Source organism: Pseudoliparis swirei, chromosome 3, assembly GCF_029220125.1.
Source record: "Pseudoliparis swirei isolate HS2019 ecotype Mariana Trench chromosome 3, NWPU_hadal_v1, whole genome shotgun sequence".
Classification (NCBI taxonomy): domain Eukaryota; kingdom Metazoa; phylum Chordata; class Actinopteri; order Perciformes; family Liparidae; genus Pseudoliparis; species Pseudoliparis swirei.
In genome coordinates, this window is record NC_079390.1 from 2065736 (window position 1) to 2137824 (window position 72089).

The following is a 72089-nucleotide window of genomic DNA, read 5'->3' on the forward strand; positions in this document are numbered from 1 at the left end:
ATATGCCCCGTCCTCAGATTTCTAAGTGCACTGTTCAAGTGGGGGGAACAAAGGTGACACACACACACACACACACACACACACACGTGCATGCACACGCACACACACACGCGTTCCTGGCCGCTTTAACCTCCTGCCCCCCCCCCCCCCCCCCCGGATCAGGTTCAGACTTCAGGTAGCTCTCGTGCGTGTGATTGTTTACATGAATATTGAGTTGTTTACCACTTTGTAAACATCTCGCTCGTTTACAGGACGTTGGTTACCCGACACCGCGTAATTTAAACGTAGAAGAAGAAGAAGAAGAAGAAGAGGGCAAGGTAAACAACTGAGACCACAACACAAACAGAACATCCTGTAAACATGAAGGACAGAACGACGCCTCAAGTGATGCAAACTCATGTTTATGTTGCACATTCCTCACATTCCTGAGACGCCTTTGATCTGCTTGTGGCGCTCGGTGGAGGTGAAGGTGAAGGTGAAGGTGAAGATGAAGGTGAAGGTGAAGATCTCTGTGGGGCCTTCAGAGGTGAAGAGGACCTGGTGGAGGGAACTGACCAATCAGAGAGCACGAAACAGATCATCTAAAACATGAGATGCTTTCTGGATACACACACACCACACACACATACACACTCACACACACACATATACAAATACTCACACACACCACACACTTGCACACACTCACACGCTTCCTTGTTGTCACACAACTCCTCACGACTTTTGCAATTTGATATTCTTCCCCCGGACTTTTAATTCCCCCCCCCACACACACACACACACACACACTCTCACACACACACACACACACACACACACACACACACACACACACACACACACACACACACACACACACCACACACACAGTGGTTCTTGGTGGTGGGGTTGAGTTTCAGAAGCTGATTCACAGAGAGGAAGAGAAGAGGGGAAGGTCAGCAGCTCATCTCAGAGGAGTGGAACACAAGAGGAAAGCTGAGACCCTGAACACACCACAGGGAGGGCAGGAACCTGAACACACCTCCTGGAGGGCAGGGACCTGAACACACCTTCTGAAAGAAAGGAACCTGAACACACCTCCTGGAGGCCAGGAACCTGAACACACCTTCTGAAAGAAAGGAACCTGAACACACCTCCTGGAGGGCAGGGACCTGAACACACCTTCTGGATGGAACGGAACCTGAACACACCTTCTGGACGACAGGAACCTGAACTCACCTTCTGGATGGAACGGAACCTGAACACATCTTCTGGACGACAGGAACCTGAACTCACCTTCTGGATGGAACGGAACCTGAACACACCTTCTGGACGACAGGAACCTGAACACATCTTCTGGATGGAAAGGAACCTGAACACACCTTCTGGACGACAGGAACCGGAACACACCTTCTGGACGACAGGAACCTGAACACATCTTCTGGATGGAAAGGAACCTGAACACACCTTCTGCAGGGTAGGAACCTGAACACACCTTCTGAAAGAAAGGAACATGAACACACCATCTTAAAAACAGGAACCTGAACACACCTTCTGGAGGGTAGGAACCTGAACACACCTTCTGGATGTGAAGGAACCTGAACACACCTCCTGGGGGTCGCTGCTCGTGAAGTCTTCGTGGAGAAGTAAAACACAAACTTTAGAGAAGTGTCTTAACTTGTGATCAGACCTGCGTCTCATGTCTTCGTCTGGAGGGGACAGCCTGCAGCCGACAACAGAACAACACGCGAAGACGCTGCCACTACAGCGAGGAGGGGACAGCAGGGCCTCCGCTGCAAAGGTTTACTCTGATTAACCGGATTAAGGGCGTGATGAAGAGTACAAGAGTAACTCCTCTTCAAACAGGGAAGTAAATTACATTCTCTCAACCTGTGTTTGACCAGGTGGGTCAGGGAGAACGCTCCGGGTGCTCCGCCAAGGAGTCAACAGGAATGCTGTCGAACAGCGGGGGAGGGGGGGGGGGGAGGGATGACGAGAGGAGGCGCTCGGCGGCCGTCTTTCACCTCGCTGAACACAGGTGGGAAGAAATGATCTCTGGATTTACTCTGAAATATAGAGGAAGAGAAGAGGGTCGTCTCAGGGATGATCATCTGGCACCAGGAGGAGGGAGGGGGGAGGAGAGAGGGAGGGAGAGATAGGGATGGAGAGAAAGAGAGGGGGAGAGAGAGAGAGAGAACAAAAGAGGGAAGGAGAGAGATAGTGAGGGAGGGAGAGAGGGAAGGATGGAGGGAGAGAGAGAGAGAAAAAGAGGGGGAGAAGGAGGGAGAGACACACCTTTAACAACACACATCTGATGCATTATCCCTTCTTTATTTGGCCTTTCGCTGCTCCAGACATGTGAGACCGTCGTACCTGTCCCACCGGTTAACACACACTAACACACACACACACACACACTAACAGTCACTAACACACACAAACAATAACACAAACACACACTAATACACACACACACACACTAATACACACACACACACAATAACACTCACACACACCACCACCCACCCACTACCATCCACCTACCCAATAACCCCCCCCCCCCCCCCCACAGTCGAGTGCACACAGGAATGCGGAAAAACTATCTGAGACCCCCGGCCGGTGACCGGCCTTCAGGGGACAAAGCCCGGGCTGGATCTCTCCTCCACGGCCAGGGGTCAAAGGTCACGCAGAGCACTGACTAGTAGAAACCAGAGCTGAATGCCCCGCCCCCTTCCCCCCACCCCCCCCTCTCTCTCCACACAGGAACACGGCGTGGGGAACGTTGTTCGTGGTTCTTCGGTCTGAACCGGAGTCCAGGGCTCAGAGACGATCACAGAGCATTGATCACTGGAGGAGGCCGGCAGCTCGCCCGCTGGCGGAGGAGAGAGAGTTTAGTCTGAGCTCCTCTCAGCCGAGAGAAGAAAGGAACATCTCCTCCAGATTAAAAGGGCTGAAGAACAAGAGGAGGCCCTCGAGGGGTTAACAGCTCTCTGGAGAGAGAGAGGCAGAAAGATGGGGAGATGGAGAGGGAGGGCGAGGGAGGGGTAGAGAGAGAGGGACAGAGAGAGAGAGGGAATGAGATTAAAGGGAGGGAGAAAGAGAGGGAGGGAAAGAAAGGAGAGGGAGAGGGGAAGAGAGAGAGAGAAGCGGAGGGAGGGAGAAGAAGAGAGGGGGAGAGAAAGGAAGGGAGAGAACAGGAAGCAGGGGGAGAGAGGGAATGAGATTAAAGGGAGGGAGGGAGAAAGAGAGAGGGAGGGAGGGAGAGAGAGGTTGAACCCCTCTGTGTGTAAACAGTTGATGGAAAACACTAAAAATCCAACACGAATCTTTTGACAGAAAAACAAAATAATTTTTATTAACTAAATTGAATGAAAACCAAGAAACTTTTTTATTTATTTCACACAGAGAGAAGAACTGGAATCAAAATGAAAACAAGCAGATCCAGAGACACCGCCTGTCGCCGGGTAGATTACGGATCTTCGCTTTCAGGTCCGAGAGGATCATCCTTCTGACCTATCTTTGCTTCACAGACGAGGAGCGGCTCGAGTCCCGGAGAGGAAACACTGCGTGTCTTTATGGAGAATACTGAACACAGAAGAAGCCGAACACACAGGAGCCACAACACACGTCATCCCTCCATCATCCCTCCATCATCCCTCCATCATCCCTCCATCAAAGTGTAACCGAGATCTTCAATATGAAAACCACGTCGCTCATAATCCTTAAAAGGAACCTCAGACTCTCGGGTGACGATACCAGAGTTTATGACAAATTTTTTTTTTTTTTTAACCGATTATCACCAATATCGTTTTTAATTAATGTCAATCGTCGCATTTTGAATGTGTGCAAAATCTGATTATTGCACATGATATAAATGCCATGTTTAAATCCAGAGACTTCAGCTTTAAAACATTTAGAAAAAGCAATCACACCATTTCAAATTCAACGTAGTAAATGAATTTTTTTTTTTTTGCAGCTGTTTAAAACAGAATATTTCCTAATTCAATGCAGGTAAATTATGCAAAAGCAACTGGTATTATCCTTCAGATGTCTTTGAGCAATACTTTGACACGTTGAGCTTCTTCTTCTGTAATAATAGCCGCTGTGCTCCAGGCTAGCGTGTTAGTGTTAGCTTAGCTCGTAGCTGCTGCACAAAGTCTTCAAAGCAAAACGTTCAGAATTTCACGGACGGAATTTGTTTTAAAAGCTTTTGGAGGCAAAAAAAAAAGCAGAAACAATTCGCCGACTGCGACGCGAAGCGACGCGACCGATTCAAAATGTCAAAGTTTCCCTTCGAGGAACATTTTAATGAGACAAGAATCTTCTGCTCATAAAATAAATTTTCGTTTTTGTTTTTTTTAAGTCCACAAAGACGACTTGAATGGCACCGGAAGATGGAGAGAATAAGAGAATAAAAAAGGCATTGTTATGAACAAGAACAGTGTTAAGAGGCCCAGATGGGGACCCGGTTCTCTGGGTCCACCTGGTCCTGAACGTTGCATTTCACTCTGAAATGCGGGGAAAGTGCCGATGGATACGTCTCTCTCTCCGTCCTCTCTCTCTTCCGAAGAAGTCCGGTTGGGACGAGCGAGCGCGGCGCTCCCCGAAAGTTATGCATGACATCATCACGCCGAGAGAAGAGGAGGTCCAACCGCCGAGAGGGGAGAACACGGTGGGCGTGTAACTCAACACGAGACACCACCGCTGAGAGCAGTCTCTTCTTTCTCTCTCTCTCTCTCTCTTGTCTTTTTACTGGGAAAACAAGCCAGTTCCAGAATGTGATTCTTCTCCGTGTGTCTTCTTAGTGTAGAACATGTATTGGGTCCTTACTCCAAGTCGAGATACAAAAACACGGACTAAAAAATAAAATAAAAAAAAGTGTAAAGAGTCAAAGTCAACGGCATCGTTGTCCCACGGTCACCGTGGTTGCCCGGGAAACGCCCGTCTCTGGACCGCTCGCTCTTCCTCCGATGGGGGAAAAGTCATCTTAAAGTCATCTTAAAGTCATCTTAAAGTCATCTTAAAGTCATCTTACGGAATTTTTGGAGTTATTTCTTTTTCGGTCAGAGGTCAATTCTGCCGATTGCGCCTCGAAGTCCACGTTGAAAGACGGAGAGCATCTGGAGGGCTGAGAGTACAACGTGTGCTGGCGTTCACGCTCCAGATTACGGGGGGGGGGGGTGAGCTAGAAGGTCACGGTCGCGGTGCTCTTGTTCCGAAAGGTCATCGTCTGGATGCTGGAAAGGATTTTCCTCTGGTGGCCGGCCAACGTCACGCCCATGTGCAGCAGGTCCCTGAACAGAGAGGAACAGATCACTAATGAGACCGGAAGGAATACAATATATATATATATATATAAATATATATATATATATATTGGACACATTTTCGCTCGCTGGGCTTCTGTCGTCTTGAATTTAAATAAGGAATTTAAACCTCTGGAGATTGGGACGACAGCTTTTCGAGAAGTTATCTAACTTTAACTACTAAAAACGTATTTTTCATGAGATAAGTAAAGGGGGTCACACACACGTGTCGACCAATGGTGTCCAGGACTATTAAACAAATTTCCATGACCACATCTTTCTTTTAAAATCTTGATGTATACATGAAAAAGTGAGAAAACGTCCGATTTAAACTAACAATGAGAATTCCAAAGCATAAAGTAAATAACCTAAAATGACTCAAATGAATGAGGGACAATAGTTTAGATTAAAAGAATAAACATTTATGTCTTTTCAGTTACGGTGCGTTCACTTGCAGCGCGGAGAAATGTGCTTGTATGAAAGAGCGTATGCCGGCTTATATTTAGAGCGTCTTTCTTTTAAAAAGCATATTAATTATTTAAAACTCAGCGTAGATATATGAATATAACTAATTTCCATGACTTTAAAAAAAACTTTAAACATTTTTCTTTTCTTTTTCAGGACTTAATAGGACATATTAATTATTTAAAAACACAGCATGAATGAAACATATGAATATTAAAAAAAAATCCATGACTTTTCCAAAACTTTTAGGATTACATTTTTCCCAGGACTTTTACAGGCCTGGAAGTAACCAATAAAAAAATTCCATGACTTTTCCAGGTTTTCCATGACCCTGATACTCAGTTTAGATAAAACCCAGAACCCACTGCGTGGCGATCTGGGCCAGCTGGTCCACCGCGGTGACGCCGGCCTGCAGGAAGCCGTCCTCGTAGCGCTCCATCTTGATGGCCCGGAGCCACTCGCCCACCGAGGCGCACGACGACAGGTCCAAAGGGGCCCGCTGGTCCAGCAGGGGGTAAGACGGCCTGGAGGGGGACAGAACCGAGGTTCTTTACTCACGCTGTCATCGAAATAACACCGCGGGAGGAGGCGCATAAATATAAACAAGCAAACATTCCAAAAGGTGCAATCCGAGGCCGGAGTGGACCGGCGGGGGCCGAACAATGGGCTCCGTCCTCTTAGCTGACAAGCAGAATGTGGAGGAAGGGAAGTGGGCCCAGCAAGAGGCCGACGGGCCCCCAGCAGGAGGTTAAAGGGGTGCATGAGAGGGGGCCGTGGGGGGGGTCCCACGTGTCCATTCCAACACCGGGGCAAAGGGCAAAGCGGCCCTTAGGAAATGTGATGTGGCCCCTGATGTGACCAGGAGAGGAAACACATGGCCCCATCATGAGATCATTTAATAGCGTTTTGTTTGTGTTCTTTGTTGTGTGTGTCCTATCTGGACTTCCTGTACTGGGAAGCTACACACACACAAACAATCAATACATATAAGTTTTAATTAAAAAATAAAATAAAAAAAAAGTTATTTAGAAAAAAATTATAACAATAAATAACCACAAATAAATAAGAATATGATTGAATATGTTTCTGTTTTTTGTTGTTAAAAACATCTCAGAAAACCCTGTAGACTATTGTCTAAGAGACTTATTATTTCCTAATAGTCGTATTACTGCCTAATAGTCTTATTATTGACATTTTAATGACAATTGCTCATATACTATGAGCCTAAATAAGTATATTTATTATTTTTAAACAAAGGTTTAATTTTTATTGAAGTAAAAAAATTGCTCCCATAATTTCCTCTAATAATTTCAATGATTTAAAGGTGTTTGTATTTGTGTGTGTCCTACAAAAAATCAATAACTATAATATTTAATTATAAAAAACAAAGAAATAAGTTAGAATTGTGAATAGCAATAAATAACCACAAAGAAATAAGAACAAAATTGTTTGTTTTTTGTAAAAAACAAACAATTAGAATCTGTAGACTACTGCTTAATAGTCTTATTACTGCCTAATAGTCTTATTACTGCCTAATAGTCTTATTATTGACATTTTAATGAGAATTGCTCATATCCTGTGAGCCTAAATAAGTACATTTATTATTTTTGACCAAAGGTTTAAATGTTATTGCACAAGTTTTAAAAAATGCCCCAATTTCTTGTTTAAATGCTCCTGGATTTCAGTCAGTGGGGTGAATAAGACGTCATGAAAGACGTGGCACTTCCCCCCTCCTCTGTTTCTATCCACCGCCCCGTGACCCTCTCGTCTTCCCCCGGTGGAGGTTAATGTGCCGTCACTCACCCCGCTCCCTCCTGAGCGACGATCTTCAGCGACGCGGGGTTGCGGATGAGTTTATCGAGCGCGCTGACGAGGTCGGAGAAGCGAGGGCGCGCCGAGCGGTCCTTCTGCCAGCAGTCCAGCATCAGCTGGTGCAGGTGGGTGGGGCAGTCGGGGGGCGGCGGCAGCCGGTAGTCCTGCTCGATGGCGTTGATGACCTGATGAATACAGACGATCGCCATTCACAAAGAGGAAGAAACAATCAGCAATTATCTATTATCTTAACGAAGCCCCCACGATTGCTAGAGTTGTTTTTTTAATGGCGTGGGACTCACGTCCTGGTTGCTCATGTCCCAGTACGGCCGCTCTCCGAAAGACATGACCTCCCACATGACGATGCCGTAGCTCCACACGTCGGAGGCGGAGGTGAACTTCCTGAAGGCGATGGCCTCCGGGGCGGTCCAGCGGATCGGGATCTTACCTCCCTGGACGAGGAGAGAACAGGCAGCACCAGATACACATTATATAAATATTTAGTCCTAAATATATGTATATATAGTCCTAAATATATGAATATATGTATATATAGTCCTAAATATATGTATATACAGTCCTAAATATATGAATATATAGTCCTAAATATATCTAAATATACAGTCATAAATATATGTATATATAGTCCTAAATATATGTAAATATACAGTCCTAAATATATGAATACATAGTCCTAAATATATGTAATTTTTATTCCTAAATATTTGTATATATAGTCCCAAATATATGAATATATAGTCCTAAATATATGTAATTTTTATTCCTAAATATTTGTATATATAGTCCCAAATATATGGATATATCTAGACATATATTTAATATATATTATGTATATATTATATATATGTCTATATATATATATATAGAACTAAATATATAGATATATATTATTTATAGTCCTAAATAGATATTATTCTATACAATATATTTTTATACAGATACAGTATTTAGTGCTATATATATGTAATATATATATAGTCCTAAATATATATATATTATATATAATATATATATATAGACATATATATATATTGTTATATATATGCGTATATACATTTACATATGTCTATATAAATATATATATTATATATGTTTATATATATATATATGTATTTATTCATATATATATATATATATATATATATGTGTCTCTATATATACATATATCTGTATATATATATATACTGTAGACAGATTTACTGTTCAGCGTCCTCTCACCAGGGAGCTGGTGTAGGTCGGGTCCGAGGAGTTCTCCTGCAGGAAGCGCGACAGGCCGAAGTCGGACACCTTGCACACCAGGTTGCTGTTGATCAGGATGTTCCTGGCCGCCAGGTCGCGGTGCACGTAGCTCATCTCCGCCAGGTACTTCATGCCCGAGGCGATGCCGCGCAGCATCCCCACCAGCTGGATGGGCGTGAACTGGCTGTCGTTGAGCTGCAGAGGAAAAACAAACAGTTCAGTTGGAGAAAGAATATATATATATATGGTCCTAAATATATGTCGATAAATGTATAAATATGTCTATATATATATATATAAATAGAGTCCTAAATATATGTCTATATATATATAAATATAGTCATACATATATGTCTGTATGAATATATATATATATTTATAAATAGTCCTAAATATATGTCTATATATATTTATATATATATAGAGAAATACTGTATATATATATATGAATATATAATATATTATATCTATAATATATATATAATCTAAATATGTATATTCAATTCATATAATATACATATATTTATATAGTCCTAGTATATCTATCCATATATATATGTCTATATATATACTATATATACTATATATAATATATGTATATATTAAATATATATATATAATATATATATAGTTCTAAATATATATAGACATATATAACATATAACTGAATGTCGTTTAGCTGCAGAATTAATAAGAAACTGAAGCGGTGTGTTTCCCGGCGTGTTTTTTTCCGGCGTGTTTTCTCACCCGTAGAAAGGAGTCCAGCGCTCCGTTCTCCATGAACTCCGTGAGGATCATCACGGGGCAGCTGGCCGTGATGATGCCCTCCAGGTGGATGATGTTGGGGTGCTGGAACTGACCCATGATGGACGCCTCGGATAGGAAGTCCCGCCTCTGCTTGTCGGTGTAGCCGCCCTTCAGCGTCTTGATGGCCACGTAGTTCTCCTTCTTCCCCGGGACCTTCAGCCGGCCACGACACACCTCCCCGAACTCTCCTGCAGCGCACACACACACACACACACACACACAGAGACAGAGACAGAGACAGAGACACACACACACACACACACACACACACACACACACACACACACACACACACACACACACACACACACACACACACACACACACACACACACACACACACACACACACACACACACACACACACACACACACACACACACACACACACACAGTTAGCCACATTAGGAGGCTGGCCGTTGTTTTCCGCCTGAAGCTGGCGATGATCTTTAGTTTGAATAAACATATTTATTTATTTTCTTTATTTAGACGCCGACAATTGAATCACGCCCGATAAAATAAAAATAAAGACGATTGTTTTAAATCAATTCAGAGTTAATTAAATATGTTCCTCATGATGTCACGTTGAGAGATGAACATCTGTTTAAATCAGCTTTTAAAAAACATCCACACAGAGAGGGAGGGAGGGAGGGAGAGAGAGAGAGGGGAGAGGGAGAGAGAGAGAGGGGAGAGGGAGAGAGGGGGAAAGAGGGAGGGAGGGAGTGAGAGAGAGGGATGGAGTGAGAGGGAGGGAGGGAGAGAGAGGGGGAGGGAGTTAGGAAGAGATAGGGAGGGAGAGAGGCAGGGACAGAGAGAGGGAGGGAGAAAGGAGGGGGGGAGTGAGAGAGAGAGAGGGAGAAAGAGAGAGGAGGGAGGGAGAGAGAGGGATAGAGGGACGAAGGGAGGGAGTTAGGAAGAGATAGGGAGGGAGAGAGGCAGGGACAGAGAGAGGGAGGGAGAAAGGAGGGGGGGAGTGAGAGAGAGAGAGAGGGAGTGAGTGAGGGAGGAAGGGAGAGAGTGAGAGAGAGAGAGGGAGTGAGTGAGGGAGGAAGGGAGAGAGTGAGAGAGAGAGGGAGGGAGAGAGAGAGAGGGAGTGAGGGAGAAAGGGAGAGAGAGAGTGAGAGGGAGTGAGTGAGGGAGGAAGGGAGAGAGTGAGAGAGAGAGAGGGAGGAAGGGAGAGAGAGAGTGAGAGGGAGAGAGTGAGAGAGAGAGAGGGAGGGAGAGAGTGAGAGGGAGGGAGAGAGAGAGAGAGAGGGAGTGAGTGAGGGAGGAAGGGAGAGAGTGAGAGACAGAGAGGGAGGGAGAGAGAGAGAGGGAGTGAGTGAGGGAGGAAGGGAGAGAGAGTGAGAGGGAGGGAGGGAGAGAGAGGGAGTGAGGGAGAAAGGGAGAGAGAGAGAGAGAGAGGGAGGGAGAGAGAGAGAGAGTCCATCCGTGAGTAATGGGAGGAGCCGAGGGTCTCACCCGCTCCGATGACCTCCTCGATCTTGACAAAGGAAACATCTATCTCCTTGGCGAACTCCCTGACGGCCTCGTTGGGGTCCTCGTAGGTGAAGGGGTCGATGTAGACCTTGACCCCTAGAGAGGAGAGCAACGTGGGAAAGGAAGAGAGAAGACGTGTGAAGGGTGGAGCGGCGGTGATGATGTCACAAGGTCCCACGCTGAGGGGGAAGTGTCCTTCACTCGTTACCTTGGCCCACCAGGTACTGGCTGTGCTTGTCGCTCAGCTCCGGGTCCTTCACCTGGCTGTGTCTGCTGCAGGGGAGGAGACACGAAGAAGACATGAAGACATGAAGAAGACATGAAGAAGACATGAAGACATGAAGAAGACATGAAGTCATGATGAAGACATGAAGAAGACATGATGAAGACATGAAGACATGATGAAGTCATGATGAAGACATGAAGACATGATGAAGACATGAAGTCATGAAGACATGAAGAAGACATGAAGTCATGATGAAGACATGAAGAAGACATGAAGTCATGATGAAGACATGAAGAAGACATGAAGTCATGATGAAGACATGATGACATGATAAAGACATGAAGAAGACATGAAGAAGACATGAAGTCATGAAGAAGACATGAAGACATGAAGAAGACATCATATAATATGACATGATATAATATAATATGACATGATACTGGTTTGATCCCCTTCGGAAAATATTCGTCCATCTTGGCCCAAATCAGAGGCCGGCGCCATTTAAATTTTTTCTTTTAATTGTTGATAAATCAGTGAAGAACCCGTCGTGGTCCTGATAGAACCCGCCGTGGTTCTGCCCTCCACCAGAACCCCCCCCCCCCTGTAAGTCTCCATCGGCCCAGCAGCTCCTGGATCCTCGGCTTCCTCCAGTTCTCTCCCGCCTCACAATCCCAAAATAGCGATAATGTGCACCACCCTCCGATCGCGGCAGATCTGGGCCTCAGCCACTGGTGTGTGTGTTTGTGTGTGTGTGTGTGTGTGTGTGTGTGAGTGTGTGTCACAAGGTCATAGCTATTGTTCTCCTGCCCCGTGGAAACAGGGCTGGGACGCCTGCATCCTGTCTCTCCCTGCCCTCTCTACCGTCACACACACACACACACACACACACACACACACACACACACACACACACACACACACACACACACACACACACACACACACACACACACACACACACACACACACACACACACACACACACTATTTGAACGAACGTTCTAATGAGCGTGACGCTGAGCGTCTGAACTCACAGAAACAAACATGGCGGCTGAATCGGTGCAAAACTGTAGGAACAAAAAAAAATGGGGGTCGCGACCCCATTTTCCTGTTATTGTGTCAGCCTTCTTTCCCCTTCGAAATCTTTTTCTTTCTCTCTTTTCGCTCCTCCACCCTTTTTCTCTCTCTTTTTCCCCCACTCCCTCGTTCTCACCGCACGCAGAAGGCGGCCACTAAGACGAAGGTGATGAGCAGCAGCATCCCCATGGCGATGAAGATGCCGGGCACGAGGAACTGGGCGGCCGAGTTCAGACCTGAGAGAGAGAGAGAGAGAGAGAGATGACGGAGTAGTTAGATTAGCAGGTCCGTCTGTCAATCCGGGGGTTGCCGGTTCAATCCCCGCCCTAGTCCATGTGTCCTTGAGCAAGGTTTTTTTTTTCTTCCCAGGACTTATCCAGGTTTTCCATGACCGTACGGACCCTGATATTGGCTTCTACATCTTCTACCTCATCCCCCTCTTCCTCCTCTCATACTTTTGCTACCTCTTCAACTTCTTCCCCCTATTTCAAATGTTCTACATATCCCCCCTCTTCTACCTCATCTACCTCATCCCCCTCTTCTACTAATTCCCCCTCTTCTATCTATACTATTTATTCTACCTCATCCCCCTCTCATACCTTTTCTACCTCTTCCCCCTATTTTATATGTTCTACCTCTTCCCCCTTTTCTACCTTTCACCCTCTTCTACCTCTTCTACCTCTTCCCCCTCTTCTACCTCATCCCCCTCTTCTACCTCATCCCCCTCTTCTGCCTCTTCTCCCTCATCCCCCTCTTCTCCCCCTGGGTTGCTCCATGTATTTGTCTCCACAGTGTATGACTAACATGTAACGTATCTTTGGGTTCCTTCAATAAATTAAATGGATTATTATTAAAAGACAACATTGGGGACTGAATCTGAAAAAATAATAATAATGGGAGTAAAGAATAAACTGAGTAAAAAAATAGAAATAATAAAGAATAGAATAAGTACAAAATAGAATGAGTAAAGAATAGAATGAGTGAAGAATAGAATGAGTGAAGAATAGAATGAGTGAGGAATAGAATGAGTAAAGAATAAACTGAGTAAAAAATAGAAATAATAAAGAATAGAATAAGTACAAAATAGAATGAGAAAAAAATATAATGAGTGAAGAATAGAATGAGTAAAGAATAGAGTGAGTGAGGAATAGAATGAGTGAAGAATAGAATGAGAGTAGAATAGAGTGAGTGAAGAGTAGAGTGAGTGAAGAATAGAATACGTGAATAATAGAATGAGTGAAGAGTAGAATGAGTGAAGAGTAGAATGAGTGAAGAATAGAATGAGTGAAGAATAGAGTGAGTGAATAATAGAGTGAGTGAAGAATAGAGTGAGTGAAGAGTAGAATGAGTGAAGAATAGAATGAGTGAAGAATAGAGTGAGTGAAGAATAGAGTGAGTGAAGAGTAGAATGAGTGAAGAGTAGAATGAGTGAAGAGTAGAATGAGTGAAGAGTAGAATGAGTGAAGAATAGAGTGAGTGAATAATAGAGTGAATGAAGAACAGAATGAGTGAAGAATAGAATGAGTGAATAATAGAGTGAGTGAATAATAGAGTGAGTGAAGAATAGAGTGAGTGAAGTAGATGAGTGAAGAACAGAATGAGTGAAGAATAGAATGAGTGAAGAGTGAGAATAGAGTGAGTAGAATAGAGTGAGAGTAGAATAGAGTGAGAATAGAGTGAGTGAAGAATAGAGTGAGTGAAGAATAGAGTGAGAGTAGAATAGAGTGAGTAGAATAGAGTGAGAGATAGAGTGAGAATAGAGTGAGAATAGAGTGAGAGTAGAATAGAGTGAGAATAGAGTGAGAATAGAGTGAGTAGATGAGGAGAGAGTGAGAATAGAGGTGAGAATAGAGTGAGAGGAGAGTGAGTGAGAGTAGATGAGGTGAGTAGTGAGGAGAGTAGAGTGAGAATAGAGTGAGAGTAGAATGGGTGAGTAGAATGAGTGAGAGTAGAGTGAGGTAGAGTGAGAGTAGAGTGAGAGTGAGATGAGGAGGAGTGAGAGTGAGAGTAGAGTGGAGTGAGTGAGGAGAGTGAGAGTGAGATAGGTGAGGTGAGAGTGAGAGTGAGGAGTGAGAGTAGTAGAGTGAGAGTAGAGTGAGAGTAGAGTAGAGTGAGAGTAGAGTGAGAGTAGAGTGAGAGTAGAGTGAGAGTAGAGTGAGAGTAGAGTGAGAGTAGAGTAGAGTGAGAGTAGAGTGAGAGTAGAGTGAGAGTAGAGTGAGAGTAGAGTGAGAGTAGAATAGAGTGAGAGTAGAATAGAGTAGAGTGAGAGTAGAATAGAGTAGAGTGAGAGTAGAGCGCGTGGCGGCTGACCGTCGGGCAGCGTGTGGAACATGGCCGCCGGGCTGAAGCTGCCGTAGCCCGCCATGGTGCGCGCCCGGACCTGCACCTCGTACTGCGTGGCCCGGCGCAGGTCCGTCAGCACCGCCTGGTTCCGCTGGCTCTCCGCGTAGCGGCACTGGTCCTCGCTGCGGCGCTCCTGTCGGGAACGCCGAGGGTTAAACCGGACGGGAACGGGAACTCTAGACGCCTCATACCAGAAACTAATGCTCACCGTCATGGCCGCCTCTTAAAGGGCCGGTGCAACTGAAGCGCTGGATAAACGACTCCCGAACGTAGCGTGAGATAACTGTCTTTGCATTTGATGATTGTTTATTCGAGAGTAGAAATATTGTACACAAGAACATTGATCTAATAACACAAATCAATTTAATTTGAAACCTTCAAAATAAAAGCACATGATATAAAAGGTGATCACGTGTCTTTCATCGCGATGGAAGGAGCGCGTCTGAAGCGTGTTGTGTTGTTAGTGTGTGTCAGGTGTGTCAGGTGTGTCAGGTGTGTTGTGTCAGGGAAAGTACACACACCCTTATGCACTGTCAACAGTCGTCACATGACACGCGGCTGTGTCGATCGTCCGCTCCGGTTCATATGAAATCGACAACTTCAGTATGAAGGTAGATTTGTGTCTTTATTACGCAATCAAACGGAAAAGTTTTGAGAGCGAATTTCTCGTTTTTTTTGTAAATTAAATGTTAGTTTTCGCAAAAAAAATAAAAGAATAAAAAACGTTGGTGATAACGATAATAAAAAAAGGGAAAAGCTGCGACATTTAAAACACTTTTGATAAAACGGAGCAATATGATGCTAACGCACCTCCGTGTCCTCTTCACTGTGACCCACCAATAGAAACGCCTCGCTCATTCAGCAGCCTAAGCCCCGCCCACTACGCCCAAACTTGTAGATTTTCGTTTTCAAAGCGCAGTTATTTTTTTTTTGAGAGCAAATGTTTTAATTTTTTTAACAATTATTTTACTTACAAACGAGACATTATCTTTAAAAATCTTTTGTTGTTGTTGTTGTTGTAATAAAGACAGTAATCAACATTAATGTGCCAACGGGGGCTCGGGCTAGAAACCTGGACGGGGTTGTGAACGCAGCGTCGTCAGATGTTCTCGAGCCGCCGCCTCGTGTGGCGAGACCGGAGCGACGCCGCGTTGCAATGCATTGTGGGTCGGCGTTCTCACCTTCTCGCAGTAGCGCAGCTGGTACTGCAGGATGGAGTAGTGAGGCTGAGCCGGCACCGACCAGCTCAGCGTCAGGCTGCTCTCCGTGGAGTCGCTCTTCAGAATCACGGACACCAGCGAGGGCACTGAAGGCAGCACGGGGATGAGAACACAGCTCCACTTGCTCTTCATCGGCTTCCACCTCTTCCACCTCTTCTACCTCTTCTACTTCTTCTACTTCTTCTACTTCTCCCTCTCTACTACCTCTTCTACCTCTTCTACCTCCACTACCTATTCTACCTCTCCCTCTCTTCCCCTTCTTCTACCTCTCCTTCTCTTCTACCTCTCCCTTTTATCATCTTTGTTTCCTCTCCTCCTATTCTACTTATTCTACCTCTTACCCCTCTTCTCCCGCTTCCCTATCTTCTACCTATTTCCTCTCTTCCCTCTTCCCCCTCTTCCACCTCTCCCCCCCTCTTATACATATTCCCTCTTCCCCTTCTTACCCCTTTTCTACCCATTCTACCTCTTGCCCCACTTCTACCTTTTCATTTATCTTCCCCCTCTTCTACCTCTTCTCTCTCTCTCCCCCCCCCCCCCCCCCCACCATCGTGGCTGGTGGTGATGTTGACGTTCTCTCTCCCCCCTCTTCCCTCTCTCCCCTCTCTTCCCCCCCTCTTCTACCTCTCCCTCTCCCCCTCTTCTACCTCTTCTCCTCTCCCCCTCACCGTCGTGGCTGGTGGTGATGTTGACGTTCTCTCTTCCCCCTCTTCTCTCTCCCCTCTCTTCCCCCCCTCCCCTCTTCTACTTCTCCTCCTCTTCCCCCTCTCCCCCCTCTTCTACCTCTCTTCCCCCTCTTCTCTCCCCCCCCTCACCGTTGTGGCTGGTGGTGATGTTGACGTTCTCTCCGGCGGGGTCCTTCCCGCTGACCCCCTCTCCCCCCTCTTCTACCTCTCTTCCCCCTCTTCTACCTCTTCTCTCCCTCTTCTCTCTTCCCCCCCCTCCCCCTCTCACCGTCGTGGCTGGTGGTGATGTTGACGTTCTCTCCGGCGGGGTCCTTCCCGCTGACCCCCGTGACCCCGTTGAGGGTCTGGATGGTGAAGGCGTAGGTGGTCTGGGGCAGCAGCCCCCACACCTCCACCCGGCGGCCCGGCAGGCCGCGCTGCTCGGGCCGGTAGCTGACGCTGTCGCCGCAGGAGAGGCACGGGCCGCCGGGCGCGCGGCACACGGAGCAGCCCACGGCGTAGCTCAGGTCGGCGCGGCCGCCGCTGTCCAGCGGCTCGTTCCACGCCAGGCTGAGCGTGGTGTCGTTGATCTGGGTCACCACGCTGCGCGGCGCCGACGGGGGTCCTGCGGGAACAAATGAACGAGTGGCAAAGGGAGGTTTGGAAATCCGGTTCGGAACAGACGCGTGACGTAAAGTCATGCTTTACGTAAAGATTATAAAAACTAAGCTGGAGAGCTTTGGATGTGCAGGTCGTGATGCTAAGCTAAGCTAACGGCAAATCTATCTCTTTAAATGTACGTTTTCTTTCTTTTCTACGAAATACACTCAAGTCATCCACACAGGGGTCACACACACGTTGACCAATGGGGCTCCAGGACTATAAACCACATTTCCACAAATCTTCCATGTTTTTTTAGCGTAAGAAGACATTTTGTTTATGTTTTTCTTAGCATGTGAAGAGATTTTTTTTTTCTCAAGAAATTGTATTTATGTTTTTTTACCGTATAGAGGTTTTGTTTATGTTTTTTTAGTGAATGAAGAAATTGTATTTATGTTTTTTTACCGTATAGGTTTTGTTTATGTTTTTTTAGCGAATGAAGACATTTTATTTATGTTTTTTTTTAGCTTATAAAGACCTTTTCATTGTTTTTTTAGCGTAAAAAAAAAATATATATATTTTTTTAGCGTATGAAGACATTTTATTTATGTTTTTTTTAGCTTATAAAGACCTTTTACATTTTTTTTTTAGAAGTAAAAAGACATTTTGTTAATGTTTTTTATGCATATAAAGACCTTTTGTTAGTTTTTTTATTATATAAAGACATTTTATTAATGTTTTTTTAGTGTACGAAGACATTTTGTTCATGTTTTTTTGCATATAAAGACATTTTGTTAATGTTTATTTGCATATAAAGACATTTTGTTAATGTTTTTTAGCGTATGAAGACATTTTGTTAATGTTTTTTAGCGTATGAAGACATTGTGTTGCGTGCTCACGCAGCAGAACATTGCTCCTGCGTCACAGCGGGAGCATCTGTGAGTTGCAGAATTTAACTTGTGCAATTATACGTTCGTTTAAAACTAGATAACGACCACGGCCTGAACATTGGAAGAAGATAGAGATTGCCTCAAGCCGAGCAGAACTGAACTAGTTCTACCTCTCAGCCACTGAGTGACTTTCTGCTGCTGAGTCTGCAGCTAACGTAAGCGCTAATAGCGTCCTTACCGGCATCATAGAGAATCTGGGTGAAAATTAACTCACATTTTGGGCCAAAAACAATCAGTTATTGACATTATTAAAATCGCAGACATGTAAAAACACTTATTTTCAGTGTGCTTTGCAGTCGGCACGTCTGATTTGCAATTTTGCATCCAAATGAAAAAAGATATAAGAATGTCACAGGCAATCCAGTTACAATAACAGAATAAATAATAGGAACGGCCTAATTAAGCGATTAATAATGAAGATAAATGCTTTTGTCATTAAAGTTATCGACAACAATCAAATTGGGTGTTAAATTCTAGTCGGCATTGAAAACCCGATAACAGGAACCGCCGCGTTTCACTTTGTTTCACTTCCTCTTTATGGCCGATTTCCCAGAGCGCACCTAATTACAAAAGGGCCTCGCATTCACACGTCAGAGATGCCGGCTGAATTAAAATTCCTGAATCTGCATGGAGGTGTCACTTAAGTCCATCAATGCCTACTCCACTTTAGAGAGGACGCCCCCCCCCCCCCCCCTCGGCCACCTGTCACAAAGGGACATGCATCTCAATGCCCCGGGGGGCGGGACAAAGGACATGAAGGCAAGATTAGAGGAGTTTGGCTAAATAACACCGAGGGGAACGAGAGACGGCTCCAGAAATGTAACGGAGTGAAGAAGAGGAGTAGAGGCTTGTGTTGCTCACACACACATTAACATTTAAAAGTTTGGGGTCACTTAGAAATGTCCTTATTTTAAAAAGCTCAATTACAGCAGAAGTTTTAAAGATTAAAAGGTGGGACACGCTCATAAAAACAAGGCTTTTCTTGTCCCCCCCCCCCCCCCCCATGTTTTCACAGGCCAGATATGTGTTTTGATTAAATACAATTATCTTTTGGAATTACGTTACAATACCGTTCAAAAGTTTGGGGTCACTTTGAAAAAAACAACAACTTCGAAATTTCCTTATTTTTCAAATCAGTTTTTTTCAATGAAGATCACATTAAATGAATCATAAATCCTCTCTCTATATAGTTAATGTGTAAATGACTATTCTCTGGTGTTTAATGAAGTCTCTACAGAGTTGTGTAGAGGCCCATCTCCAGTGTTCTGATGGTACATTGTGTTATCGCCAGTGGCGGGCCGTGGGCCTGGGGCCTGGGCCTTCAGTGAGGTCCTACACAGTCCCACCCGAATTAATCCACCTCTTATTCCTCTCATTATGATGCCATGGCTCTAGACCAGGGCTGCTCAATACGTCGATCGCGACCTACCGGTCGATCGCGGCGTAGTATTGGTAGATCGCATGACATTAAAAAAAATTGGCCCGCCCCCATCATTTTCTCTATAGCACGTCTTTGTTCATTTATTAAACTAAACAGCCGTCTGATGTTGATCGTATCTACACAACAGCATGTCATTTATCTCGGCTCTCCGTCTCGCCCGCTGCAGAATGCGCGCATCGGGACGGAGAAAAAGAAGGAAAAAAAGTCACTTGCACTCGTTTGTTCACTAAACAGGGCATTGTCGCACCCAAAGCAGATTTCAAGTATATGCTCGACCAAATCGACATCTTCTCCTCCTTCCGCCATTGTGGGTTGAAAAAACAGCTTTGTAGTCCGCGAATTAATTCCTTTATCAAATTCAGTTTCCTAGTTCTGAGGTTTTGCATATACCTGCCGATAGGACCCGCCTCTCAATATTGGTAATCCAATCAAAAGACGTGCAGCACTCCGCCTGCTAGCTGGCTCCTGTGCCGGTTCCGGGGCCTTCTAGAAGGCCTACAGGAGCCAACTCTAAAGCTGATTGGTTGACACAACATTGTCATTCCCATTCACTTGAAGCTACCAGCGCCCGCAATGTTGATTCTGAAGGCCTAAGGGCAGATTTTAGCCCCCTGGCAACACACGATGGCTGAATATGATTGGATAAAAGATCTAACATAAAGACCAGCCCTCCAAATCTCAGCGCAACCAAGAGGAACGCTATGAAATTAAGAGAATAACTCTTACTCTGGGAAATAATTGAATACATATTTGTGGGGAAATATATTTAGAAAAAAATATATATTCTGATGATGTTTTTAGGCCAGCAGAGAAGGCCTTGCTGGCCCTGACGGCCCGCCACTGGTTATCGCCTTAGAAGACTAGCGGAGGGGTAGCAAACCCTTCAAAACCCTTTTTATGTGAGCGCAGCTGAAAACAGTTATGCTGGTGAGAGAAGCTATAAAACTGGCCTTCCTTTGAGCCACAAGAAGAACAACATTCATATTTACAATAAAAATCATTATTTATAACCTCGTCAACGTCTTGACTAAATTTCATATTAATTTTGTAATTAATTTGATAAATTAAAGTGAGTTTTAATGGAAAACACCAAATCGTCTGGTTGACCCCAAACGTTTGAGCGGCCGTGTAAAGCCCGTGGACTCGTGTCCACGTCGTCTTCCTCTATACTCACTCGTGCACGGGACGTCGGGGGAGTCGGTCTCGGCTCGTAAATACCCGGAGCGGCACGCGCACACCGACGCTCCCGCGGCGGCGGCGTGGCTGAATCCCGGGCAGCCGGTGCAGCGTCCCTCCGAGGCCGCCTTGAACTGACCGACGGGGCAAGCTGGGGAAACAACGAGGGGAAAAACGATCAGGACTTCTGATGAAAGGAACATTGCACCTGCACCCCCCACTGTGGGCCACACAGACCCGGGGCAGACTCAATCTGCACGCCGTTGGTTCTTCGGCATGCCAGACGGCTGCAGGCGGACGGGCAGCACCATGTGACCAACGGCGTTTTTTTAGCGTATGAAGATTTTTTTTTCTTTTTGTGTATTAAGACATTTTGTTTATGTTTTTTTAGCGTTTTCAGAGATTTTGTTTATGTTTTGTTTAGCGTATGAAGACATTTTGTTTATGTTTTTTTAGCGTTTGAAGAGTTTGTTTATGTTTTTTTAGCGTTTTAAGAGATTTTTTAAATGTTTTTTTTGTGTATGAAGACTTTAAAAAAATGTTTCCTTGTGAATAAAGAAATGTTTTAATGTTTTAGCGTATGAAGAATTTTTTTTAGCGTATAAAGACATTTTTAAAATGTTTTTTTTAGCGTATGAAAACATTTTTTTTTTTGCGTATCAAGACATTTTGTTAATGTTTTTTTTGCATTTTAAGAGATTTTGTTTATGTTTTTTTTGCGTATGAAGACATTTTTCTTAATGTTTTTTTTAGCGTATGAAGACATTTTTTTTCTTTTCGTGTCAAGACATTTTGTTAATCTTTTTTTGCGTTTTAAGACATTTTATTTATGTTTTTTTTTACGACGCAATGAAGCCGATTGTTATCGTCGATTTGAATCCTGCCTGACGTTGACGTGCTGCTCAGTCTTGGGATTCAAGGTGTAAAGAAACAGCGGAATGAGTCTGAACTGAGAGGATTAGATGATCGATTAGGAGTTGACGGACAACTCTGCCTGGTTTAAAGTTCTCAAATGTCAAGATTTACTGCGTTTCTTCGTTATATAACACATTAAAAACTCATTTTATGGACTGAGCTGCAGTGTGAACACTTCTCCTCCTCCACGTGAATGAGTGATGGTCGCCGGCAGCAGCAGGCCCACAGCGGCGGTGTAAATGCCGCGTGAGAGGAATAGAGCAATAAAAGCGTCGACACCGGGTGGAGCATTGTTCAAACGGGTCAACGCGCTCACACGGATTCTTTCCCACTGAGTTTGACTTTTGGCCTGCGAGACTTTTTCCCTCCGTGTGAAACATGGATTGTTCTGTTGCTGTTGAGGCTGAAAAGGAAATACGGACTTTATAAGCCAAAAGACAGGATTATCAAACTTTTGGTTCTTTGATTGTTTCCAATATGATATTTATGATATATTCCTGGAGTTTGATGCAAATACTGCGTCATAACTTAGAATCCACGAGGGAATATTCAGAAAGCTTCTACCCTCTTGTATTACGTTACATCGGTAACTCTAGGTTGGAAATACAGACTTTAGAAGGCAAAAGACAGGATTATAAAACTAAATAATATTCTTTTCATTCTTTGATTGTTTCTAATATGAATATAAAACTCATCATTTCTGGAGTTCGATGCAAATATTGCGTCATAACTTTGAATCCACGAGGGAATATTCAGAAAGCTTCGACCCTCTTGTATTACGCAACATCGGTAAAGCTTCAGTGGGGTTGAGTAACCACGAGGTCGCCGGTTCGATCCCCGCTCTCTCCTCATAGTTGCATGTTGAAGTGTCCTTGAGCAAGGCACTTAACCCCCTAGTGTCCCCACGCCTTAATTACTAAGAATGGTTTCAATGAAGAGAAGAATGTACCCACGGGGATCAAGACAAGTCTTTTCTTTCTTCTGGTATACAAGCGGGACGTGTTAATATATACATCAAGTTCCTTTACAACGATAACTCGACAGCTTTAATAAGTTTGATGTTAAAGGTTTAAAGGTTTGTGTGTGACCCAGATAAGTGGCGTCTCAAGTGATTTCACGAGACGTTGTATTTCCAGCGACCGGCCTATCTCGCTGTGAAAGGCAATTTCCCTCTCTGGTCCGATGAGAGTTGTTTTTCCTCGCCGCTCTCAAAGTGACAGAAAGCGAGAAACGCCACCAAGAAAATGACGGAAATTATTTATTTGTGATGAGAAAAAAAGAAATCATTACGCCTCCTGCAGAGATCAGACTGAACCCGACAGGGAACAACCGCCGCCTGGAGAAAACAAGTAGAGTGTGTGTGTGTCTGTGTGTGTGTGTGTGTGTGTGTGTCTGTGTGTGTCTGTGTGTCTGTGTGTGTGTGTCTGTGTGTGTGTGTCTGTCTGTCTGTGTGTGTGTGTGTGTGTCTGTGTGTCTGTGTGTGTCTGTGTGTGTGTCTGTGTCTGTCTGTCTGTGTGTGTGTCTGTGTGTGTCTGTCTGTGTGTGTGTCTGTGTGTCTGTCTGTGTGTGTGTGTCTGTCTGTGTGTGTCTGTGTTTGTGTGTCTGTGTGTGTGTGTGTGTCTGTGTGTGTCTGTGTGTGTCTGTCTGTGTGTCTGTGTGTCTGTGTGTGTCTGTCTGTGTGTGTCTGTGTGTGTCTGTCTGTGTGTGTGTGTGTCTGTGTGTGTGTGTCTGTGTGTGTCTATGTGTGTCTGTCTGTGTGTGTGTGTGTGTGTCTGTGTGTGTGTGTCTGTGTGTGTGTGTCTGTGTGTGTGTCTGTCTGTGTGTGTCTGTGTGTGTGTGTCTGTGTGTGTCTGTCTGTGTGTGTCTGTGTGTGTCTGTCTGTGTGTGTGTCTGTCTGTGTGTCTGTCTGTGTGTGTGTCTGTCTGTGTGTGTGTGTCTGTGTGTCTGTCTGTGTGTGTGTGTCTGTGTGTGTGTGTCTGTGTGTCTGTCTGTGTGTGTCTGTGTGTGTGTGTCTGTGTGTGTGTCTGTGTGTGTGTCTGTCTGTGTGTGTGTCTGTCTGTGTGTGTGTCTGTGTCTGTGTGTGTGTGTCTCTGTGTGTGTGTCTGTGTGTGTCTGTCTGTGTGTGTGTCTGTCTGTGTGTGTGTCTGTCTGTGTGTGTCTGTCTGTGTGTCTGTGTGTGTCTGTCTGTGTATGTCTGTGTGTATGTGTGTGTGTGTGTGTGTGTCTGTGTGTGTCTGTCTGTGTGTGTCTGTGTGTGTCTGTGTGTGTCTATATGTCTGTGTGTGTGTGTGTCTGTCTATGTGTGTCTGTCTGTGTGTGTGTGTGTCTGTGTGTGTGTCTGTGTGTCTGTCTGTGTGTCTGTCTGTGTGTGTGTGTGTCTGTGTGTGTGTCTGTGTGTGTGTCTGTGTGTGTGTGTCTGTGTGTGTCTGTCTGTGTGTGTCTGTGTGTGTGTCTGTGTGTGTGTGTCTGTGTGTCTGTCTGTGTGTGTCTGTCTGTGTCTGTGTGTGTGTCTCTGTGTGTGTGTCTGTGTGTCTATGTGTCTGTGTGTCTATGTGTGTCTGTCTGTGTGTCTGTGTGTGTGTCTGTCTGTGTGTGTCTGTCTGTCTGTCTGTGTGTGTATGTGTCTGTCTGTCTGTGTGTGTGTGTGTCTGTCTGTGTCTATGTGTGTGTCTGTGTGTGTGTGTTTGTGTGTCTGTGTGTGTCTGTGTGTGTGTCTGTGTGTCTGTGTGTCTGTGTGTGTCTGTGTGTGTGTGTCTGTGTGTCTGTGTGTGTCTGTGTGTGTGTCTGTGTGTGTCTGTGTGTCTGTGTGTGTGTCTGTGTGTGTGTCTGTCTGTGTGTGTCTGTGTGTGTCTGTCTGTGTGTGTCTGTCTGTGTGTGTCTGTGTGTGTGTGTGTCTGTGTGTGTCTGTGTGTGTCTGTCTGTGTGTGTCTGTGTGTGTCTGTCTGTGTGTGTGTGTGTGTGTCTGTCTGTGTGTCTGTGTGTCTGTGTGTGTGTCTGTGTGTGTCTGTGTGTGTCTGTGTGTGTGTGTGTCTGTGTGTCTGTGTGTGTCTGTGTGTGTCTGTGTGTGTGTGTGTGTGTGTCTGTGTGTGTGTGTCTGTGTGTGTGTCTGTGTGTGTCTGTGTGTGTGTCTGTGTGTGTGTCTGTGTGTGTCTGTGTGTGTGTGTGTGTGTGTGTGTGTGTGTCTGCATGAGCCTTGTTCATTGGACTCATTAGACGAGCTGCTGAACACCTCCTGAGAGAATCCTCCTGCTTCTTCCTTCTTCTTTTTTTGGGGGCCTGCTTTGCTTTGTTCTCAAAGTGATATGAACTGCACCCCTCCCCCCTCCCTCTCACCCGCCCCCTCACCTCCACTCCCCCCCCCCCTCTATCTAAGCCTCTGACCCCACTCTTCCTGTGTGAGGTGAGTGCTGCTCCACCTGACCTCTCTGCCCACTGCGTGTCATGGCCGCTCTCCTGCCTCATTAACTCCCCCCCCCCCCGCCCCCGTTTCTCTGCTCCGGTGTTTTTTGATCCTCAGTGACCCCCCCTCCCCCTCCTCTCCTCCTTCATCTCACCAATGTGTTGTTGTTTAGGCCACAAACACACTCGTACACGTGGCCTGCATACACGTGTCGACCAATGGGTGTCCAGGACTTTAAACCAAATTTCCATGACCAACATTTTTTTTTTTTACTTGAAAAAGTGAGAAAATGTCATATTTAAACTAACAATGAGAATTCTAAAGCATACAGTAAATAACCTTAAATGACTCAAATGAATGAGACAATAGTTTAGATTAAAAGAATAAATATTGATGTCTTTTCAGTTAAGGTGCGTTCACTTGCAGCGCGAACAATGTGCTTTTAAAATCTTATTTCATTATTTAAAACTCAGCGTAAATGATTTTCAGGACTTTTTCAACACTTTGGGGATTTTCTTTCTTCCCTGCAGGACTTTTCCAGGCCTGGAAATAACCATAAAAAAAATTCCATGACTTCTCCAGGTTTTCCATGACCGTACGAACTCCGCCCCCCCCCCCCCCCCCCCCTCGCCCTCCTCCTCCTCACCTGTGCACACGGTGTGTCCCTCGGAGGTCTCGTACCCCGGCAGGCAGGCGCAGGACGTGGTCGGCTGGCCCACCCACTGGCCGTCCTCCCCGCAGAAGAGCTTGGGCGGCCGCGGCCGGGACCCCTGCAGCTGGGCGGCGTGCTCCACGCACACGCCCTGCGCCTCCTGCACCAGAGTGCGGGGCACCGTCTCGGCGAAGGAGGACAGGGCGCTGACCAACGGGGGGCACTTCTTGAAGAACACCCTGACGGACAGCAGCGCCATGCTGGCGCCCTGAGTCTGGAACGCCAGGTACACGCCTCTCTTCGACAGCGGGCCCAATCTCAAGGTCTTCACGTTGAACTTACGCTCGCCGCCCTTCCTCAGGAGGAAGTCGGCGGCCACCGTGTCCACCTAGAAGGAAGAGAGGAGATGAAACCACCCCGATTCCAACACACGGGCGGGGGAGGATATTTATATATTTATTTAGGGGGCATTTTCTTCCCCACTGACTGAAATCCAGGAGCATTTAAAAAGAAATTGGGAAACTTTTTGAAATAACATTTAACCTTTGTTCAAAATATGAAATATACTTATTTAAGCTTACAGTATATGAGACTAATAATAATAATAATAAGACTATTAAGCAGTAGTCTACAAATTACAAAAAACAAACAGAAAACATAAATCAGACAATCATATTCAATGTTATTCTTATTTATTTATGGTTATTTATTGTTATACATTTTTTTTTAACAACTGTTAACACTTATAACTTATTTTTTCTTTTTTTTCATAATTACAAATAATTTATAAATATAATTTTTAGTTATAAAAAAGCAAAAAAAATAAGGTTATACAGATAGGACACAAAACAAAAAACACAAATAAAACAAATACATCTTAATTATTCGAGGAAATTATGTGGAAATGTGTTGCCCCTCTCCTAGTGATATCAGGGGCAGCATTATATTTCTTAAGGGCAGTTTTGCCCTCTGTGTAGTTCCAACGCTGCACACAGGGTTCGGTTTTAAAATACGTATTTGCATGTTTTAGCCATTTTAATCCATTAGCATCTCATATGCTTTACATTATTGATTTCAGATTGCGCTCCTCCCTTCCTGGCAGCCATCGCGTCCCATCTGTTACAATAAGCTTTAAACCTAAACTTGCGGGGACTTGAAACTCGCGTCTGGAGAAATGTAATTTATCTGTACCTGTCAAAGTTACATGATGAAGTGGTCCTGAAGTCAGGGAGCAGTCATTCGGCGGCGTGCTCAAGGACATCACGCCGTGTGATTGGATAATAACGTTTATGGTAACGAGACGCCAAGAAGCACTTTGCTCATGAGAGGAACAATAAGCCGAACAGCAGGTTGTGAAACAGGCTGAAAGCACCAATGAGGAGACTTTTCAAAACAGTGTTAGATTATAGCACCAGGAAAAAAATGATAAGTGATTAAACGCCGACTGTTAGAAATGGTTCACCGCTTTATGCCTCTTATGACGACCGGTGAGGAATAAAAGGAGCAAAATGCACATGAGAGGCCAATTTAAAGAGCGTAGGTCTGCAGTTATTTACAGTGTGATGTATTTACAGCACACACATAGAGTACATCTAATGTTAAAGCTTTTAAAGATAAACTGATGATGTCATCCACGCTATAATAAAGAATAATTATTCATGAATAAGGAATTAGAGCGATTGGAAAATGCATTTGTCGAAAAACAAATGTCACTGATTTTGATTCATACATTTTCAAGCAAAGAAATTACAAAAAATCTCATGGTTTAAAATTTGCCGTTTTTTTGCTTGACAAATAAAAATATCAAATATTAAAGCCCCATAATGGAGTTTTTCCATTTTAGCGCCCCTTTCAGTTTTGGAGGTATTTAACGTTTACTTCAGTGTCGTAAATACCCAGTTACGATAGATGCAGCCTCGCATCACTTGTATTGATGACCAGACGAAGTCAGAAACCAAGAAATGATGTCAACCGATAAGGTAAGAATATTCAAAGATTTTACATAAATATGACTGCATAGTTTTATTCATTGTGATATCGGAGATGAATGCTAACATAACCAAAAGAATGACAACATTTAGTTTAGATGAAATACCGATCACGTTTTCAGCCTATATACATTGTTTTCTAAATGTTTGAATGTGGAGTACGTGTGATCGAATACAATATTGTTGACAACACCAAAAAGCTACATATTCATAATTGACATTGGAACGTGTAATTCATTACAAGAGACTTCGCTTGCTTCGCCCTTATACTGGAGCTGCGAGCGTGGAGTGGCACTATATGACATTGCGTAATCACTGCCAGAAAGCAGGTCGAAGTACATCCGCCCCGGATCGGGCGGCTCCAGAATCCTACATAGCGGAGTTATTTCCCCACAGACCCCCGATGGCAATGGCGGAGCCGCAAATCGCCATATTAAAAGTCATTGTAGCGGCACAATTTTTTTCAAGCTGTTATTTTAAGGTACAATTGTTGCATAATGTTACTTTAAGTCCCACAATAATATTAAATACAAAAATGTCTTTCTGGTTTTAGAGTGTTGGTCAGATAAATAAAGTGAATTAAGATTTTTTTTTTTTTTTGCAGAAACGTTTACATTATTTGCAATATTTGATTCTGTAATTTAAGATTAATTCACATCACAATGATGTTTATGATTTAAAAAATTATAAATCATTATTAACTGTTATATATCTGTAATTGAAGATCAATTCATGTCACAATGACAAATGATATTGATGATTTAATGTCTCAAAATAAAATTCTGTTTAATATTTTCTTTCTGAAAGTGTTGGTCAGATAAATAAAGTGAATTAAGAAATATTTAATTGTTTTCTAAACCCTTAATTGATTAATAGAAAAAATAAACAGCGTTATTCATTACAATTTATAGTTAGTTGGAGCCTTATAGTAATAATCATGTTCTCAGAGCAAAATAAGACATTATAACCATGGCAATTAAACTAATCATCATATGTAAATAATATATGTGGACTAACTCTTTAATGTGTTAAAAAACACCATGAACCTGCCTTTTGATAGGAATCACAGGCTATCCCATAATAATGAGCATGCGAGCCTATCAGAGGGGAGGGGCGTGGTCCTACCTTGGTGTATGGGTTCTCCATCCAGGTAGGAGGACGTGGCCTCGTACCCGCCCTGGATGGAGAACCCTTACATGTGGTCCTATGGGGGGAGGGAGGGGCGTGGTCCTACCTTGGTGTAAGGGTTCTCCATCCAGGTAGGAGGACGTGGCCTCGTACCCGCCCTGGATGGAGAACCTTACATGTGGTCCTATGGGGGGAGGGAGGGGCGTGGTCCTACCTTGACGTACGGGTTCTCCATCCAGGGCGGGTAGGAGGGCGTGGCCTCATTGGAGTCGGCCTCGTAGTAGTACATGTTGAAGGTCTCCTTGCAGCTGCGGTGGTGGCTGCTCCTGGAGGAGCACTCCATCATGGTGAAGCGCAGCTCCACGTACACCTGGGAGGCGCCGCGCCGCTGGATGAAGCCGCTACGCAGCCAGTGGCTGGACGAGCTGTCCGTCTGACAGATCTGGTAGATCCTCACGCTGTTGTTCTCCTCGTCCAGACCGCTTAGCTCCTCCCACTGAGGAAAAGAAGAAGAAGAGGAAAAGAGTTGACAACGGGTTGTTTTTCCCCAGAGCAGTTTCCTCCAACAACCCCCCCCCCCCCCCCACACACACCCAGCTCATACTGGACAGTACTGTGGGGGACCAAAATACACATTTACACAACACTTGTTCAATTTGAAGCCATTGGTGCCTGTGTTATGTTTGATTTATTCAGAATTTTGATTTTTTCTTTTGTCTTTATATTAATTCATTTATTTTTAAATGTATTTTATTAATTTAAATGTGTCTTTATTGTTTTTGTATCTTCTTCTTTTATATTAATTTTATTTATAATTTTATTTATTCTACTAATTTTTTTTAAATGTAATTTTGAATGTAATTTCTTTTAAATTAATTTCATATTCATTCACAAAAAATAATAATTTCTCAAGTAAAAAAAAAAAGTCTCCGGAAATGTACCGTCTCAATGTTGTTATACAAGTTTGTACCTGTTGCTGCTGCACTGACGGATGAGTCGCCGACTTCATTTCGTTGTATGTTTTTACAATGCCGAGTTAAAATTAAAACTTCTGAACGTTTTGTTAAAATATTCTCCTTTCACGAGGGTCTTTAAAATAAATAATCCACCAGGGTAAGGGTTATTTTTTTTAAAAATTCATTTTACTTATTTTACTTATTATATTTACTTTACTTATTTTATTTATTTCATTTATTTTATTTAATTAATTTAATTTGTCTTGTTTTAAATTAGAATCTCCCGTCTCAATGTTGTTATACGTGTTTTTACCTGTTGCTGCGGCACTGACAGGATGAGTCGCCGACTTAATTTTGTTGGATGTTTTAACAATGACGATAAACATCCTTACTTTAAAGGTCGCGAGTTAAAATGAATACATGTGACTGCTTTTTTAAATATTCTCCTTTCACGAGGGTCTTTATATTAAATAATCCACCCCATAAAAAGCCCAATCCGTCATAATAATGCTGCGACCGGTCGGCGGCCCTCTGGACAGATCTGGCTCTGCTGTGGATTTCGATGAAGCCCAAATGTTTCCTCTCTGTTGGTAAATCTTTCCTCCCCACCGAGCTGCAGGATACAGTCTCACTTGTCAAACAGAGCACACCGCTGCACACACACACACACACACACACATTTCACCCTTCCAACACACTCCTCGGCGAACATGCGAGAATACAGAAGGTGGATATCGCAGATATGAAACGGATGAAACGGGAACAAAAAATCTACATTTGTTGGGGAGACAAATGCAAAATTAAAAAAAGAAGCTTTAATGTTTGACTTCTGGAGTCAACAGCAAACTGATGCTCAGCGTCACCGTGTTTCCCCAGAGCGGGAGCAATTAACATATTTCAGGGCAGAATTGAGCAGATTTGCTGAACTTGAGGCTCAGAAAAATTCAGTTATGTAAATATGTAAATCTTCACCCAAAAAATCCATTTGCAGATGATGTGTTGAGTGAGGCAGAATACTGGTCTGAATGAATTACAGCCTGAGAGCCAGTTCTCACTCACTCAGGGGGGAGAGTTTCACTTTAATTCCACCGAATAATAAATACGGTGGACTTTGGCATGTTTTTGTGAACAAAATGATTTTTTTGGTGTGTGAAGATGTATGAAATATATCCCGCAGGGCTCGTCTGGATCTGACATGAATAATTTTTTGAAAGCAAATACGCAGATCGGGTACTGAGGTGTTTATAAGTCTGACATTCCTCTCAGGAATAAGAGAAATGTGCATTTATTTCATGCAACGTTCAACTTATTTTCACGATTTGATTCTGTGATTGAAGATTAATTCACATCACAATGATACAATTTTTTATAAATCATATATTAACGGTTTTATATCTGTAATTGAAGATCAATTCACGTCACTGTTAAATCATATTGATGATTTAATGTTATTGTTTTAACATGAATATTAGGTAAATGTGCATCCCCTTGTAAAAAAAGGTCATGCAATAATTAATATTTAATAAGTTTAAGTTTTTTTAAAAGTTGAGAGCATCACAATCCTTTTAATGCTGAAAAATAAATATTATATTAACTGTTTTATATCTGTAATTGAAGATCAATTCACATCACTGTAAAATGATATTGATGATTTAATGTTATTGTTTTAACATAAATATTAGGTTAATGCGTGTCGCCTCGTAAAAAAAGTGAATGCAATAACTAATATTTAACAAGTTTAAAATTATTTAAAGTTGAGAGCGTCACAATCCTTTTAATGCTATAAAATAAATAATCATATATTAACTGTTTTATAACTGTAATTGAAGATCCCTGTGATACATTATATTGATGATTTAATGTTATTATTTTAACATGAATATTAGGTAAATTTGTGAAAAAAAGTTAGTGCAATAAATAATATTTAAAAAGTTTACGTTTTTTAAGTTGAGAGCATCATAATCATTTTAAGAAAAAAAATATATATATATTTTAATTGTTTTTATCTGTAATTGAAGATCACTGTGATAAATTATATTGATGATTTAATGTTATTATTTTAACATGAATATTAGGTTAATTTGTGAATAAAAAATTAGTGCAATAAATAATATTTAAAAAGTTTAAGTTTTTTTAAAGTTGAGAGCATCATAATCCTTTTAATAAAAAATAAAAAATCCTATTTGAATTGTTTTTATCTGTAATTGTGATGCAAACTTGTCATTACTGACTAAATTACAGTTTTATACTCTTAAGTGTTAGAAAACACTCACAAAATATATATATATTTGGTCAGTTACCAAATGAAAATGTTTGTGAAACTATTCAGAGGCCGTCTTTGCATCTCGATCAAAAGCCACGTTTCTTGAGTATTTCTCCGGTTTCATCTCCTCGCCACTAAAACATTCTCCTTCTAAAGTCGAGCATTTCGGGGTCGATGACGCTCGTTGGCGAAAGATACCTCGACGGCCGCTCCATCGCTTCATCGAATTACAAATCTGTATTTTTTTTTTCTGGCAGCGGTATTTAAAAAAGAAAGAAAAAAAAAAACTTGTGGTCAAGCCAGAAACTCCACGGCGCTCCAAGGCTGACGGGATATATCAAAAGCATCTGCTTTCAATGGACTCTGAATCCCCAACATGCACTGCTTCCTTTCTTCTGTCAGTTACCTGCCATATAAGGAGCTCTTTCATCGGCAGAGTAACAAAAGGAACAGCTGGAAGCCAACTAAATAAAATCCCCCCCCAGCCGCCACAAAGCCTGTGTTAGTAATACAGATAGCGGAGATGGGGTTACACACATACCGCGGGTTTGGCGTGCGAGAAGACGGTCCACTTGAGATCTGACGTCTCCGTCTTGGTGTTCATCAGGACCTCTGGAGGAATAAAAAGGAAAAAAAACATGGAGTGAAATGTCAAAAAAATGACACGTCGAGGCCTCATTTATATTCGGAGGGACACACAGGTGACTTTAAAATCAACATATTTATATTCCCAGTATCAGCAGCGGTTTAGGGTGGGATTACGGGAGAAGATGGAGCTCCACCAGTCAATTACATCCACGGGTACAGGCGTGTCCAACGCAAGGCCCGCGGGCCGAGTGCGGCCCCGCCACGTCGTTTTATGTGGCCCCTGACGGATTGAAAGACATGTGATGACCTTGTATTCGAGAACATATATCCTGTGCTTTTATTTTGAAGGTTTCGAATTTAACCGATTTATGTTATCATAGTAGATATATTCTATAATGATAGAGATATTCTACCTCTTCGACTTCTTTCCCCTCGTCTACCTCTTCTACATCTTCCCCCTCTTCTACCTCTTATATTCTACCTCTTCCCCATCTTCTACCTCTTATATTCTACCTCTTTAACACCTTCCCCTTCTTCTACCTATTCTACCTCTCCCCCTCTTCTAGCTCTTTTACCTCTTCCCCCTCTTCTACCTCTTATATTCTACCTCTTCAACATCTTCCCCTTCTTCTACCTATTCTACCTCTCCCCCTCTTCTAGCTCTTTTACCTCTTCCCACTCTTCAACTTCTTCTACCTCTTCCATCCCCTCCACCTCTTCTACCTCTTTCCCTTATTCTACCTATTCCACCTCTCCCCCCTCTTCTACCTCTTTAACCTCTTTTTCTACCTATTCTACCTCTCCCCTCTCTTCCACCTCATCTACCTCTTCTACATCTTCCATCCCCTCCACCTCGTCCACTTCTTCCACCTCTCCCACCTCTTACCTCTTTTAATTCTTCCCCCTCTTCTACATATTCCCCCTCTTCCATCCCCTCCACCTCTTCCCCTTCTTCCACCTCTCCCCCCTCTTCCACCTCTTCCATCCCCTCCACCTCATCTACCTCTTCCCCCTCTTCTACATCTTCCATCCCCTCCACCTCGTCCACTTCTCCCACCTCTTCCATCCCCTCCACTTCTTCTACCTCTTCCATCCCCTCCACCTCTTCTACCTCTTCCATCCCCTCCACCTCTTCTACCTCTTCCATCCCCTCCACCTCTTCCCCCTCTTCCATCCCCTCCACCTCTCCCACCTCTTCCCCCTCTTCCATCCCCACCACCTCTTCTACCTCTTCCATCCCCTCCACCTCTTCCCCCCCTTCCCCCTCTTCTACCTCGCCCCTCGTGTTCATGCGTGAGGTCGTCTCAGTAAAACCTGCTGCAGAGAGTCTTCTAGGCCTTCGTCGTCCAGATAGTCGGAGAAACCGACTTCGGTAAACCCGAATGTGAAGATTTAAGCCCTTCCAGTCACGACGTGTGATTACAATAGAATTGATCCCCCCCCCCCAGGCTGCCAGCTCACAAACAATCGGCAGCAGTTCCGCTGTGACTCAGTCCACAGTGAAACCCTCGGGGGCGTGCAGCGCGCTGCAGAGAGCTCGGGGTGAAGGGGCTTCCTCTCATGCCGGGGGCATCTTCCACCCTCCGGCTGTCTCTGCTGAATTAGTGCGACCGGTGTTCGTACCGATGGCTTGAGATCCCGTCTCAGAGCCCGACGCGTTCCCCCCAAAAGAAGCTCATCCCAAGGGCGAGGCCGTTTGGGCTTCACCTATAAAAGAGGATTTAATGCCACGATCAAGGCGGCGAGGAAATGGATGCCGCAGCTTATCTTTGGGGTTATTCAGATGTTTTGTCCCCGAATTTAAGTCTCAGCAACACACACACACACACGCACACGCACACACACACACACACTTTATATCTTTTTCTGTATGTAATAGTGATTTTTTATATCTGTATATCTTTTTCCTATTCCACAGGTTTAGTTTATTTCTACAGTCTTCATACATTTCTTTTACCGTTGTGTGATTTTTTGCAATGATTCATATAAATAAAACAACACTTGCTTACACACTAAAATCAGTGCTCACAGTTCTAACAGCGCTAACAGCGCTAACAGTAGTAACGGCGCAAACAGTGCTCACAGTGGTAATGGTGCTAACAGTGCTAACAGTGGTAATGGCGCTAACAGTGCCAACAGCGCTAACGGTGGTAACGGTTGCTCCATTATACATTTAAATAGATAATAGTTGTTTGATGATATTTGAATGCCCTAAATATATGTTTCCTGTCGTCGAGCTCTGAATACGTGACTAATCCCTTTGTTAATTGATCGACTAATACAAAATGAAAATCAGCAGCAATTTGCAGAATCAAAACATCGTCTAGTTTCAGCTTCTCTGTTTGATATCATTTTGGATTGAACATATTTGGGCAAATAAATCATCAGTTAGCAGCTCTCAAAAGAAGAATAACTACAGTACAACTACAGCCCTCAAGTACAGAAGAATAACAAGAGTACACCCAGTAAAGAAGAATAACTACAGTACAACTACAGCCCTCAAGTAAAGAAAAATAACTAGAGTACACCCATTAAAGAAGAATAACTACAGTACAACTACAGCCCTCAAGTACAGAAGAATAACAAGAGTACACCCAGTAAAGAAGAATAACTACAGTACAACTACAGCCCTTAAGTAAAGAAGAATATCTACAGTACAACTACAGCCCTCAAGTAAAGAGGAATAACTAGAGTACACCCATTAAAGAAGAATAACTACAGTACAACTACAGCCCTTAAGTAAAGAAGAATAACTACAGTATAACTACAGCCCTCAAGTACAGAAGAATAACAAGAGTACACCCAGTAAAGAAGAATAACTACAGTACAACTACAGCCCTCAAGTACAGAAGAATAACAAGAGTACACCCAGTAAAGAAGAATAACTACAGTACAACTACAGCCCTTAAGTAAAGAAGAATAACTACAGTACAACTACAGCCCTTAAGTAAAGAAGAATAACTACAGTACAACTACAGACCTCAAGTAAAGAAGAATAACTACAGTACAACTACAGCCCTCAAGTAAAGAGGAATATCTAGAGTACACCCATTAAAGAAGAATAACTACAGTACAACTACAGCTCTTAAGTAAAGAAGAATAACTACAGTACAACTACAGCCCTCAAGTAAAGAAGAATAACTACAGTACACCTACAGCCCTTAAGTAAAGAAGAATAACTAGAGTACACCCATTAAAGAAGAATAACTACAGTACAACTACAGCCCTCAAGTAAAGAGGAATAACTAGAGTACACCCATTAAAGAAGAATAATGACAGTACACCTACAGCCCTTAAGTAAAGAGTAATAACTAGAGTACACCCAGTAAAGAAGCGTAACTGTAGTACACCTACAGCCCTTAAATAAAGAAGAATAACTAGAGTACACATACAGCCCGTAAATAAAGAAGAATAACTAGAGTACACATACAGCCCGTAAATAAAGAAGAATAACTAGAATACACATACACCCTTAAATAAAGAAGAATAAACTACAGTACACCTACAGCCCTCAAGTAAAGAAGAATAACTACAGTACACCCATTAAAGAAGAATAACTATAGTACAACTACAGCCCTTAAATAAAGAAGAATAACGAGAGTACACCTATAGCCCTTAAGTAAAGAAGAGTAACTAGAGTACACATCCTTAAATAAAGAAGAGTAACTAGAGTACACATCCTTAAATAAAGAAGAGTAACTAGAGTACACATCCTGAAATAAAGAAGAGTAACTAGAGTACACATACAGCCCTTAAATAAAGAAGAGTAACTAGAGTACCCATCCTCAAATAAAGAAGAGTAACTAGAGTACACATACAACCCTTAAATAAAGAAGAGTAACTAGAGTACAAATACAGCCGTTAAATAAAGAAGAGTAACTAGAGTACACCTCCTTAAATAAAGAAGAGTAACTAGAGTAACTAGAGTACCCATCCTCAAATAAAGAAGAGTAACTAGAGTACCCATCCTCAAATAAAGAAGAGTAACTAGAGTACACCTCCTTAAATAAAGAAGAGTAACTAGAGTACCCATCCTCAAATAAAGAAGAGTAACTAGAGTACACATACAACCCTTAAATAAAGAAGAGTAACTAGAGTACACCTCCTTAAATAAAGAAGAGTAACTAGAGTACCCATCCTCAAATAAAGAAGAGTAACTAGAGTACCCATCCTCAAATAAAGAAGAGTAACTAGAGTACCCATCCTCAAATAAAGAAGAGTAACTAGAGTACCCATCCTCAAATAAAGAAGAGTAACTAGAGTACCCATCCTCAAATAAAGAAGAGTAACTAGAGTACCCATCCTCAAATAAAGAAGAGTAACTAGAGTACCCATCCTCAAATAAAGAAGAGTAACTAGAGTACCCATCCTCAAATAAAGAAGAGTAACTAGAGTACCCATCCTTAAATAAAGAAGAGTAACTAGAGTACCCATCCTCAAATAAAGAAGAGTAACTAGAGTACCCATCCTTAAATAAAGAAGAGTAACTAGAGTACCCATCCTCAAATAAAGAAGAGTAACTAGAGTACACCTCACATATTGTTGTGTCAATGTGAGAAAAGTCTGCTGTCAGATTCATGGAACTCCTCCTCCTCCTCCTCCTCCTCCTCCTCCTCCTCCTCCTCCTCCTCGTTGCTATCTCTCCTGTGGACGACCTGGTTTCCTGTGGAAAGACTGAATACAGGGGAAAGATGTTTGGAAAAACTTTTCTACAGAGAAAGACCTGAAGGCAGCCGGGGACTCCTCGTGCTTTACGAATATATTCAGACTGCAACAACGCTTGTAGTATTTTAGAATAAAATGACTGCAGCGCCTACCGCTATTCTCTGTGATCCCGCGTAATGTGAGAGGCGATAACATCCACTCAGCGACCCGAAGCGTCTCAATGAAATACACGAGACGCACGCTTCAGCCGACGCCATTGTTGTTTACCGCGAGACGAACGTTTTAGCTAACGCCATAGTGTTTACCATGAGACACGTTTCAGCTAACGCCATAATGTTTACCACGAGACACGTTTCAGCTAACGCCATTGTTGTTTACCACGAGACACGTTTCAGCTAATGCCATAATGTTTACCACGAGACGAACGTTTCAGCTAACGCCGTATTGTTTACTATGACACACGTTTCAGCTAACGCCATATTGTTTACCACGAGACGAACGTTTCAGCTAACGCCATATTGTTTACTATGAGACACACGATTCAGCTAACGCCATATTGTTTACCACAACCTGCACAATTCAGCTAACGCAATATTGTTTACCGCGAGATGAACATTTCGGCTAACGCCGTAATGTTAACCACAAGATGCACATTTCAGCTAACGACATATTGTTTGCCATGAGACACGTTTCAGCTGAAATGGCAGTTAAAGATCAGAGACGAGCTCGGCCTGTAGTCCTTCCACACTTAAAACAAATGATATAAAAGGATGTGTGGATTTGGGAGGTGAAAACCTTTTTTTATTTTTTATTTATGATTAACTTTCCTATCCCAGAGTTTGAAGTTCCAATTTTTATAAAACACATTCTGCTCCACTGCTTTTCCATACTTTAGATTAAAAACACAACATCTTAATACCACATGATGAACGGTGAAAGAAGAAGAACAAGAACAAGAAGAAGAACAAGAAGAAGAAGTAGAAGGAGAAGAAGAAGTAGAAGAAGAGAAAGAAGAAGAAAAAGAACAAGGAGAAGAAGAACAAGAACAAGGAGAAGAAGAACAAGAACAAAAAAAGTACAAGGAGAAGGAGAAGAAAAAGAAGAGGAAGCGGAAAACTTCTCGAGTCACCTATGAATCTAAATATTTCTATATATATATATATAGAAATATATAAATATATAAATACTTGTTGAGCTGAATCTGAGGGCCTAGGTGTGTGAGACTACATTTCCCAGAGTGCAGCAGCAGCAGGAGCAGCAGCAGCAATCAGTGTTGCTTATTAGGAGCACCTGTGGGGATGCTCTGATGCATTTTGCAAAGACAAGCAGCAGAGAGAGGACGCTTCAGGTCACTCCACGGTTCAACCCAAAGACGGCAATGGTGAAATGATTTGTTTAATTTCATGGTGTTTAAAAATGCTGATTTTGTGTTAAAAGAATATTTCATTTTGAGTTTGGAAAATGAAAAGTATAAAATGTTTAATTAAAATGTTTAATTTAAAATGTAATTTATGTTCTGTCTTAAAGGTTACAACCTAATTCACTGGCAGAGCAATCAACGAACAAAAGAAAAATAAAAGAAAGATTAAGTCAGTAATTTGAGTTGTCTTCACGTCCTTTGGAAACGGTGAACAGGAGCTGGACTTGACAATACTCCGACTAGCCTTGTTTTTTCATAATGATTTCAATGATCACTCGTTCACGCCCACTGCTGCTCACATCGTAGCTCCTGCTAATTGAATATTACTCAGTGAACACACACACTCATACACACACACACTCATACACACACGTGCAGAATTCATCATCTAAATCGTTCTCATTGTATGAAAACTGTCATTTCCTCCTCCCGTCACCTGGCGGACCGGAGCATGACTTCACTAATCATCTCAGTAAATGCTGCTTGTAAATCAATTATTTATTACCCCACTTCCTCTTTTTACGGTCCACTCATTTTTACTAGAAACACACAACATGCCACACACTCTCTCTCTCTGCCACTTCAAACCCACAGAAGCCCAGCGGCTTTATAACAACAATCTGAGGCGATAGAAAGAGGGAGAGAGGAAAGAGGAGCGAGAGGGAAGGTGAGGAGGATTAATTGGATGACAAAGTTCACTCGAGCATAACAATAAAAATGCAACACACACACTCAGGCTCCACCTATCACATCCACCTGCGCCTCAGATGCTGATTATGTCGTCCCTTTGAAGGAGTGGAGACAGAACCCCGGCGTGAGGATGATCACTGTTTATCACCGCCGCTCTCTATCATCACGGTTTATGACAGGATGTGTGAGTGAGTTTCCATGTTTCTATTATGTGCGTGCACCGACTCGCCTCTCGCTGAAGTGGACCCCCCCCCCCCCCATTACATTCTTACAGCGGCGTGGCGGTGGCCACCCACTGCCGGGGACATTGCCCCGAGTGTTAGAGAAATGAAGAACAATGAGGACTCGTCATCCGGCCATGTTTAAACAACCCAAAACAAACAACTGTACAGTAATTATAGTACAATCGTTAGCAGACAGAAGAAGAAGGAGGAGAAGTAGTAGAAGGAGAAGTAGTAGAAGGAGAAGAAGAAGAAAAGAAGAAGGAATAGTAGAATAAGACTTAGAAGTAGAAAAAAGTAGAAGATGAAGTAAAAGAAGAAAAAGTAGAAGTAGTAGAAGAAGAAGAAAAGGTAGAAGAACAAGTAGAAGTAGAAGAAGGAGAAGAAAAAGTAGAAGTAGAAAAAGAAGTAGAAGTAAAAGTAGTAGAAGAAAAAGAAGAAAAGGTAGAAGAAGTGGAAAAAGAAGAAGTAGAAGAAGGAATAGTAGAATAAGTAGAAGGAGAAGACTTAGAAGTAGAAAAAAGTAGAAGAAGTAGAAGATGAAGTAAAAGTAGAAATACAAGAAAAAGTAGAACTAGAAGGAGAAGAAAAAGTAGAAAAGAAGTGAAGCAGAAGTAAAAGTAGTAGAAGAAGAAGGAGAAGAAAAGGTATAAGAAGAAGAAGAAAAAGTAGAAGAAGAAGAAGAAGAAGAAGAAGTCTAAACTGATGCTGGCAAGAAGACTTGGGATGACGTTCATGGAAACATTAAACATTTACCTCCATAGCAATAAGACTTTCCTCCCAGGTAGAAACAGTGATGTTTAAAGATGTTGATTGTATAGCAAACTACAGTTTGTATCCTGGGTTAAAACGCTGTAGTTTGTATCCTGGGTTAAAATGCTGTAGTTTGTATCCTGGGTTAAAACGCTGTAGTCTGTATCCTGGGTTAAAATGCTGTTGTTTGTACCCTGGGTTAAAACGCTGTAGTCTGTATCCTGGGTTAAAACGCTGTAGTTTGTATCCTGGGTTAAAACGCTGTAGTTTGTATCCTGGGTTAAAACGCTGTAGTTTGTATCCTGGGTTAAAACGCTGTAGTCTGTATCCTGGGTTAAAACGCTGTAGTTTGTATCCTGGGTTAAAACGCTGTAGTTTGTATCCTGGGTTAAACGCTGTAGTTTGTATCCTGGGTTAAAACGCTGTAGTCTGTATCCTGGGTTAAAACGCTGTAGTTTGTATCCTATGTTAAACCGCTGTAGTTTGTATCCTGGGTTAAAATGCTGTAGTTTGTATCCTGGGTTAAAATGCTGTAGTTTGTATCCTGGGTTAAAACGCTGTAGTTTGTATCCTGGGTTAAAACACTGTAGTTTGTATCCTGGGTTAAACCGCTGTAGTTTGTATCCTGGGGTTCGTGTCGGGGTTCAAACGCATGACGTGGGGAAGGTATCGCCTTTTCTGTATGAAAGGCAGAGAACAATAGAGGGAGTTTTCTTTTGAAATGTAAAACCTGACCCTGTATTTTTCCCACAAAGGGTAAATATCTCACCCTGGTCCTCTATGGGGTCGTCTCCAACTCTAATCCCAGAGCATCGAACCTCCGTGTTCGTTCCTTTCCTCCCATTTTACACTTTCCAGCGTGTCTCTGGTGCATGATGGGTAAATTATAGGCCTACGAACGTCTGCGCTGCTTCGGCTACAATTAGACCTCATTTTAATTAAAAAGAAACAAGAGTGCCAATTACCCTCGTACACCGAGAGGAGGAGGAGGAGAACGAGGGGGAAGCACGGAGATAATGAATAAGGGGAATGTGAGAGGGGGAAGAGAGGGAAAGAGAAGGGGAAGAGGGGAAGAATTTACAGACAAAAAATACTAGATGTGTTTGTCGGTGTGTGTTTTACCAACAGTACAGCATGGAGGTGCCATCTGGAACCGAAAATGGTTCTCCAGAGTGATGCCATAGAAGAACCATTTCTGGTTCCACAAAGAACCTTTCAAACCAGGGTTCTTTAAAGAACCATTTCCTTAAAGAGTTCGTCCAATAACCTATAAAGGTGTCTCAAAGAACCTCCAAAAAATGGTTCTTTAGGCACCATTTCTGGTTCCACAAAGAACCTTTCAAACCAGGGTAGTTTATAGAACCATCTCCTTAAAGTGTTCTTCAAAGAATCTATAAAGGTCTCTCAAAGAACCTTCAACAAATGTTTCTTTAAAGCACCATTTCTGCTTCCACATGGGTTCTTTAAGGAACCATTTCCTTAAAGAATTCTTCAAAGAACCTATAAAGGTGTCTCAAAGAACCTTAAAAAAATGGTTCTTTAAGGCACCATTTCTGCTTCCACATAGATCCTTTTCGAACCAGGGTTCTTTAAGGAACCATTTCATTAAAGAGTTCTTCAAAGAACCTATTAAGGTGCATCAAAGAACCTTCAATAAATGGTTCTTTAAGGCAACATTTCTGGTTCCACATAGAACCTTTGAAACCAGGGTTCTTTAAAGAACCATGTCCTTAAAGAGTTCTTCAAAGAACCTATTAAGGTGCCTCAAAGAACCTTCAATAAATGTTTCTTTAAGGCAACATTTCTGGTTCCACATAGAACCTTTGAAACCAGGGTTCTTTAAAGAACCATGTCCTTAAAGAGTTCTTCAAAGAACCTATTAAGGTGCCTCAAAGAACCTTCAATAAATGTTTCTTTAAAGCACCATTTCTGCTTCCACATAGAACCTTTTCGAACCAGGGTTCTTTAAGGAACCATTTCCATAAAGAATTCTTCAAAGAACCTATAAAGGTGTCTCAAAGAACCTTAAAAAATGGTTCTTTAAGGCACCATTTCTGGTGCCATAAAGAACCTTTAAAACCAGGGACGAGGAAAGGAACCACCTCATGGTTTTTTGGGTTCTATAATATGACTTTACAGTAGAGTCACTGTCCTGCAGGTATAACTCAAAACCTTTGTGAGTTTTTCGGGTTGGAAACTGCTACCACATGTTTGAAAATATGAAAAAAAAGAGCCTGAAATCAGACCTGCTTATGGGATGTTCTGGTGGCTCGGGGGCAATTCAATACCTCGCATGTTTCCCATTTAAATGAAAGAAATAAGTTTAACATGTTGAGAGAGAGAGAGAGAATGCGCTTATTTCACTTTATCGCCAAAAAAAAGTGGGATGAGAAAACCACTCGTAGCTTATAGAGACAGACTGGAGACAGCCCGACTGGCTCTGTGCCAGTCTTTATGCTAAGCTAAGCTAACTGGTTGTAGCTTCGTCATCATCACCACCACACAGACACGGGAGTAAAAAAGCTCCCAATGTGTTTAATGATTCCTTGAAATAGACTTTTTCCTCCATTAGCAGATGTTTTCCACCCGAGGCCAATATTCAAAAAGGTGATTCACGGGTAAAGTTAATGAGCTCGTCTCCGCTAACGTTCACGTGATGGATTACGGCTGCGACTAGAAAAAAAGTCAGTGGAGTTTGTCAGTGAATTCAAGTTATTCCTTCGCGGGGGATTATCACCGTCGACGTGTAATTCGGGTATTTTATAGAGCGGCGTTACAACAATCACAGAAATATTGTTGGTTAATCTTTAGAAATGCAAACGTTGACCTCGGGGTTATCTCCCGTCCTGCATGCGAGGAATGCAAAACGGTGAAAAGCGATTTCCCCCTTTGACAGGCGTCGTCGGTGTCAGCGCGGGTCAGTGTGTGCACGTGAACAGAACAATGTGTGTGTGTGTGTGTGTGAGTCCTGTTTCTGTGTATTTGACAAGGAGTTGTGTCTACTGAGATCAGAACTCAGCTTCCTGTAGTTCCCCCTTCCTGTCTCCTGGTCTGGTTGGATGGGGGGTGGAGTCGGGGGGGGGGGGGGGGGGCAACAAACTCACTATTTAACCCACCCGTCTACCGTTTGACAACAAAAAAACCTCCCACGACACGTGCAGATGAGCTCGGCTACTGTAAACGTGTGTAGTGAGGAGTGAGACAAAGAACGTGTGAATGTTTGACACTTTGTTCTTCCTCTGCTTTCGGGACGCGTCTCAATACTCTGACCTAGTTAGGGAGGGAGCTTGAGACGAGCGTGAAGCGCTGAGGATGAAGTACAGGTCATTGGAGGCTCACTGGGCCGACTCATTTGCATTGATCATTCCCAGAGTTCCTCAGCGAATAGAAATCACGTTCACGGAGAAGCTCTTTTGATATGTAGTCGTATGTTCTCATCTTCCCGTTTCTAAATTGAAGCTCAACGTCAAACATGTCTACAACAGATATACAGATAAAGTTTCACAAAAAGAGTTCACAGAGAGTTCATAAAATAGTTCACAAAAAGAATTCATATAAAGAGTTCACAAAAAAAGGGTTCAAAGTTTCACAAAAAGTTTCACAAAAGAAAGTTCACAAATATAGAGTTAACAAAAAAGTTTCACAAAATTAGAATTCATAAAAAATGTTTCACAAAACAGTTCACAAAAAAGTTTTACAAAAAAGTTTCAACAAAACAAAGTTCACAAAAAAGAGTTCAGAAAAGGAGTAAAAAATAAAAATGTTCACAAAAAAAAGTTGCTCTCCGGTGGCGGAATTATAAAACAATGTAAAGTGGAGGAGAACGCCTTGTTGAATTATTCAAGGTGAATATTTACTTTAATCACATTGGTGTAGAACATAAAATGGGAGGTTGAGGTTAAGAGGACGCGAGAGACACCGACTCGGTTCTGAAGCCTTTCACGAGTAATGAGTGTTGACCCGCGGTGTCAACATGCAGAACACCACTACAGCCCCCCCCCCCGACAAACTACATCCACATCGCTTGGAGGCCACAGATACTCCCAAAGAGACGCCTCCACATTCAATTCAGTGGACTTTATACAGCCCAATATCACACATTACGAATGTGCCTCAGAGTGCTTTACAATCTGTACACAAACGACATCCCTGACCTTTGACCTCACATCGGATCAGGAACAACTCCCAAGAAATAGGAAAAAAAAACTTTCACCAGGGAAAAAAGTGAAGGACCCTTCAGGAGAGCAACAGAGGAGGACCCCTCTCCAGGATGGACAGAAGAATAGACGTCATGTGACCAGAAGGAAGCGTTACACAGTTACATGAACCAGAGGTCACACGCATGTCGACCAATGGGTGTCCAGGACTTTTAACCAAATTTCCATGACCAAACTTTTTTCTTTTTTTTATCTCGGTGTATACATGAAAAAGTGAGAACATTTCGTATTTAAACTAACAATGACAATTCCAAAGCATACAGTATATAACCTTAAATGACTCAAATGAATGAGACAATAGTTCAGATTAAAAGAATAAACATGTATGTCTTTTCAGTTAAGGTGCGTTCACTTGCAGCGCGGAAAATGTGCGACTATTAAAAAGAGCGTATGTCGGATTATATTTAGAGCGTCTTTCTTTAAAAAAGCATATTAATTATTTAAAACTCAGCGTGAATGAAACATATGAATATAACACATTTCTATAACTTTTCCAAAACGTTTAGAATTAAATTTTTTCCCAGGCCTGGAAAAAACATTTACAAATTCCATGACCTTTCCAGGTTTTCCATGACCGTACGAACTCTGATAAACACGTGAATCTAAGACTGTGACGCTGTATTACAGCGTTATTATAGAAAGAGGTTTTTTTCTGTTGGACATGTACAGAAACTCACTAATTTATTCGGGAGAAAAAGTGAAAGAAAGAGATTCTTAACAACAAGAAAGAAGGAAAAAAGAAACACTTCATTTTTTTTGGTGCTAAATTCTATTAATCACTCTCCACTTGACACATTTAAGTACTCGAGAGCTTTAAAACACGTACGGTGTGTGTGTGTGTGTGATGGATTGCTTTGCTTTAGCAGCATATTCCAGCTCCATACTTTGTGCATATTGATCCGTGAGCCACGGAGTGAATTCACCTGCTGCTACTTCCAATTATGGGCACCGCTCTGAAACGCCTCTTCAAAAATAACCCGACTCTGAAAGCTCTCCTCGAGAACATCGCTGCTCCACGCCAACTCCCCGGTGGCTTCCTGATACAGAATCCCATAACAGGAGAATGAATTACAAAAGGAAAAAGTTCTGAACTTTTGAAGACCTCTGAATGTTCCACAAAGTCTTTAAATACAGAATACTGTACGGCACAGGTGTCAAACACAAGGCCCGCGGGCCACATCGTTTTATGTGGCCCCTGACTGCTTGAAAGACACGTGATCACCTTCTATCAAAGAAATGAAAGAAACATTTCCCGTGCTTTTATTTTGAAGGTTTCAAATTAAATGGATTTATGTTGTAATATTAGAGATATTTTCTTATGTACAATATATCTACTCAAATAAACAATAATCAAAAGCAAAGAGAGTTATTTAACAATATGTTCGAGGAGCTTCTAAAGTGTTTCCGGCCCTTTAACCCTTGTGTTGCCTTAGGGTCATTTTGACCCGAATCAATATTACACCCTCCCCCCGCCTTTGGGTCATTTTGACCCGATTCATCACCCTCCTGTTACCTTTATATTTACTAACATATTTTACCCTTTGGGTTCAATTTGACGCCAGCAATTAAAACCTCCAGAAAATTATTAGAATTAATATTGTTTTCCAAGTTTAAATGTGAGGCACTTTATGTTTGTTTGTTGACTCCCGAAAGAACACCGACATTAAACATTGAATGGGGTCAAATTAATCCTAAGGCGGGGAGGGGTTATTTTTTGATTCATGACCCTAAGGCAACACAAGGGTTAAGAGGGCGGCCATGATGCTGATGTGGCCCACGGTGAAAATGAGTTTGACAAAGGTAAAAAAAAAAAATGGAGAATCTGGAACCAGGAGAAGTTTAGATCCACTATTCGTCGCAGATCTATTCTCTCTCCTATTGTTTACACTAATCGTCTCTCTTCCCCCTTTCTTTACCTTAAATTCCCTTTTCTCTTTTTTAACGATACAAAATCCACAAGCTCCCAAACTAAACTCTCGTGTAAAAAGTGAAAAAAGTTAACAAAATATACAAAGATATTTAAGTTTCCCCACCACGTCTGATTAAATCTAATTTAATTTCCTACCTGCTGCCGAGGAGGAAAGTTCCTCGACGTGTGGGGTGACGCGTGTATTGAGTTACCGGGCGCCAGACGCGTGGATATTCAATCTTTATGTGCTTATAACTCTGGAGTCTGACTGAGTTAAGGGAATATACACTACCGTTCAAAAGTTTGGGGTCACACAGATAATTTGGTGTTTTCCATGAAAACTCACTTTTATTTATCAAATTAATTACAAAATTAATAGAAAATCTAGTCAAGACATTGACGAGGTTATAAATAATGATTTTTATTGTAAATATTAATGTTGTTCTTTTTGTGGCTCAAAGGAAGGCCAGTTTTATAGCTTCTCTCACCAGCATAACTGTTTTCAGCTGCGCTCACATAAAAAAGGTTTTCAAGGGTTTTCTACCCCTCCGCTAGTCTTCTAAGGCGATAACACAATGTACCATTAGAACACTGGAGATGGGCCTCTACACACCTCTGTAGAGACTTCATTGAACACCAGAGAATAGTCATTTACACATTCACTATGTAGAGAGAGTATTTATGATTAATTTAATGGTATCTTCATTGAAAAAAACTGATTGAAAAACAAGGACATTCCTAAGTTGTATTTTGTTCTGAAGTGACCCCAAACTTTTGAATGGTATTTGTGACGTAATTCCAAAAGATAATTGTATTTAATTAAAACACATATCTGGCCTGTGAAAACATGGGAGGGGGGGGGGGCAGGAAAGCCTTGTTTTTATGAGCATGTCCCACCTTTTAATCTTTAAAACTTGTGCTGTAATTGAGCTTTAAAGAACTAATAAAAAGTGAAAAGTTTCTTTTCATAGACGCTGATTCTAAAAGATTGAAAAGGCAAAATCCTTGGTTATCAGATGTGTGATGAATAACACATTTTATCCCTATTGAAAACAAGTTTAGTGACGATGTGAAAGCTTCTACTTTGTTAGATGTTAGAAAACGAGCTAAACACAACTGATCTACTTAGAAAGGATGTTTAGATTGGGAAACGGTCCTCGCTCAGTAATAGAATTTAAGGATCATCCATCATCCCGGGAGGAAAAGAAGTGAAATGGAAATCTGCCAAGACCCAACATGAAGCCTGACAACTTCATACAGACGTCTCCCTGCTGTGCCGACCGACTCCATAAAGAAGTGGACGCAGCCAGCGTGACGTCACCGATTGGTTTCGGTCTTTTGGGGTCTTTTTAAGTCTTTTTGGTCGTCGTCCTGTTTTTCTGCAACTAAAAGTGACGCAAGAGGGTGAATGAGACCTTTTCAGGCCACTAAAAACGGTTTAAAATCAACTTTGACGAACAGTAAACCCTCCTCGGCAGCAGGTTCTTTTGGCACCATTTCTGGTTCCACAAAGAACCTTTCAAACCAGGGTAGTTTATAGAACCATCTCCTTAAAGAGTTCTTCAAAGAACCTATAAAGGTGTCTCAAAGAACCTTCAACAAATGGTTCTTTAAGGCACCATTTCTGCTTCCACATAGAACCTTTTCGAACCAGGGTTCTTTAAGGAACCATGTCCTTAAAGAGTTCATCAAAGAACCTATAAAGGTGCCTCAAAGAACCTTACAAAAATGGTTCCATGTCCTTAAAGAGTTCTTGAAAATAAATAAAGAAATAAAAACGAGGAAAAATAAGGACATTTCTAAGTTGTATTTTTGTTCCGAAGTGACCCCAAACTTCTGAACGGTAGTGTGACGTAATTCCAAAAGATAATTGTATTTAATTAAACAGAACAGTAAACCCCACCGTGAAAGGGTTAAAGTCGAGAGACGAGCAGCCCGCTTACAGTTAGCGGACCTGACAATCACCAGGTGGCTCCGCCCCCTGAAGCATACCCTGCTTTATCGTTGGTTTTTAAATGGGCACCATACGTTACTAAAATGACTTCATGTACACTTTGAAACTGGAGATTGAGACGGTGCACTTTTCTTTCAAACTGAAGGTATAAATCAAGTGAGAAGAAGTACATCGGGTCGTATTCTCGTAGACGTCTTTTTGCAACCGGAGAAAGAATGCAAGTTTCAAAGTTTAACGGCCCTTGGCTTCACTTCTGAGCCGGGGAGCGATCATAAACCCTCAGGATGTGGTCCGCGGTCAGATCGTCCCTCTTCAAACCAACGAGCTGCGAGTCGTAATCTCCTTCGTAGAAGAAGGATCGAGCGTCTTCGTCGTCACAGCCGAGCGAGGAAGTGAAAGTTTGTGTGCTTGTTGCCGTCACTTTCTCCCGTCTCCTGTCCACGGGGAGGCCTGAGGTCAAGGGTCACACCGCTGCAGGGCGGACACTAAAATCTGGGATGATCTTCCTAACCAGCAGGAGACTCCGCCCCCCTCCACCCCCCCTCTCAATGATATTGGACCGGATCGTTTTGCCCTTTAAAACTTTGTATACGGATGAGTTATTAGCACGTTTTTTTATCTTGTGCGATTTAAAAATCGTAGAACGTAAAAAAAAATCCTTTGGGACGAATTCCAACACGTTGTAACGCGTGTGTTCGCTCACAGGGCCGGAATGATGTATTAGCAGCAATATAAACTCCCCGTGTGTGAGAAGGGAGAGAGACAGCGTGGAAATATGAGCTTTTATAAACCAACGGAGGACAGGTGGCGACCTATCTCGTTTCAAACCCACGCCGCTCTACCTGCCGCTCGCTGAGCCTCAAACACGTCTTTTGACACGGCGGCGTCATCAAAGCCTTCACCAAAGCAGCGTCTACAATTCATTTTAGGCAGAAAAGAATTAATGCAGAAGCAAACGACACACACGCGCAGCTTTCAGTGACTAATCTGCAGTGGGAGGTGGACAGCTTGAAGCCAGCGTCGCAGACTCCAGCTAAATAAACCATCCAAGGATTGACACTTCTAAGTAGAGATACAAGAGAAAACAGACTTTCTCCGAGAATCTTCTCTCGTATCTCGAGAGGCGTCACTTGTTTTGTTTCTTCCATCTCCAAACATCCCCGACAGTGACGCCGTGTGCTCGTTCCTCTTCTTCAGTCTGGATGCAGGGCTCCTCTGAGACCTATTGGACGTTTGTGTGGCGGCGGCCGATATATAGATATATATATATTGAATAAAAAGATGGATGGATCTTTCTGCCGTTTGTTAGAGAACAAAGAGCATCGTTTTCCCCGCATCGAGCCCAAATAATCACGTTCTCAGCGGGGGGTGAGTTCAGTAGTTTGAAAGCAGAATTTCGATGCGATTCAGATTTCCGAGTTGAGCCGAGGAAGCAATCGGTTTGCACTGAAGCAAAAAATGGTGACGTCGAAAGAACACGAGGGGAGAAAAAAAAGGAATTTTTCGTGTTCAGCAATCCTTGAAAATAGGATGCATAAGCTGCCCTAAAAAAAAAGAAGGTGTTTAAAATGCTTCTTTAACTGAAGTGACCCGACTCCCTCTTCCTGGAACACCCGGTTCTGTTTCTCCTGTGTTCCGTGTCTCCTATGTCTCCTCTGTGTCTTCTCTGTCTTGATTGTTTAATTCCCTGCACCTGCCCACAGCCACTCTTGTCTCGTTAGTGTTTGATGTCGTACACCTGTGTTTCCCCCCCTATATATTGTGTCAGTCTTTCCCTTGTCTGCTGTCGGATTGTCGTCTCTAGTTCCGTGTCTCTTTCCCGTCGTCCCGTCTGTCGTATCTGACCCTGCCTGCCCTGACCGACGATCCTCTGCCTGCCCCTTTTGGACCTTGTTTTTTTGTAAACTGTTTTGCATCATTAAAGAGTGCTTTTTTGTTATTTATATTGCGTCCAGCCTGTCTCTCTGCGCCTGAGCCTCACCCCGTCACAAGAACCTGACACTTCCAGCTCTGAGCGGTGTGCTGGCGCACAGGAATGTGTGTGTGATGCTGCTTCAGTGCAGCACATGAAAGCATGAAAGCGGGCCCCTGGGAGGCGTGCACGGAGACGTGCGCGTGCATGGCAGGCGGAAGCTAAATGTGCACACGTGGGTCTTCCAGGTTTTTTTTTTTGCACTGGCGTATCGAGCACCAGATGTAGGTCAACCTTTGACGCAGTGAGAGAGAAGAAGAAATACCCCAGACTCATATAAATTGAGCGGAGCCCCTGATGCCGCTTCCAGCCGAGCGACGTTGACATCGAGGTTGCTTTATACATGAAAAAATATTTTATTGCACAGCCGCTGATGTCATTCTGCTATTTGAATGCAAAAAAAAACGACAAAAGCAGCCGGACAACAAGGAAGCGGGAGCACGATGCTCTCTCAATGCGATTAGTGTGCGAGATAAACGAGAACGATGGGACCCGGAGATAAATAGCTTCTCTAGTATAATTAAAAGGCCTTTAAAAAAAAAAAAATTTAAATCCCCTTTGTTATAATCGCATATTCATCTCCATCACGTGTGTCTCGCACATCTGGCCTCAGGTGGACGGCGTGATCACAGAATGCAAATAAAGGGACTGTTGTCTGTCTCTCTCTCTCTCTCTCTCGTCGACTCACTTCAAAGAGAACACCCCCCCCCCCCACCTCAGCGCCTCCGTCACCCTAAAAGTGCCATTCTCCTTGGTGCGTATGGCTGATAGGCTGTGGCCTCATTCCCTCTCTGCCGTCCCCATTGTGTCCCGCTCTCTCGTCGCGGGTGGAGGACGGACCGGCTCTCCAAAGAGAATGCCTGACATGGATGTATGGAGGGGGGGGGGTGGAGTACACCCTCTCTCGCCCGAGCTATAATATCATCCACCTGCAATTTCCCCGGCTGCCATGTGCATCCTTCACAGACAGAAAAAGAGGGTGGGGGTGGGGGGGTGGGGGGGTGAGAGAGACACGGGCTGAGGGTACTTGTGGCACTCGGATGCCTGTTTAACTCTTGAGGAAGCTAATCATCGGATTGAGGTGGCGAGGATGATGGGCTGCCGGCTTTTCAGAGAGGAGGGGGGTGCGGGGGGGCGTGTTGCTTTAAATGCAAATCCCTTTCGTATAAAAATCGGTTCCGTTTAAAAGGATTTCTGGGAAACGATCCACATTTCCACGGCGGGGGAGACAGTCGGCGGCGAGAGAAAAACAGCGAACAGCGGCAGTCAAACATCAAGGAGGCGGGAGGACAGGGAGAGAGGCTCAAGGAAGGAAAGGAGGCACGTCGGCGAAGGAAGGGATCGAGGCTCAAGGAAGGCCGCTTCAGAGATAAGGAAAGAAACGTCGCTTCTGCGCTTTTAGTTCGGCGCCGCGCTCCATTCATCATGATGGATATTTGGTGGAGGAGACGGGAGGAGGGGGGGGGGGTAAACAGATCGGTCCGAGGAGCGTTCCAGTCTTCAAAGGGTCGATGGCAATCTCTCCTCCACGGAGCGATCCGTCTGCAGGTCACATCAATATGAGCACGGAATGTTTTCATTACAGTTAAACACGCCTGTCTCGTGTTATTTGGCTGAGTGGATGAATATATATATATATATATAGACATATATATGTGTGCAGTGGCTTCCCTCGCCGCTATCATCCAACCACTTCCATCCAACCGCTACCATCCAACCACTTCCATCCAACCGCTACCATTTATTTATTTATTTATTTAGAGAATAAGGGACAGTGCATATTGATTGACAGTACAATGTACATGTAAATATGCCAGATTATAGCCGGGAGGCTAGTTTCCATCTGTAGTCCCTTGGCAGGTTGATGTAATTTAAGAATGCAAGCAGAGTGAAATGGAAAGCACACATCACTTCACACATGACAGTACAGTAATACAAAAGAAGAAAAAAAGATTAATAAAAAGGTGCATGCAAGACATTTGGATACCGTGCGGATTAACTCTAATGGTCACAGGGCTGATGAAGTCTGAGCCATGCCTTCAGGTGGCCTTTGAAGGTGACCAGGCTGGGGCTTTCCCTGGGGCTTTCCCCATCCAACCACTTCCATCCAACTGCTACCATCCAACCGCTTCCATCCAACCTCTTCCATCCGACCGCTACCATCCAACCACTTCCATCCAACCACTTCCATCCAACTGCTACCATCCAACCGCTACCATCCAACTACTTCCATCCAACCGCTTCCATCCAACCCCTACCAATCAAACTGCTTCCATCCAACCGCTACCATACAACCGCTTTCATCCAACTGCTACCATCCAACCACTACCATACAACCGCTACCAATCAAACCACTACCATCCAATCGCTTCCATCCAACCGCTACCATCTACCCACTTCCATCAACCACGACCATCCAACCACTACTATCCAACCGCTACCATCCACCACTTCCATCTACCACTACCATCCAACCACATCCAAGCGCTACCATCTAACCGCTACCATCCAAAGACTACCATCCAACCACTACTACCCAATCACTACCATCCAATCACATCCAGCCACTTCCATCCAACCGCTACCATCCAACCACTACCACCCAAACACTACCAATCAACAGCATCGCACAGTATCAACAGAGTGCTTGTGAGGGAACCCTGAGCATCTTTAATCAACCCCCTCATATTAGAGTGTGGAGATGTATCCGCTTTTTTTTTGTTTTTTTTACTGCATCAAGTATGAATTGATGCATAATTTTTAATGAACAGTGTGTTTTAAATCGTGTAACTCCGGTGGGAACGTGGCCGTATTACTCCAGCCGTCTCATTACTCCCACTCGGCCCCTGGTGCATCATCTACTGTGTGAGCTCATTGTTCGGAGGGGGGGGCAGCACGTGTCACAAAAGACCTTAATGTCAACTCTTTTGTTTGGGGTCGCTTTGTTTTGGGGAGTGTGACATGGAACAAACCACTGCTGTGTGTAAAGTTTAAGGGAGACAGGATGACACTGCAGCCCCTCTTTCCATCAGCAAAGAAAAAAGAAGAAAAAAAGTGCCGATGATGTTTATTTTTCACCCCGACCACAAGTCCTGATCCTGCTTAACAAATCACACTCGCTGGCAGCTGCACTCTCTTGTTGCATTGCATACAAAATATGATTTGTAAATGGAAGGAGGCAACAGCTGCGGTAACATACCATGCTGCAGGAGCAGGAGATTTACTACGCTGTTAAAGACAGGGAGCAGTAAAAGTACGAGCCTCCCGGAAAGGAAGAATACATTTCTGCTAAAGAGACGTCGTCTCTCCTCGATGTTCAGCAGCCGATCGCACGTCAACTTCAGAGTCTAGATCTCTCCTCCGCCAGAGAGGATCTACGGTCAACATGCACGAGCAACGAGGTCTTCAATGCTGCGTTTCAATCCACTAGCATCCAACCACTTCCATCCAACCACTTCCATCCAACCACTAGCATCCAACCACTTCCATCCAACTAATTCCATCTAACCACATCCATTCAACTAATTCCATCCAACCACTACCATCCAACCACTAGCATCCAACCACTTCCATCCAACCACTAGCATCCAACCACGAGCATCCAACCAATTCCATCCAACCACTTCCATCCAAACACGACCATCCAACTAATTCCATCTAACCACATCCATCCAACTAATTCCATCCAACCACTAGCATCCAACCACTTCCATCCAACCACTATCATTCAACCACGACCATCCAACTAATTCCATCCCACGACAAGCATCCAACCACTACCATCCAACCACCAGCATCCAACCACGACCATCCAACTAATTCCATCCAATCACAAGCATCCAAACACTTCCATCAAACCACACAACTACCATCGAATCACTTCCATCCATCCAACCACTTTCATCCAAACAACATCCATCCAACACTACAATCAAACCACAAGCATCCAACCACTTTTTTCTTGACGCAAACATTATCGTAAACAGTTAGAAACTCGCGTTCATTTGCATTTTTTACTTTTTTAAGATTTACCAGAAATTCCGTTAAAATGTGCACTACATTTGAATGGAAACGTTTCTTTTGATAATTATAAGAGTGGCGACGCTTCAGATGATCACGCAGGTAATTCAGTACAGCACAAGCTCTCAAATGAGCCTTTAAGCCACGGAAAATTTTAAAAAGATAAGCGCCGACAAGTTGGTTAATATCATTAAAGCTCTGGACCCGAGCAATGTGGAGAAGACTGCAGTGCTTTTGTCACCGGCTGCATCTTTGCACTCGGTAAGAGAGAGAAAGTGTGTGTGTGTGTGTGTGTGTGTGAGGAATAACGAGGGGAGAAAAACAAAATGGGTACTTTACAGGTTGAGCTGGTGTGTGTGGGAGGATAAGAAACATTTAGAGTTTACATTCATAATGTCAAATGTGTTTGGAAACTGCATGTGCGGCTACATTACTGACAATTAATAATCCTGGCTGTGAAAAAAAAAGCTTTCCGGGTTCATACATTTCCTGTACATGACACGTTATATATTTAAAAAGCGAGGCGCTGCTAAACTAGTGTTTGTTTTCTCAGTGTGTGTGGGACACTGCGTGTGCATCCTCATTACTAATTTCCACCCCAAAAGCTCGTTATTAATTCCCGAACCAAAGTAATTATCTGATCAAGGGGTCTGTGCTTTGCTCTTGACGGAGACAGAAGGAAGCAAGCGGTGTGTAAGTGAGTCATTTATCCTTTTCCTTGGAAGAGGAGGAGAGCTTTTTGGCAGCTGTGAGCTTCATGCTTCCCTCCCCGTCAGCTCACTGCGAGATGGAGGAACAAGGGGGATGATCCAGAGTGTGCTGGCAGAGGAATGGGGCCATTACACCGAGACGTGGAGAAACCAGACATCTTGTTCACACTTGGTGAGACGCAGATGTTCTGGAGCCCTCGGCTCCCGTCGACACGGCCGTCCTCCACGGTGAGCCTGAAGACGCACCTGTTTGGAACTACGGGGTCAGATCCAGCTCAACAATTGCAAATGCACACAGAGAGAGACTCAGAAATGCAAATTCAAAGACTCACAAATGCAAACTCAAAGATTCACTAATGCCAAAGATTCACAAATGCAAACTCAAAGATTCACAAATGCAAACTCAAAGACTCACAAATGCAAACTCAAAGACTCACAAATGCAAACTCAGATTCACAAATGCAAACTCAAAGACTCACAAATGCCAAAGATTCACAAATGCAAACTCAAAGACTCACAAATGCAAACACAAAGATTCACAAATGCAAACTCAAAGATTCACAAATGCGCACAGAACAATTCACACATATATTGGATGTACTAATGCACACGTGAAGGATTTACAAATAAATTACTCATAAAAGCACGCAGAACGATACGGGGGCGACATCCGATTGGCTACAGATACGTCTATGTTGAAAAAAAAACGCATTTGCGAATCGAGCCACGGCATTGGAATGTATTTGTGAATCGTTCTGCGTGCATTTGTGAGTCTAATTTATGTTTAACTCCTTCTTTGTGCATTTGTAAATCGAATATATTTGTGAATTGTTCTGCGTGCAATTGTGAACCTGTGAGTTTCCATTTATGAACCTGTGAGTTTCCATTTGTGAGTCTCTGCGTGCCTTTGCAAGTATTGAGACGGATCTGACCCGATCCATCAGAGTCCGTTGACTCAGAGAACTATGTTTGATGATTCTGACACCCCAAAACAAAAAACCCTGGTGGGCCATCGCCTCCCACGCATAGATCTGGGGTTAAGCATCTCTCTCTGCGTTGAGTCAAAGAGGTGGAGTCCCATGGAGTGGATACCGCTCCTCTAATAGCCCAGAAAACTCAGAATTTTTTTTTTATGTCTGGGAAAATCCCTAAATTTCTCGCCTGAAATACAAAGTCAACAACGCTCCACCCCCCTGCAAGGACTCAGACTCCCAACTGCAGTAATTTTCTCTTTTAATGCTGCAAATATAAGCTCCAGGAGCCCGCGGGTTACGTCCCATTATGTGCACATGGTAGAAGTCGTACTGCAAGTCCAGTCCATTCGGTACCAGCGGATACGTGAAGTCCAGACTCCAAAACCAGAAGCAGTTGACAGATTCATGTTCCGGCCCCAGAGTGTGTGGAGTCATGCAAGTTGGTGGCGTTCCTGTTTACAGCCGCTATTGATTGGCGGGCGGATGGGAAGTTTCATTGTCAAAGAGCCCATTGTTTTCATGGCAAATTACTCTCTTATTTTTTGTATTTTTTTTGCAGTATACATTGGGAGCTAGCCAGAGAAATAGCTGCCGCGTCAATGTTTTGTATTAAAGTTGATATGTCTCCAGTCTTCGCTCCGTGGCGCTAACGAGTGAGAGGAAATGAGAGCCAGTAAAATAATACCACAATGTCGCCCTCAGCGGCTTTAAGCCTGACACCAGAAATAGCACGATGGAGAATACGGAGTCGTCTTCACGGGGACACAGCGGCACGCAGCCGACACAGCAGTAAGGGACTTAAAAAGCATCAACTCGCGGGTCTTAAAGAACCCCAGGTGTGCTCCTCTAATACTCAGTAAAAACACAGGTATATTATATTTTTAAAAAAACCTTTTATACGTCAATATTTTCCAGAAAAGTTGCATCCTAACGAAGATAAATCTGGTTTTTATTTTTTATTCACACGGCACTGAAACGTCTCTAATAATACAAAAAGACAAAGACGTGGCAGGAGATTACAATTAAAAAGACACCCAGGACCTCTGATGTGTCAATGTGGCTCACTGAGGCTCAGTCGTGCACCCCCTGAATTAAGCCAATTATCCAGACACTGGAGCTGTTGTTATGCTGATGATGTCGAGCTTTACCGCCCGTAAAAAAACAAACAGACAGACTGAAAGCATCATTTTTTTTCTTTAACTTTATGACAGCTTATGTCTTACTCGTCCCTCCGGGGGGTTCACAAAGCTGATCCAGGACCTGTTAACGTCAAGTCTGCTGCCAGAAACTAAAATATATCTTGATGCAGAGACTATATCGACAAAGTGTTTAATGTACTTCCCACAATACGTCACATGGAGCTCTTCATCCACTCACAGAAAAAGGCACATCTGCCCTGTATCTTCCTCAGAGCACTCACGGTCTCCCTCATTGATTTAAGGGGTGCTGGTTATGGGTCCCGAGGGTGCAGCCTGGGGGGACCTTTGACTCCTAAGTGAAAATATGTGTCTATACAAAATTAACTTCGTGAAGATATCCAGAAAAAAATGAAACCCATAGTTTTGTTATATCTTGGGGAGAATAAAATAAAAATAAATCCCAGGAAAATAATAAAATAAAATTTAAAAAATCCCAGGAAAATAAGAAAATAAAATAAAATAAATCCCAGGACAATAAAACAAATTAAGAAAATAAAATAAATCCCAGGAAAATAAAATTGAAATAAATCCCAGGGGGAAAAGCAGTGTATGAACACTTCTATGGCGGTATTAGGATTAATGTAACATGACAGTGATTTTAATTATTTAGGTTTATTAGCATAGCATACTCTTAAAACTCCTTGTGGTTTGTTTTACTGCACTCTCCCTTGGCAAGGAACAGGGTGTTGCACTAATTGGACATCTCACTCAGCACGTGCAAACCACAGACAGACAAGTCCAGGCAGCATGTTGAAGGGAAACCCTCCAGACTCACCTTCCTCTGCAGAAGCCAGAAGAGCCCAGGAGCCCAGAGAGACGATGCAGCCCAGCAGCACGACGCTCCTGTGCGTCAGCTCCATGGCGGGGTTGTTGTTCCCAAATATGCCGAACAGATAACCTGGTCCTCTGTGGTTCTGCTTTGACCTGTGCACTCACCAGTTTCGTGCAAACCAGTCCGCATTTAAAGTGGACTTCGGTTCAGGGAGCGAGGTCAAAACACACAAAAACACGTTAAACTGGTCGGACGGACTGGAAACTTCTCTCAATTGTCCCAACTTTGCGTTGTGATGAAAGTCTGGATACAACAGAATCTCTCTCTCTCCCGCCTGTGGTCCTCTTGTCAGCACGGGGGGTGCATGGTCCGAACTTGTTGTATTATCCTCGGCTTTAAAAAGAAAGAAGAGCGGTCTCTTTGTGCTCCACGCGACTTCTCCTAAGGTCTCCTCCGGGGCTCGATGACCGCAACCAGGGCGCCTCGCTGCGTGCGTGTTAGTTGCGGAGATAACCCTCATCACCAGTCGGCTCATACCTACTTCCACATGTTCTCGTCATGGTCGGGGCAAACAGTCCACCAAAGTGTTGTTGTTGTTTTTGTTGTTGTTTTTCTTCCTCTTAAACCACCAGACTGATTTTTGCCGCGGGGGGGAGAACCACACCAAAAAAAATCCCGAAAGGTGGTGGGGGTACCGTGCGACACGTCTAGCCTGGCCTGGATTAAGGGCTCAAATTAGACTGAAAAATGGGGATACAGTGTCTAGTTTGTTCTCTGGATGTTCAGCAACCGGAACGGACACTAAATACTAAAAGTTGTAGCTCGTAGGGACAACGGTGGCGCGCTGGTCAGCGAGGACTTCACCGCCGCATCAAACCCTCCGAGTCGAATGGCACCAGCAAGCTCCGCCCACACTGTGGTTTCCATAGCAGCAGAGTCAAACCGCACGCGATGGCATAAACAGTTTCCGGTGGGGCGCTTTCAAAATAAAACCAGCGAACATGTTTAATTTAATATTTAAAGTGTTTAGGATACAGTTTCTCTCTACTTTGCCAGCAATATTAGTTATTCTCACTATTTTGAAATGCAGGTGCTGCCTCACTTTACTGTGTGGTGTTTGTTGTTGTTTCCTTCTCCGTGAAACATGGTCAGGGTTCGCTGGAAGCTTTTATTTTGACAATAGATTCATACTACTTTCAGTGTTCTTTGCGTGTATCTTGACACCCAAAACAACAATGAGGTACGTCCTGTCTACAAGTAGCCTATTGGCATGCTGTTATCTGTCAGACAGATTAAATATGCAGGTAGGTGTTGGTACAATCAGCCCCAGACACTATCACACTCCAATATCCATAATTTGGCCTGTTCAAGTCCCAGTTGGTATGGAAAGTAATCTGCTTTCTTAATGTTAAACAAAAGTAAGTTAATCTGGACTGAAATATGTTTAGGTACACCATGCACTGACCCCCCATTGATCCACAGAGCAGCACTACTGACAGATATAATACATACATGACTTCAAGGACATCTCTGAAAGCCAGGTAACTTCTGCCACTGCTGATATGGTTTCCAGTTGAGGTCAATTGTGCAGAAGTCTGCGAAATGCAGATAGACCAAAAGGCTTGTCACCGGACTCACCGTGCCAGCAACCTGCTTTCTTGCAGTCTAATGAAAAAGAAGAAGAAAGATTTGCATAATCATCTCAGAGCATTATAAATGAGCTAGTATGCATTTGTGCCACCTCAACGTGTATGTTTTCAGACATCTCTCTTTTAAAAAGTGCATGTTTCCCATCTGAACACAGCCTATTTTAATGAGGGCCATGACATTACTGATTCATTACTACACCAGTGTGTCTGCAGCACAGCCTATTTTTCTTGTTTAATTAATGGGTGTTTTTCCTCAAGAGGAACTGAGTGGAATCACTTTTTGAAGACGGTCTGTGGGCATAAATAAAAATGCAAATGTAAAGTCTAAATTACAAAATGTAAATACCATATCTGCAATTCAAGCTGCACGTACAAGGCCAGACCAATGTTTAATATTGGCAAGGCGAGGCCAGTGTGTTTTCTTTTCTTTTTTTCTACTGTCTGTAAAGTAGAAACATTGGGTGAAACACATTTAAATTATCCATTGACGTCGCCACAGGCTAATACATGCAATGTTGCATCTCCCAAAAACTATTGAAGACGGAAAATATGAAAAAGTAGAAGCACACTGTGTCACGGGTTGTGGCTCAGATGCAGGACTCCAGGTTTGAAGCGAAAAACAAAAATACTTTACTTCAAGAAAAGGTATAGCATAACAACTGTGGCTTGGAAGCAACTACACAAAAAACACCAGGAATCACATGTGGACAAAGAAGGAGAGTTGATCATTGAAAGAGAGACACTACGAGAGAGAGATAAAGACAACCAACCGACAGGAGACAAGGGAAAGACTGGCTCAATATATAGAGGGAAACAGGTGAAGGGAATGAACCAATCAAGGAGAGAGAGGAGTGGTTGAGGTCAGGTGAAGGAAATTAACCAATCAAGGAGACAGAGGAGTGGCTCAGGACAGGTGAAGGGAATGAACCAATCAAGGAGACAGAGGAGTGGCTGAGGGCAGGTGAAGGGAATTAACCAATTAAGGAGACAGAGGAGAGGATGAGGACAGGTGAAGTGAATGAAACAATCAAGGAGACAGGGAGTGGCTGAGGGCAGGTGAAAGGAATGAACCAAGCAAGGAGACAGGAGTGGCTGAGGACAGGTGAAGTGAATGAAACAAGCAATGAGACAGAAGAGTGGCTGAGGGCAGGTGAAGGGAATTAAACAATCAAGGAGACAGAGGAGTGGCTGAGGGCAGGTGAAGGGAATTAAACAATCAAGGAGACAGAGGAGTGGCTAAGGACAGGTGAAGGGAATGAAACAACCAATGAGACAGAGGGGTGGCTGAGTGCAGGTGAAAGGAATGAACCAATCAAGGAGACAGAGGAGTGGCTGAGGACAGGTGAAGGGAATGAAACAACCAAGGAGACAGATGAGTGGCTGAGGGCAGGTGAAGGGAATGAACCAATTTTTTATTTTTTAAATTTAATTTATTTAACCAGGAAATGCCTCATTGAGCTTAAAAATCTCCTTTACAAGAGTGTCCTGGCCAAGACAGCAGCAGTAGCACGTCACACAAAGTTCCATACAATACAACATAAAACAATCAAGGAGAAAGAACAGTGGCTGAGGACAGGTGAAGGGATTGAACCAATCAGGGAGACAGTGGAGTGGCTGAGGGCAGGTGAAATGAATGAACCAATCAAGGGGACATGAGTGGCTGAGGGCAGGTGAAGGGAATGAACCAATCAAGGAGAAATAACAGGTGGCTGAGGACAGGTGAAGGGATTGAACCAATCAAGGAGACAGAGGAGTGGCCGAGGGCAGGTGAAGGGATTGAACCAATCAAGGAGACAGAGGAGTGGCCGAGGGCAGGTGAAGGGATTGAACCAATCAAGGGGACATGAGTGGCTGAGGGCAGGTGAAGGGAATGAACCAATCAAGGAGAAATAACAGGTGGCTGAGGACAGGTGAAGGGATTGAACCAATCAAGGAGACAGAGGAGTGGCCGAGGGCAGGTGAAGGGATTGAACCAATCAAGGAGACAGAGGAGTGGCCGAGGGCAGGTGAAGGGATTGAACCAATCAAGGAGACAGCAGTGGCTGAGGGCAGAGGAGACGTATAGGAGACACAGAACACAGCAGACAGGAGACACAGAGGAGACACGGAACAGGGCGGTACACTGTGGTGAGATCTGTGGCACAAAAGAATATGCCTCTGCATCCGTCAACCATGTAAAGTATTTACTGTGAAATCTAAAATGCAAATGCACGTATTGCCCAGCCAAAAATTATAATCTGTTAAATCCAAAATAACTATACAATACCTCCCTGTTGCGCTTCTGCATCAACTGCCATTTATTTTCCTCATATGTCCCTTTGTCAATATGTTGGCATGTTACATAAGTGATATAAATTCACAGCAGCCAGCATCCCGCTGATGCTTCAGGGTGTTCCCGTCACCAGCGCTGTCACATTCAGCGTACGCCGATGCAAGACATTGCTCCTCATGAGCTCTTCACTTCCTGCATTGGCAAGCAGCCGAGGGAGCTCCGACGGGAAGTAATGCTGAAACAAACAAGTCAGAAACGTCCCTGAGAGGTTTCAGTCTTCTTCTCCTTCTTCTTCACAGCGAGTGTACGATTCGTTTTGAGTGTGTCGACACAAAAAAAGAGCTTTTGCATCACAATTACCGCCAAGAGAGAGCAAGGCTATTTCATCGGCTGTTTGTGCAGCCAATACTTCTTTTTTAATACTTCCTATTTCTATGTGTGTTGTCGTTGTTGCCGAGGATGTGTTATCAGACACCGAACTGTCATCCTAGTTTTATTGATTTGACTTTTTTACTGCCGGCAGCAAGTCGACGTGTTTTACTCATGCGGTGAAATATCTCACAATCTCGATGGACTGACACCTCAGTGATTACACACATTCACGGCTCTCATGTTCAAGCCTGCTGATGGACTCCTCCTCTAGCGCCACCATGTGGTTCACACTAGTGGTTTGACTTGAAAATGTCTCACAACTATTGGATGGACTGCCACGTGCATCTGATGCAGTCATTCTTGACCCCTCGTGACTTTCCTGATCCCTCGGGGGTTTTCTGTAGCACCTGATCCGGTCAAAATGTCCGCCCACTACTTTATAACCGAATACTTTGTACTTTGTTAGCGTGCAAAAAACACTAAAATAACATATCTGTCAAACAATCAGCATGATTATTATTACCTTCGCATTAAAAATGCAGAAGGTAATGTTTTGATCGCCGTGTATTTATTTATTTATTTGTATGCGTGTTACTCGCATAACTAAAAAAGTATTAAAACGAATCGCATGAAATTTGGTGGGATGATTGGTTATTATCCGGGGACCATTTGATTAGATTTTGGGATCGATCGGGTCAAAGGTCAAGGTCATGAAAAGGTCAAAATCTTCTTTTTACCATAGCACGGTAAATTTGTATCCAATTGGCATATGAATAATGCCAGAATGTTCATAATTCAATGCCCAATCTTGTGATATGCGAAGGTATGCGCTCTACCGAGTGCCCGTTCTAGTTCCATTAGCATTGACATTAGTGTTTAGCTCCATAGCACATTTAGACATGTTGAGCCAGGTAATTAGACCATCACTGCATCAATGACCCCCCCCCCCACACACACACACACACATACACCCCCCACCCCCCTCTGCCTGAGCTACAGACATGGGTTGCATTAATGTGTGTTCATGTATTCTTTCCATATTGCATTTAAAGTGACAACATAATGACAAGTTCATGCTGTTTTGTTTGCATCAGTTGAGGTTGGGACAGCAAACATCTCAACAGTATTTAACGGTGTACTAGTTGCACACCAGGAACAACTAGTACACATATATGTAAACATTCCCTTTGCCAATGCAGGAGCTCCTCTCTCGACTCACAACAGAATCACCGAATGAAGCCCCGCCTCCAATATCCCCAACAAGTCTTTATAAAAACGTATTTTTAAAAGTCAAAAGTCATCTTTATTGTACATTTTCCATTTGTGGAACATACAGAAGATCGAAAGTATTTTTCTCTCTTGTCCGATATAAAGTGAGTAATAAAGTGCAAACAGTTAAAAACTACAACAACAACAACAACAAATAACATTTAGACTACAGATAATTTATAAATTAAGAACTATATGTTTGCATTACGTTTTTTTCTTCTTTCGCTCTCCTGTAAATCTGTCGTTAATATTATTTTAGGATCGGGTGCCTCATCCAAATGCATTGTACAATTCCAACGCGTGTAACAGTTTAGCTTCACGCCTTCCTTTCTGTAATAGTTGTTTTCATCCTGTCACACCATCTCGTCAATCCAACTCCCCTCACCTGCCTCTGGTTACCTCGTTAGTCCCTCATTCCCTTCACCTGGTCCTCACGCCCTTCTCACCTGCCTCTGATCACCTCGTTAGTCCCTCATTCCCTTCACCTGGTCCTCACGCCCATCTCACCTGCCTCTGATCACCTCGTTAGTCCCTCATTCCCTTCACCTGGTCCTCACGCCCTTCTCACCTGCCTCTGACCACCTCGTTAGTCCCTCATTCCCTTCACCTGGTCCTCACGCCCTTCTCACCTGCCTCTGACCACCTCGTTAGTCCCTCATTCCCTTCACCTGGTCCTCACGCCCTTCTCACCTGCCTCTGATCACCTCGTTAGTCCCTCATTCCCTTCACCTGGTCCTCACGCCCTCCTCACCTGCCTCTGATCACCTCGTTAGTCCCTCATTCCCTTCACCTGGTCCTCACGCCCTTCTCACCTGCCTCTGATCACCTCGTTAGTCCCTCATTACCTTCACCTGGTCCTCACGCCCTTCTCACCTGCAGCCCATCCCCTCATTAGTCCCTCACTATTTAGCTCCCTCACTTCCACTTGTCCTCTGCCAGGTTGTCTTGTGTTTTCGTGCCAAGTTCTCCAGCGTTATTAGAGTATATTCCTGACCTGCCTGTTCTGACCTCTGATTCTCTGCCCCGCCCCTTTTTGGACTTGTTTGCTTCTTCGACTGATCTCCCGGTTTTGACCCAGCCTGTTTCCAACCAAAGACAGTATTCTTTGTTACTCCTGTCTGAGTCGTGCTTTTGGGTCCACTCTAATAGAGCCGTGACAACGCGTGCATATTCCTCACATGCCATCATTGCTCCTACAAAATAAAAGCCTGCATTTGGCCCGTGGTGACATAATAAGCTAAGCTCCGCCCTTGCAGACGCAGCTCAAACACGGAAACCATGGAGGCTGTGTTTTTAAAATCTGAATCTTCTTCCCTTTGTATTAGTTTCCAGGTCGTTGACTATTACAAGCAGAAGGTCATGTTCCATGTATTAATTAGTGGAATGGGCGTAAACATGCCAAAGCACTCCTCACCATCCACTTCCCTCTCACATGAGGTGTGGCTACAATGAGTTGTCTGGACAGATTATCGTTTTAAAGACTTTTAGAGGGAGAAAAAAGGCAGAAGAACCGATTGAGTTTAATCGAACTAAAGTCTGGGAAGTCTGGCACGAAACCGCCGGAGTCTTCGTCATCTCTCACTTAGGGAGGCGTCTCTTTTCCAACGGCACAAAGCAGCACCTTCCAAACCCCGAGCCACACCCTGAGGGTGACTCATCTGATCTCTGGGCATCCGGGTGATACGGGTGACATCATCCGGAGGCACGCAAACAAACTCGAGTTGTCCCACACAAACACGTTGACAGGGGCGTTTGGATTCAAAGAAAGGCGGGGCTAAGCCCCAAGGGGGGGGGGGCTCAGCCTCAAGGGGGAGCGGCACCCCTGGGTATGTTTGGGACCCCGGGTATCCATTGTTCATAGATTGTTGTTTAATCAGAAAGTCATTTTCCTCAGTACACGCAGAAAAATAATGGTTCTTAAATGGTTCTTTAAAAGGCTTTGTGGTTCTACGAAGAACCATCACCTACTGGAGAACCGTTCTTTCATTTGAGACACCTTTATAGGTTCTTTGAAGAACTCTTTAAGGAAATGGTCCTATAAAGAACCCTGGTTTGAAAGGTTCTTTGTAGAACCAGAAATGGTTCTTCTATGGCATCCCTCTGAAGAACCGTTTTCGGTTCCAGATCACACCTTCATTTTTCTTTGTATAGTTTTTCTTGCATTCAGTCTATGATGAACACAAGAGACAGAATTTCACGGTCTTAGTGATAATCTATGCTCATTGAGATGAAGATGAACTAGTTCAGTGTGAAATATAACATTCAAAGGACGGCCTCTTCATCACCTCGATTTCTGGGATCGAACATTTGACAATCATATACAGTTTATCGCTAATTTCACTCCGACGGTTTTCCTCATTTTTAATGGTGTTTGGAGTGAAATTTTAATTACTGGCTTGATTAAATTATTCCTCATTCAGTTCATAATGACTGACCCCGGCAGTGAAACAGGAAGTGAGGAAATGGATTGTGTGCGTTGTGACATGTACAGGGTTTTTCAAAAAATATGAATTTATCTGGTGAGTCAATCACTTAATTTGGAAGGAAAATTCATTCAAGTTCTGAATTTGAAGTATAACCACATACACGTTGGCACATTTCTCCAATAATCCATCTGCGAGGCATCTGTCCTGCGCTCGCCTCCGACTGTACGTCCTCCCAGCAGCTGGTGGGTGAGATTCATTACCTCCCCTGTACGGAAGAGACACCTGTTAACGTCTGAGAGGAGGATAACAGAGACATGTGGACGGGAGAAACCCGACGGCTGTAAGGCCAGAGAGCGATGATGCACCGCTCGCAGGTTTGCATCCTGTTGATGGGCTTTTGATGCATGTTCTCCCCTCGCTGTCAAATCCTTTCTGTCACTTTCAGGGGTTTTAAATCATCTATTTATTCCCTTTCTCAAACCCCTGTTCAAGGTAGAAAGAGGCTGAGGTTCAACACATATATTTATACATATATATATAGATATATGAATATATATCTATATATATATTCTATGTATGTACTGTATATATACTGAATTATATATATAATATATATATAAATATATAATATATGTATATAATACAGTATATGTATAATATATTTTATATATATATACTGTATTATTTGTATATTATGTATATAAATATATAATATATATAATACAGTATATATATATAAATATATTATATATATATATATATATAATATAAAATATATATCTACGTATTATATATAATACAGTGTATTTATAAATATATATTAAATATTATTATAGTACAGTATATATATAAATATATATATACAGTATATATATAATACAGAGGAGGCCGACCAGGTGATGGATGTCTTGAACCTCAGCCTCCTTCTACCTTAAACAGGGGTTTGAGAAAGGGAATGAATAGATGATTTAAAACCCTTCAACATACAACCTTTCCCACCTATAAATAAAGGTTTAGGGGTAATAACTGTATTCCACTCTGTCACAGCTTATTCCCAGACTTTCTTATACCTTTAAACGATAGTTTTGTATACACGTCCCTCTCAAAACCTGAGTAATACATCGGAGAGCAGCTAGAAACAAACAATGGAGAGTGAGTGCCCTCCCCTGGATGCACTGGTGCCTTCCTGCAGTCTTCACCTGTGGAGCTGTGAAAACATCATCAACCAAAGAAAAAGCTCCAGAGTCCATTTTCAGAAAGCATTTTTTAAATTCATTTTTATTTTTATTTTATAGCTAATTTACAACACGCGCTTCACTGAACTGGAACATTTGTTTAATTTTTGCTTGATATTGTCGTCGTCGTCGTCGTTAAATATATTTTTCTGCATCGGCTGTAACTTTGATCATAATCGGTCTTTTCTGTAAAAATTCATATATTTTTATAAGGAATATCACACTATGATACGGATGGCGGCTGAGAGATTAAATAAGAAATACATTAAAGAAATAAAAATAAAAACATATTTCATTCATGGATGTGTGTGTGTGTCGGGTGTTTCTTTGATTCTGTGTGTGTGTGTGTGTTGGGGGTTGTTTCGGTGATTCACTTTATGTGTAAATGGATGTAATGATATATATATACATATATATATATATACACATATATATATATATGTGTGTAAGTGTGTGCATAAGTGTGTGTGTGTCGGGTGTGTGTGTGTTTAGGTGTGTGTGTAAGTGTGTGTGTGTGTCGGGTGTGTGTGTGTAAGTGTGTGTGTGTGTGTAAGTGTGTGTGTATGTGTGTGTCTGGTGTTGTTTCTGTGATTTGCTCTATGTCTAAATGGATGTACTGATATTCACACACACACATATATATCTATATATATATGTGTGTGTGTGTGTGTGTGTGTGTGTGGCTCTGATGGATCCCTGTACGCTCATCAATCCTCTGCAGTGTGCACACATGCACGCCGACATCTCGTCTTGTATTTACAGCGTTTCTCGGCCCAAAACTCTCTCAATGTGGAGAAAAAAGAAAAAAATATACGAAAATATACGGAAATATACGAAAATATACCGACTTGAGAGGGAAACCTGTGACGGATATAAATAAATCATGAACCAAAAGTCGATGCTCGTCCTCAAAAACAATAATAAACAATAAATATGAATGTTTACGTCCATCAAGACTTCCAGCTTCGCTCTGAGAACACGAACACACGCTCGCCGCCTCGAGGCCGTCGGCCTCTCCTCTTCACACCTGCATTGCATAACATCGTCAGCAGTATTGCACTACGTCTTCATGTGCGTCTCACACTCTCTCTGGCACACGCACACACACACACACACACACGCACACACACATTAATGTATTATACATTATAACCACCAGTGGATGTTATAAAGAATAAATATTCTCATATAGTATCATTTATATTGTATACACAATGCATGTTTTCACCCGCACACACACACACACACACACAGACACTTACACACACATTCACACACGGCTGCATTGTCCACGTGTGTCACTTGGTTTCCCCGACATGTCCGCTGTGTGTCGTTCCGCAGCGAGAGCGTGAGGTCTGCTTTACGTTATTTTTACAACAATAAAATGGGAATGTGAGTAAATCCAACAACCAAACGGCAATATTACCCCAAAAGGAACCAATGGAATAGCGTTTGGAGATGTCGACTTTTACAGACTTAGTCCCGTTAGAAATTGTCATAAAAAAGATATATATATTTATTTATATTTATATATATATATTTATATATATATATAGGCCATTTATTTGTTAGACATGACTTTGCTTTAATTCGTGTCGGACACAAGAGGGAGAAAAAAGAAGCAGAGAAAAAGTGGAAGATAGAGAGTAAAAGAAGACCTATTCCTCCCAGGAAGAGGAGCTCACACACACACACACACACACACACACACACGCCATGGCTTTTTACCACTGGAAACGGTGTGCACGTCTTGCGGCTTGAGGGATTCTTCTGGAAGAGCGACGCGATGAAGCCGCTTTGAGGCCCAGAGAGGAAACATTCATCCTGGAGTCTGACCGGCAGGTCGGAGCAGCCCTGTAATGTGTGTGTGTGTGTGTGTGTGTGTGTGTGTGTGTGTGTGTGCGTGTGCGCTCAGGTTCGGCCTCTCCATGACCTCATGACTGGGTCACTCTTCTCTTCTTCCTTCATGAGACATGCTAAAAAAAACACCCCTCCACAATAAAGGCGGTGGAGAAGGAGAACACACCCCACTTTCTTTCTTTCTTTTTTTTGTGTATCTTTTTTCTTCTTCTTCTTCAAGTCAGATTTCCCCAAAGTTTTCGTCTCCCCGTCGCCCCCGTTGTCTTTTTGAGGATGCATGCACAAATTCAGCATATAAAGTAGTTTTTTTTTTTTTAAATCATTAGAATTATTCGAACTTCCCCTTTAAATAAACGCATCGCAAAATATTCAATTTTCAGTCTCGGGGAGGAGGAGGAGGAGGAAGAGGAGGAGGGGGGGGGGAGGTCACTGAGCTGTTATTCTGAGTTTATATAACCAAGAGGAGATTCACAAGAAAAAAAAGGGGGGGGGGGGACACTTGAGGGACTGAGCAGGATCCGGTCTCCGTCGCCCCGCCCCCCCCCCCCTTCCTGTCCTGAAACAAGGCGGAGCCGACAGGAGGAGGAGGAGGACAGGAAGCCGGGAGGTGATATAAAAAGAGGGCCAGAGTCTCCATCTCCATCATAGGCGCGTTGGAGGTGTTGAATGGAGGGGGGGGGGGGGCCACCGCTCTGACCCCGTGACCTCGTGTCCAGACGTTGGTCTGAGCTTCCGATGGACTGCGGGGTTCACACGCGGCATCACGACGCATCGGAAATAACCTCCTTAAAAGTAAATCGCTTGCAATTGGATTTCGCTTCACATTTCAAAAACACACGTTACGTCGTTACCTTGACAACCCCCCCCCCCCCCCCCCAACTGTGACTAGAGTCGTGCGTTCGTGGCCGAGATGCATTTGAATGCCGAGTGTGAAGCCCCGCCTCCTTAGAGTGGAACGCCGACTGAGTCTTTTCTCCCGGGCTCTCGCACATCGCTGTGTTCACATCGGTCTCAGAGTCTCTTCTTCTTCTGGTATCGTACCTTCCCCCCCACCGTGCCACTTCCTGTGTCACTTCCTGTGCCACTTCCTGTGTTTGTCCCATACGCATTGGTCTCTCTCTCTCTCCGTGTGTCGTCCTCAGTGATTGACCGACGGCCGGGCGAGGCTCGACCGGCGGCTCGGCCATGAGGGTGAAAAAGGTGTCGGTTGGTGGTTTTTGAGAAAAGGGGGCGGGGCCAGGGGAGGGGGGGGGGCGGATGGGGTGCAGCATCACAGCCTCTCCCGGGTGGGGATCCAGATGTAAGGCCCCGACTGCTCCTCGATCACTGTCTTTACTTTGTGGTAAACCTCCTCGAAGCTGTCGCCCTCCACGACGGCTGCAGCAGGACGGAGGACGAGATGGAGGGAGAGAAGGAGAGAAAACAATGAGAAAAGAGAGATAGGAGGAGGAGGAGAGAAAACAATGAGAAAAGAGAGATAGGAGGAGGAGGAGAGAAAACAATGAAAAAAGAGAGATAGGATGAGAAGGAGAGAAAACAATGAGAAAAGAGAGATAGGAGGAGGAGGAGAGAAAACAATGAAAAAAGAGAGATAGGATGAGAAGGAGAGAAAACAATGAGAAAAGAAAGATAGAATGAAAAAGGAGGGAAACACAATGACAAAAGAGAGATAGGAGAAAAAATTAGAAAAAAACATTTAGAAAAGAGAGATAGGAGGAGAAGGAGAGAAAACAATGAAAAAAGAGAGATAGGAGGAGGAGAGAAAACAATGAAAAAAGAGAGATAGGAGGAGGAGAGAAAACAATGAGAAAAGAAAGATAGAATGAAAAAGGAGGGAAACACAATGACAAAAGAGAGATAGGAGAAAAAATTAGAAAAAAACATTTAGAAAAGAGAGATAGGAGGAGAAGGAGAGAAAACAATGAGAAAAGAGAGATAGGAGGAGAAGGAGAGAAAACAATAAGAAAACAAAGATAGAAGGAGAGAAGGAGAGAAAACAACGAGAAAAGAGAGATAGGAGGAGAAGGAGAGAAAACAATGAAAAAAGAAAGACCGGAGGAAAAAGGAGAGAAAAACAATGAGAAAAGAAAGATAGGAGGAGAAGGAGAGAAAACAATAAGAAAACAAAGATAGAAGGAGAGAAGGAGAGAAAACAACGAGAAAAGAGAGATAGGAGGAGAAGGAGAGAAAACAATGAAAAAAGAGAGATAGGATGAGAAGGAGAGAAAACAATGAGAATAGAAAGATAGAATGAAAAAGGAGGGAAACACAATGACAAAAGAGATAGGAGAAAAAATTAGAAAAAAACATTTAGAAAAGAGAGATAGGAGGAGAAGGAGAGAAAAAATGAGAAAAGAGAGATAGGAGGAGAAGGAGAGAAAACAATAAGAAAACAAAGATAGAAGGAGAGAAGGAGAGAAGGAGAGAAAACAACGAGAAAAGAGAGATAGGAGGAGAAGGAGAGAAAACAATGAAAAAAGAAAGATAGAAGGAGAGAAGGAGAGAAAACAATGAGAAAAGAGAGATAGGAGGAGAGAAAACAACGAGAAAAGAAAGATAGGAGAGAAAAACAATGAGAAAAGAGCGATAGGAGGAAAAAGGAGAGAACAAGAATGAGAGAAGCTGGACTTGAAGTCTTGACGCTCACCCGAGAAACACTCCAGGAAGTCTTGTTCTAGTTTGAGGGCTCGGTCCATTCCTTTCCTGGCCTGCTCCTCCGCCAGCCGCGTGTTGATCTCTCTGTTGACATCACACACACACACACACACACACACACACACACACACACACACACACACACACACACACACACACTTTATTCGTGTCTCCTTTGA

The 72089-nt window shown here is 43.2% G+C and overlaps 2 protein-coding genes across 9 annotated transcripts in view; both read right to left on the bottom strand.

Annotated features, from left to right (window-relative positions):
* Positions 1-3343: 3343 nt before the first annotated feature.
* On the bottom strand, positions 3344-59034 carry ephb4a (eph receptor B4a). Its single transcript, XM_056444405.1, has 17 exons — positions 58176-59034; positions 32650-32720; positions 29104-29385; positions 25768-26161; positions 20805-20957; positions 16929-17264; positions 15936-16060; positions 14722-14887; positions 12548-12647; positions 11317-11381; positions 11091-11204; positions 9570-9817; positions 8802-9017; positions 7865-8014; positions 7554-7747; positions 6116-6274; positions 3344-5273 (listed from the first exon to the last, which is right to left on the bottom strand). Exons 1-17 carry the CDS (start codon positions 58258-58260, stop codon positions 5165-5167), a joined length of 2967 nt encoding a protein of 988 aa, XP_056300380.1. The 5' UTR covers positions 58261-59034; the 3' UTR covers positions 3344-5164.
* An 8385-nt stretch (positions 59035-67419) lies between these two features.
* Positions 67420-72089, bottom strand: part of LOC130191726 (disks large homolog 4) — a 59981-nt gene continuing 55311 nt past the window's right edge. For all 8 annotated transcript variants that reach the window (XM_056411395.1, XM_056411393.1, XM_056411392.1 and 5 more), the window contains 2 exons: positions 71903-71994; positions 67420-70632 (listed from right to left, as the gene is read on the bottom strand). In XM_056411395.1, the coding sequence (XP_056267370.1) occupies positions 70526-70632; positions 71903-71994 (199 nt within the window). In that variant the 3' untranslated portion in view covers positions 67420-70525. The remainder of the gene's footprint in view (positions 70633-71902; positions 71995-72089) is intronic.

Coding starts and splice junctions, on each gene's coding strand:
- ephb4a (XM_056444405.1), bottom strand. CDS start 58,260: ATGGAGCTGACGCACAGGAGCGTCGTGCTGCTGGGCTGCATCGTCTCT. Junction 29,386..32,649: donor TCTCGCACGCCAAACCCGCG/GTATGTGTGTAA, acceptor TCTTTTCCTCAG/TGGGAGGAGCTAAGCGGTCT. Junction 7,748..7,864: donor GGGACATGAGCAACCAGGAC/GTGAGTCCCACG, acceptor TGTATTCATCAG/GTCATCAACGCCATCGAGCA.